At 34.2% G+C, this 72089-nt stretch overlaps 1 protein-coding gene and 2 long non-coding RNA genes across 3 annotated transcripts; 1 reads left to right on the forward strand and 2 right to left on the reverse strand.

The window, feature by feature from the left end:
* Nucleotides 1-925: 925 nt before the first annotated feature.
* On the reverse strand, nucleotides 926-14886 carry LOC146734601 (uncharacterized). The gene is made up of 20 exons (XM_085507552.1): nucleotides 14797-14886; nucleotides 13382-13403; nucleotides 13144-13260; nucleotides 11955-12053; nucleotides 10289-10372; nucleotides 9819-9935; nucleotides 9108-9296; nucleotides 8872-9024; nucleotides 8222-8356; nucleotides 7930-8028; nucleotides 7180-7263; nucleotides 6397-6516; nucleotides 5626-5748; nucleotides 5137-5268; nucleotides 4520-4728; nucleotides 3888-4021; nucleotides 3490-3744; nucleotides 3219-3405; nucleotides 1903-2000; nucleotides 926-1116 (listed from the first exon to the last, which is right to left on the reverse strand). Exons 1-20 carry the CDS (start codon nucleotides 14884-14886, stop codon nucleotides 1101-1103), a joined length of 2463 nt encoding a protein of 820 aa, XP_085363678.1. The 3' UTR covers nucleotides 926-1100.
* A 1154-nt stretch (nucleotides 14887-16040) lies between these two features.
* On the forward strand, nucleotides 16041-16918 carry LOC146734602 (uncharacterized). Its single transcript, XR_014931543.1, has 2 exons — nucleotides 16041-16248; nucleotides 16745-16918. It is a non-coding gene; the product is annotated as an uncharacterized LOC146734602 (long non-coding RNA).
* A 2030-nt stretch (nucleotides 16919-18948) lies between these two features.
* On the reverse strand, nucleotides 18949-19452 carry LOC146734603 (uncharacterized). The gene is made up of 2 exons (XR_014931544.1): nucleotides 19371-19452; nucleotides 18949-19212 (listed from the first exon to the last, which is right to left on the reverse strand). It is a non-coding gene; the product is annotated as an uncharacterized LOC146734603 (long non-coding RNA).
* Nucleotides 19453-72089: the final 52637 nt, after the last annotated feature.

A 72089-nucleotide genomic window follows, 5' to 3' on the forward strand; every position in this document is an offset into this window, starting at 1 on the left:
TTTCTAACGCAATGGCGAAGAAAAGAAAGAAAGCGTTGACAGACGAGGCAAAGAAAAATCTGCCACTCAGAGTCGCACTCTGACACAGCAATTTTTTTCAAACATCGGCCATTTTGTTTCACCATGAAAACCGTTTTATTAGATGTCTTATGTGAGACACTTGAAGGATTAGCTTGTTTGTAAACTGTCAGCGTGTACAGTGGGACAGTAATGTTTGTCAGATGATTATCCCTCGTTGTTCGTTTGCATAACAATGGAAAACCCGAACGTTCCTGGAGTACGGACTCAAATGCCAGCAGTTTTCTTCATTTTTCACGCTCGAGTTTGAAATTATTCATTATCTGACACTCTTTATGAGTTCTATGATATCAGTGGTTAATATGTTTGGCCATTTGTAGTGTATATTTATAATAATGCAGCAAATCTACAGTGTTTTATTAACCAAAACTGTTTTTCGCGTTTTTCTCGAGTTGAAGTTTTGATCGAGAACGACTCATTGGGACCGCCGCCAAATCAAGTGCGTTCGGACTAGGACATTCAAACTCGCAGTTATCGTTCAAAAGATAATGATGGTGCGAAATATGTCTGGGTTTTTAAAGAAAATGCTTTGTCACAGAATAATAGTCTGTTAAAGGTGCCAAGTATGAAATAATTTGGGGACAAAAAAACAAACCTGCATAGAAATCGGAATAATAGGTCTTTTGATTATCGGAGACACATTTCAATGGACTTGATTACGGACAATGCATAACTTAAATTTCACCAGGAAATTCCGCAGTGTGCTCTCGCAATCGCGTACTTAGTCATTTTTACAAGGTTCGCCATTTTTGATGTCACGTGATAATTATGTTAACAATGTCTGTCCAGTTTGTGCGAACTTGCACCTCTATACTTAGTCTTTTGATATATATAACCTAAATTACTGTTTTGAACGAGACAACAGACAGAGAATGTTTTATTTAAAAACGTCACAAAACCTTCTCGCTACCTTAATGCTGACCGATTGGTGAATAAATTCATTAAATCTACTAATAGTGACTTATATTAACTATTAGCGATGAAGATATAAGGCCAATTAATCCCCCGGACTGCATATATAATCATTTCAGGTCGCAACTGAAATACAAATGTTCATAAGTTATTTAAATATGTTTGTCAAGCAGACTGATCACATTTCATCAAGACAGAAAGGGTTTCATATAACACCAAGAAGATGTGAAGAAACTCTACGAATTATATATCAACTTGAACATACTCGTTAGATTTGGTTAATAAAATGAAGATACATCATTATGGCAAAGACAAAAAATCGAGAAAAACTTTACTGTACGGAATTAATAAATAGATAAAAGCTGTTCATATCGATAAATGTGATAGACAGTAGATCATATTTTGCTAAACGTTGTCCTAAGTAACTATTCAAAATGGGTAGACATAACAAAGATTGCATAATTTTAAAAAAAAAATACCGGTAGAACATAGCAACGCATGAACACGTGTGGTGTTATCATGGTTGTTATGCGTGTTCATGCGTTTTTTAAATATTCTACTTACATACGTTAAAGCGGGGGAGTCGTCACCTGCGCATGCGTCAGGTGGCCATGGCGTGGCATTGTTTACAAACAAGCGTCTACCCATGAGTCTTTGCGTTTTTAGCATGTGTTGTTATCTTCGCTTGGGACTCAATTCCCGCGCGTGCGCCGGTGGCGACCCTCCCGCCTTAAATCATTTGTGTTCTATGCTATCGATGAAGAATTTTTGTTCGTAACGTCTAGCTATTTTGAATACTTGCTTAGGACAGATTAGATTCACTTTAGATAAGACGAATTATGAGAATGTTATTTATTATTCATGAATAGATTACACCATAGACCCTCTAACAGGGTCTATGATTACACCCACCTTTGCGCCTTACGCAAGGGACCATGGGTAATATAAGTACTTTCTGATGTGTCTTGATCATATAAATCAGTGCTTCTTTTGAACTCGTCCATGCATCCCTGTGTAAAAAAAGATCAGATTTACATCACAGAGATTGTGAGTTAACTCAGAGATGAATCAGACATGATTGATGTTGAGCAATTTGTGGATAATTATCAGTCAATACACCTTTTCTATAAATAGCGTTCTCGAGTGGTGAAGCGCATTAATATTCCACTTTCCCGGAAGTAGCGAAGTTGGGGTGCAGGAATACTCCGCTTTTGTCATGGCGGAAAATACAAACATGTCAGTTTGCTGATAGTTCATAAAAGGTAATTTTATTTTTGTGCCGTCGATTGGTATACCTAGAAGAACAATATCACGCATGCAAGTTTACGTTACACCCACAATTTGTATGCACGCGCAGGCGACACGCCGTATCTTCGACTTCCGGGAGAAGGGTCTATGACGTGGTGGGGTCATTCAAATTGTGGATATCGTTTTTATCTATAGTCGTCCAGCAATGAGCCGAATATTATGTATTTAAACATTTCTACTGTATTCTAGATGGCAAATGACTACACAACCAAACATAGTGGTCGATTTAATTGACATTGCTTTCCCCAATATTACATTTGATGTCCCAGAAGCGGTCTGCCACTAGAGGGCGCGATTTTTGTGATCAAATATGATTAGTAGTTTTGTTGGCGGAATGTTGAAAAAGATTAATCTTGTTTTCTCTCGTCAATGTTATTACAGTAATCTGTCTCTTGTTTGAAAGGAAAGAGATGACATTTTTAGCACCTAATCGGTGGTTGGTGTGCGTAGAATTTGATGAATAAAAATGTAGATATAATTAGCAAAGTTAAATATTATTGTAGTAAATAACACTATTCACACAGGAAACAAATCCTTTCCGACATTTTTTTATTCGATTGACACTGGTCAATGCTTATATACCCGAAAACACGACAATATTACTCTGCATTCGTTATTAAAATTTACAAACAAATTACACATTACGGTAACAAACAAATGGGCGTGAATGGCGACTTGTTTCAAAATTGTCCACACCTACTTGACTCTACTTTTTGTTAGTGAGCCGAAAAAACAAAACAAAATTAGCCCCATTGTATTCCATTAGTTCATTGTACCGTAGCAGTAGTCGGATCAATATAGCTCACAGGGCTCAAACAAGTGAGCATCTCCTATTAGCATCGTATATTTATCAATACGGTGCATTAACACATGCAATACCTTTCCAGGTTTATTATTTGCCCCTTCAAAAAATTAAATACCTGTTGACATCGTGTACCGATCACATCCTTCTTACATATAACCAGCGAACAATGGACGTACAAATCAACGTCCACATCAGGGCCTCTCCCATCGCGATTGATGACATCATATAGATCCAACCCATAGTGCTTTTCAAGGTCGCTGGGAGGCATAATTTCAAATTCTGTCACCGTAGGTTCTAGGCACCTGATAACAAAAAATATTCCCACGCAGTGATGGGTTGTAAAGAACTGAATGACAGATTTGAATGAATACAAAATTTGATCTTACCCGCGAATAATCATGGGATATCTAAGTGCGCCCTCGTCTGACGGATTTTTACTTTCAGTAACAATGCATTGTTCGACGAACATCTCTACACCAGGTCCGTCATAGGTCACGTTCAAACCAATATAAATCAAAACCCCATCACATATTGTTATCGGAAACGCATCAGTGTCGAATGGCGTTGTAAATGTCTCATCTTCGAAAAGTGTAGCTTCGTACCGATAATGTCCCCATCCTTCGAACTCTACAAACACAGTGCTGCATGATACAGATGAATAAATGCACACATTAGCTTGCAGCAGACGAAATATTACAGATACGACCTAAAGGTATCAAGGGGTCAATATTCGTCTCGACTATGTCGCTGTTTTGATATATGTGGTGATAACATGTATACTCACCAAGGGTTGACAATGACGTGTATTGGAGCGACAGTGAACTGTGCGGCAAAGTGGCATATCATTAATATTAACAAGGTGCCACGTTCAGAATAGACGGCGTTTGTATATGTGATGACATCATCCGACAATTCTTCCTGTAAAACAACACGAAATAAAACGACAATAATATTGAAAGAACGAACGAAATCACTATGCTATACGACACGACACGACACGACACGAAAGTAAACGACAATAATATTCAAAGAACGAACGAAACCACTACGTTATATACGACACGACACTACACGACACGAAAGAAAACGACACTGATATTGAAAGAGCGAACGAAACCACTACGCCATATACGACACGACACGAAAGAAAACGACACTGATATTGAAAGAGCGAACGAAACCACTACACTTTAAGACACGACACTTTACGACACTACACGACACTTTACGACACTACACTACACTACACTACACTACACTACACTACACTACACTACACTACACTACACTACACTACACTACACTACACTACACTACACTACACTACACTACACTACACTACACTACACTACACTACACTACACTACACTACACTACACTACACTACACTACACTACACTACAACTGACATCTTACCGTTATCATAGTGCCACATTCATATAAACCAGTGGTGAATGTAAAGTACGTGTTGTTTCCGATTACTTCTAAATAACCAGTACAGTTCTCAATAGTAAGATGGAAGCTACTGGCATTGACGTCATTTTCCAGGTGTAACATTTCGATTAACCAATCAGATTGCAATCTCGCAGTCATCCTATCATCGGTACATTCAATATATTGATTATCTGCAATGTGTGCGAGATATGGAACTTTTTTATATACATCTGCACCAACAGAAATATTGTTTGATAGAATATTTTCCGTTCACTACGAAATCTAACGTTCTGCGAAAAATCGAAAGACAAAGGTCACAGCGTCGCAGTGTCTTCAAACTTCAACATTTGGGCCATTTCTACGATTAATAATGTGCTATAAACTTTTTGATGATGGTCAATTTTGATGGGGGGAAAAGGTGTTTTCTCTTAAAGATCGGCCTTTCGATATTGAGCTATAAGATAAAGAATTTGTTTGCAGCACAGGTTCGGTTCGTGCCTTTAACGCATCACGCAAGATGTCGCGGTGAACGGAAGATCAAGTATTGCATTATGCCCAGCACATAATCTACAAAGTATAACAGAAAAAAATACTATTACCTGTTACTGTCGCGACGGGAAACAGAATTTCATTACAAGTTTGACAACACATGTAATAAAACGGGTGCATTCCACATGTAATACTGTTTAATTCATCAGTTAGGGCAACGCAGTCAGGATGGTCAAAACAACCTATAATAGAAATAGTACATTAAAAATATGCCAGTTTATTTGATTGTATGATTGATGTTCGTGTTTCTGGCAATGTGCCACGGAAACCTTATAGTCAACAGCTAATATTATGCAAAAGCCGTAAATGAGACTCAAACGTAATAAGTATTACTAGTGTGGCAAATGCGATGGTACCTTGCTGTCCTGAAATTCCTACTCAAATCACTGTTACTAGTATTTGACCTCATTTCTCAATTTTGCTGCCTCATTGTGCGAGACAAAACATTCAAACCCACGTGAGGAACTTCTTAACGACCTCGTAGGTAATGGTTTATTAAATAAAATACGTGATTGTATTCGATCAATGAATCAACGTACTTCCCGGTTTGTAATCCCTACAACTTCGGCAGCATTTCCGGTACACCAAGTCTTCATTCATATCACAGTACCCAGCAGAAGCATACCACGTACATAAGACAGCGGGATCAGTGTCAATACAGTCTAAATAAACACGGATACGGCTTAAAATCAGTTAGTAAGTGAGGGAGGAGAGTATATATTCAAATCAAAAAAATGTATTAAAAACTATATTATCTGATATATTTAATTTCAACCCTCGGCATAAGAAGCAATTCTCGGGGCGGACATCCGGGTTTTTTCACCGCCTGGAAACCATCACGGTGAAAACATTGGCCGAAAACTTTCAGAAAACGGTACTTTGGGATGATTATTGAGACTCTCATGAGCAATGTAACAAGATTACCCCTACATGTGCAACATATATGTGCGGCATATATAGCAAAGTTGAGTTTATGCTGTTTTCTCGACTTCAGCTGTTTTCACCGCCTCTTCAACCGGCGTTCCACAGCAGCTCGCGCAGAGTACTGTGGTGTGCGTCCTAGCAACGTAGAACGTTCTGTGAGGTAGCTCCGCCAACGATCGAAGATATGTGTATACAGAATATACAGAATGACACATTTACGTCATTACGTCAAGTTAACTGTCAAGTTACGCCTCTAAATTTTTTACATGCAATAGTTTTAGATAATAAAACTGTAAAGTACACATGAATTTGTTGCATCCTATCTTACCGTAATTGGCTAGATACTACATACAACCAGTCAGTAAATCATATTATTACATTCTTACCCTCAGAACACGTTGGTCCCATCCAGTCGTCGGTACAATGGCATATATAATTACCAAGGCCCGATATTGTGACGCATGTCCCGCCATTTGTACAGGGATTTTCATCACATGGACTAGACCCTATACACAGTGGAAACAATACTCTGTTAGTCTACAAATGAGATTATATCACGGTTACTACGTCGGCAGTATGCTGATTTCCTTTGTTTTTAATGTTTACCGAGACACGCATCCTAACAAAAGAAGTGTGAGAGTTTCTTAACCCTTCTTCTAGTAAACGTATATCTATAAGTATCAGTGACAATAAATACGTTTACACGGCAACGCTGCGATAAAAACTTGTCGACATCATGAAATTCTTTTGTTTTTATGCAGAAAAACTACAGTATTTTTACTAAGTAAAATCATATTTATTAAAGTTATTGTTCATACATGAGTTGTTGAATATACTACATAGTTTGTAATTTCATTCAGCTTCTTTCAGTCACAATTCAAATCAAATAAAAGGAAAAAATATAGAGAATATAGCAAATTATCTTTCTGTAATATTCGTCTATAATCGGTAATTATGAAAATTTATGGTGCATAGAGAATGCATTTCGTTATGAATTATTCTTAATATAAATTTCTTAATTATCTTGTCAAAATCAGTTTTTCAGTGTTTCCCGCAAAAAACGAAGGAATTTCACAATGTCGAAAACGGAAAATCTTTATCGTAGTGTTACGGCCAAGACGATCACGCGTATTGGCCATTTTTACAGATGTACTAGGGCTCATGGTTACCTTTCTCGCATGTATATCCACCATCTTCCTCATGAACACAGTATTCATCGGTTGAACATGGTTTGTCTTCACATGGGTCGTGTTCTAAATACAAGCGGAGAGAAGTATTATCTACTGACACGAAACGACACTACAGTCAATGCGCCCGCAATGCGCCTTCCATGCGTTGTACCCAACGCCCGGGGGGGGGGGGGCAGTAGATACATAGCTAGGTAGGGAGGTGCCCCTGACTGCTAAAAGTGTGACCATTCTTATACCTGGATAGTGGCAAAATCTATACCCATACTTATATCAAAGTACCATTTCTGTCATCACTGTTTATTCCAAATAAAACAGTTACCGTATTTGCTCTATTAGAAGAGCATCTCCAATAGAAGCACATGTAAAATCTCTGTTTAAATGTTGATTGCCTTGTTTAATTTCCGGGTTGATGTATATATGGATCTGAGGCCGGGATCTGAGGTGGAGATATTCGCTCATATACGGACCCATAAGTATATCAAATCGGAAAAATAATACCGATATTTATACCTATCTTGACCAGGAATAAGACCGATACTTATACCTAAAATAAAAAAAGCCCATTTCAGGGGCACGACCCCATTAGGCAAGTTTTATGTATTGTCACCCCCGGGATCCAATGTGTGTAAAATACATTTGGTGTCAATTGCATGCTGAACGACAACAGTACTGCTTTACCACGAATGACAGGGATTTGTATTTAAAAAAAAACATACTGATCTAACTTACCATTGCACGAAGAACAGCAGGTTTGGTTCATAGTTGGAATACTATAACAATATCCCATAGCAGCTTTCTGTGTACAGTCCTTCAATGTGTCCACGCAATCTTGACAATGAAAACACGAATGTCATTGTGTGTTATTTGTCTCTAAAGTTGTTCAATGGCATCGAAGTCTCTCGATATCGCCACGGAAGAATCCGACTGAGGTAAGCATATACTAACGACCTGATGCGACAATTTTGTGATAATTACCGTCATTGACATTGAAACAGATTGAGTGACGTAATAGCATACTTACCACCTGGCGTAATAGTAGTGCACGATTCACAGCATTGGTATTGATACATGTGACTGACAAGTTGATTGGGATTATTACATCCACCATGTACTGCATACAAGCCACACTGTTCCAGGTAATCTTCATCCGTACATACTACACAGAGTATAAACCAATTGTGAGATGCAACAGGATGGTCAAAATATGTGTGCGGACAATCGTGTGTGTGACTATGGGAGCAATTTCCTAACATCTAAAATATTCATAACTAATATTTCGAATAAATAAATAATGTTCAATTATAAGGTTACTCTAGATATAACTCAAAATATGTGCTTCTAGGTAATTTTGTTTTAGCAGCGGCGACGAACAAGTCGTGTGCGGCGCCTTGAATCTTGCGCAATACACGCACATAATTCGCGCCTTGACGCTCCATGGTTACAAGATACGGTTTCCTAATACAAATATACCTCATTTCTGAGAATGCAATATATTTTAAAATAATCTATGGATATCATAAATATGTGCATGTATTTACAGCATGTTGTAATCAGAATTGGATTTAGAAGCTTAAGTGTATAAGTTTTAATATGGTATATTATGTATATCAAGTTCGGATTGGTTACTATGACATCTCTGTAAAGTCGAATACAATTTCGCTCATGACATACCTGCTAATGCGGTTGTGTTCACAGCTTTTTTATAAGGTAAGCAAGACGTACAACAATAATACTCCAAGTCTAACAAGCTGTCGTTCATATTTAACGGCAAAAAACAACTCACTGCGTCTGCTTGTGAGCATTCTGGAATGCGGTCATAACACCCTAAAAATAATTAATACATTACTGAATAAATTATGTGTAAATTTTAATTAATTGTTAACTATTCGTAAATAGAATATTTTTACCCATCGGACTCTTTGTTCTGCAACTATCACAGCATACGTTCAGTAACTGACCACGTGTGTATGGATGTTCACACAGACCAGTATACGAGGCTTCTTGACATTTCATATCCAGATCCCAGTCCAAGCCAAGTATAGTGTTGTGGAATATGGTGGTAACATTAGTCAGGATCAAATCATCGTCTCCACATACTGTCAAATAAGAGTTTATTATATTTTATTACGACATGTAAATTATTGGTCATTCTGGGATATACCATCGTGAGGTACTGAAGTTTTTTTTTCTTAGTTTTTTTTTTTAAACGAAACTCATAAACAACGCTGGAATGCTATGTTCAATAAATTATTAATAACATATCGACTTCATATCTATGAATAAATAATAAAATACAAAAATAAAATAAATTTGTTAAGACATTACAAACTTGAAAGTTTAATTTGGGTGGTCTTCACTGACAAATCGCTTGAAAAATCAAATAAACAATTTACGTCCAGAGTCTACTCCGCGAATAAATTCGCTATCCTTCCCGAAGTTACAATATTTTGAACAACGTGAGGTTCCCTTTAACGAGAAATAGAAATGACAATGAAGTCCGCATACCCGCATACAATCCCTCGTAAAATTCAGCCTGCCATGTGTCTGCCCTCTGTTTTACATTAATTGCTATTTTTAATAATTTAGATATATACTAGATGTGTTGAGTTTATACTTACCCACGTCACACAATATTCCAGTAAAATTTGTAGAACACTGGCACACAAAGTCTGTAATATTAACAGCCACACACGTACCTCCATTAACACACGGCACATTAGCACATGGGTCACCCCCTGTAAAAGAATGATGTCATTATTAGACTACCACGCTCTGCCGCTATACAAACACGCATACAGTCCAGTCTATACCATTACAATCACAATAACAATACAGGTTATATTGACAAGGCCCCCACTTCTTCACCTGCATGAATATCAATGACATTATCTATTGTTTATATAAATCATTATTATAAATCATCTACTCTATGCTACTATTCTTAGTAGAGATTGTAAGCATTTTACCTGTCACTTTCTGTGGTATTTGAGCTACAGTCTCAATGAACTAACATATAATAACACAAACAGACAATGACTGGGTATACCATGTATGACATAGGTAACCAATCTTATGAATATGTACATACCCTGTTCACATCGGTAACTCCCAGGTTTAGTCCTAATACATGCTTCTGTCGATAGGCATGGATTTGGTTGACACGGATCCAATTCTAAATTATGGCAATGGAATTATGCATGAACTTGATTAAAGCGGGAGGGTCATCACCTGAGCACGCGCGGGAGTCCCAAGCGATGATAGCAACACACGCTAAAAACGCAAATGCTCATGGGTAGGCGCTTGTTTGAAAACAATGAAACGCTATGGCTATCTGACGCATGCGCAGGTGACGACTCCCCTACTTTAACAGAGACATCGTGTATAAATAGTAGTTCCCCTACTTCATCACTGTCGATACATTTTGATACCAGCTATAAATAATTCAGTATTGGCGTAACATAAATATGTCCCACACAAGTGAAATTTTTTGTTTGTTTAAATCTAAAACACTCATACGTGTCTATCACTTGTCAATACTATTGGTTCAACAATACTGAGATCAGATGTCACCAACAGCAGAAGCAGAGCAACTCTGCTATACTATACTAGAATAATGCACGTGTACCTTACTAGTAATATTCGTCATTTCTCACAGTTGATGAATCGACCCATGTTTACAAAGTGAGTAAAATGCAAATCAATGAAACGGCAGCAGTAAATGCCACAGCACATGTAATACATTATACAGGTAACAACGTTGTGGTAAAATTTGCTATGTATAACAATTAAATACAAACTATTTGCAACGAAATATCATATAATCATGTTCTTGTTCGTATATAGATTTTACCTTCGGCGACAAAATTAACAGACACGCCATCACAACCCACATATAATTTCTGAAATGAATCAATCACCGAGTACTTGCCTTGAGAGGCGAATATATTGACATTAACGACGTTTACATATGTTTTATTGGACCATATCGATAAACTAATACCGTTACTGTAATATTCGTATTCATGTTCAGGGGCCACGTTACACGATATATAATGCGTCAATTTTTCAATTTACTTCGTGGAAAGTACCAAATGTATTAGTGGATGTATGCCTTCAAATAGTTGGCTTCACAAAAAAGAAGTGATGGAGGAAATATGAAATTACGATGAAAATAAGTACTGTAACACCAAATCTAAATCCATTCAGTAAATATAGCGTAATTATAAACATTGTTATTGCGCATGCTCTGACGCCATGGTTTCGGATATATTGTATTCACATATTTAGTGTAAATCAGTAAGCATATGTTGGAAATGTTTTTATTACTCTGTCATTGCGTAGCTGAATCCCATATACTTATTGCCGCATTGTATAGTAAAAAATTATAGCAAACTATTCAGACTGCTATATAGTAGTGTAAGTTATCACAGCAACCAAATGAACGTATTTTAACCGATTATATAAATGCGTGTATTTCGGTATCCGACATGTCGTAATATGAAAAACAAATATTCATTTTAACTTGTAAACCTTCTACGCAAATGGCCGCCGGAATCTCGTCGAGAGTGAGAGTCACGAGACTTAGGGGACAGTATATGCCGTGACGGGAGAGAATAGAGTCACATTTGAAAGACAACACCGTGAGTATCGTGGCTCGTTCTCAACGAGATGTTAGCAGCCATTAAATTAGCTTGTACCTTTTGAAAACCAAATAGCAGCAATGCATGGTATGAGGTATACATATTACGCTTTACCTTGACAAGAGAGACAGCACGTAATTTGCATATTCGGGTTGCCATAGCATTCTCCTCTCGCTGCCCACATAGAACACTCTTTGAAGACGTCAATACACGCTGCAATATGAACAGAATATTTTATTTGATATCAAGAAGAAACAAATTTGCAAGAATTAGTCAATTTCACGTAGTTAGCGAGACTGGACTTCGTTTTGGATACTCGGCAACATTAATTCAGGACAGGTAAATAATATAATAAAGCAGTACCGAGGCAACAAGTTTGAAGAGAATGTTCAGAGAAAATATATACTCATATTCTAAAATTGCTGACATTTTATAAGATTATTTCATGACTATTTTACTTCGCTAAAATTATTGATTTTTTAGTAAATTAACTTGAGTTTATAATTTGCAAGGTTTGGGTGGTAACAGGGATATTTTGCATTCAGATATCCCCGTGGATTGTAATAATAAATACGATATGGTATTCATTTTCCGCAACGTTCACATATTTACTGGAGCTATATATAAATACTTTGATTGATTGATTAATTTTTTAATTGACTTCGTTCATCATCGCCACGAGAACTATCATTCTCCTGAATAAAATATGTCTTAAAGGATGTTAATCGTTGGCTTGATGGCATTATTGTTGCATATACAAATATTCATGTTTCCGGCTGTCGGGCTTTATTTTAGGATTTTTGTCTGGGTTTTATAAAAAATCATAATAAAAGCACAAATTTTAGAATGAAAAATAAAACGCCCTCCCAAACTCCGCGCGTCGTTTTTAGAAATTAGACTGATCAGTAACGTTTATTTTGGCGTATTTTACGTGTTTTTTGCATAATTATGTGCGGCGGAGGTGATCTCGTACTATCCACATTCACGTACACAGAATGAACGAACACTTCTTCATTGGATGGTCGGAAATATAGCGATCTAGAGGCGAAATGATTATTTTCTTTTCATAGTAATACAATATAATTATATAATTAAATGATACTACATCTGACGTCACTGGCAAGCTTTTAATTTTAAATAGATAGAATATTATACCCCGATATTCCAGAAACACTAAATGCGTGGTATAATCAGGGAGACCCAGTATATCATAATTTTAACATTCGTTTTTTATCAATGAATTCCTGTGAAAACAATATACGGATCATCATACATGAGGCATTTAGTGTCTTGCAGCTCTCACAGCAATATACATGCTTCAGTAGAAATGGAGTAGTAGTCCCATCCACCGCGTCACATACACCGTGCACTGCGTACAGGTTACACATCTCTTTACCGAATGCATCTACACATTCCTCATCTGTAATTGAATATACAATTAGTTAATTATTAGTTAATTATTGCACAACATTAATATGACGAATGTATACGCCTAATTTATTCTGTGTCGAGTGGTGAAAATAATATCCTAGTCTATTTACCATTTTGTCTCTTATGCAAAACCTGTAATTAAAAACATTATAATATTATTCGTTTTGTAATATACTGAACTCACGCGAGAAAGCACGAGACAATGGTTATTGTGTTAGTATTGGTTGAACTGTTTTATAACGATGTACATATCGTGGATACAAGCGGATATAAATATTCAATGAATATTGATTACAATACATCAATATCTGATTATGGATACGTCAAAGTTGGACTATAAACCGAAAACTTAACAAATACAAATAAAAAGTTTACGCTGGCAATTTTAATTACATATTGCAGGTTATTGTAACAGCTTCTGTAGGTATTTTATACGTCCTGTTTTGCCAGCTTATCTATGAAGTGTGTTGTGGTGTGTAACATTCGATTTAATTTATTATTTAAGGTAGCGAGTAGGGAAAACATTTCTAATATTTTTACAATTGAAAGTACTTCAAGATGAGCAACTATAGCTAATTTAAAAAATACGAAGTGTCAATGGTAGCCTAGTGGTTGTCGCATTAGACTTCTGGCCGTTCAAGTTCAAATCCTACCTTAGGTTGAACATCAAAAGGGTCGACCCCTACCCTGGGCGAGTGTGCTACAGACTTAATGGGAAGGCCTATTTCACTGGCCGAGATTCATTCACTAACAAATTGATGCCAGGATAGCGCATTAAAATTTCCATTTGATTGAGAGATGGCCTCGCGACCCTGTCAAGTAGTTCCAAACTTTCGTGGCAAAAATGCACTATGTGTCAGCAACAGTACTTGCAATTTGCACATACAAATAAAGCCAGGAGACAAAAGTGACATTCAATGTCCGGAACTATCGTCTGGCGAAAAAAAACCAAACAATTTAAATAAAAAGTTAATTCAAAAATCTTAGTGTCTTAGATGTGTTTGAAACATTAAATAATGTTAGCCTTTTAAGAGGCTTAGATAAAGAGTATATTTGATCGTTTATTATATTCAATCAGATCCATCTGAACTATATAGCTGTTGAACATTAATGAATTATTACTTGATTTCTATGTTCACATAACAAGTATTTTGTTACTAGAATTAGTGTCATTCTTGTTTAGTAGTTGCTACAGCTTTTATGTGTTTTCTCAACTTTGAGAATGATAAAAACAAATTCCTAACGATTTACACAACAAGGAGCTGTGTAAATGTTTTTGGCAATCGAAAATATAATGTGTTGTCACGAAATAATGGTCGTTAAAAGGTGTAATCAACCAGACTTTAATGCAGTGTTTCCTGGCTAGCTAATATGTTCAAATATGTATCTCTATATCCAGGCTTTCAAACAATATATGGTATGAGAAGATATTGCATGGGATGACAGACAGGTAATTCTTTATCCAAAAATGCCATAATAACACCCTTCCCTGTACCTAAACTTAATTCATTAGAGCAATTATTACCTGGTCTGTGTTCGATAATGTGATGACATCTCCAATGACACAATAGTTGCAAACAATATATAGTAGAGCCAGTAATGATACAACTTCCATTACGTCTTTATATGGGGATCAGTTGACATAAGAACAAAAAGCACAAATCTGAAAAATAAATATGACAAAGTGCGATTTTAATTACGACACGGGTTCCAAGTATAGCTTTTTTCAATCGAGTTTGAAACAAGTTGTACAATTATTATATCCATAATTCTGTGATGAGAGTCTACAATTGATTAACAAGATAAAACACACCTGATTCTCATGGAAACCACCAATATTCTGTTTCTGTTGTGGATAATATTATAGTCCCTATCGCACAGCTGTATACTCACGAACACTGAGGTAAACACCAACAAATTGCGTAGTCAATTAAGGCATGACAATGGAATCTTTATTAACTTCCGTGACCATTACTGGACGTTTTTATGTTCACCATATGTTCCAACTTGGTTTCATTCCGTTATAAGTTGTCACAAACAAAACACTCATACGTTTTTTTACGAGTTCCATACTACCACACGGTGTGCGAATTTTGTGTGAACAATTCAAAAGGACTTTCCATGTGCGCTCTTATTCAAACGGTAGCTATAAATAATATTTTATCAGCACATTGGCTTGTTTTGTAAAGTGAATTAAATATGGGTACAGTTAACTTATTTAATGAGCTCATTTGCATGTTTAATTTATTTTAAAACCGCAACCAAATCTTAAAGTATGTGTTATAGAAACGATCAATAAAGGGTTTTGAGGTCACCGGCTTCTAACATGTCTGAAATCAAAGTCGCATGTATCGCCGGAAACTATTGTTGACCATATGTTTATTTCACTGCGAACTCACCACTGATACTGTTATTTTTACTATCCGATAGAGAAATTGACATATAATCAACGCGGCTTTCCCTTCAAAATCAAAAGTTCCAGGTAGTTCCATGCGTTCCAGTGTTTGCTACAAATGACGACTTTTTCGTCGACTATCGCATGGACATATTGTGATCTGATTGCCGGAAATGGCCCAGCCAGGTTAGAAAGTCGAAATCAAACCCAATCTGATTAAAATCTGATGTAGTGTACGGGCTTTATTTATTTTGGCTATAAACTTATTTTAATTTTATGTTTTATTACTTTTGTTATTAATGCCCTTTTATTTCATTTTATTTTATTTTATTTTATTTTATTTTATTATTTTACTTTGATTTTGATTTTGTGATTTTTTTAATTCCGCCCTACCTACATCTGAGCCGATGCCTATGTAACGAGATTTCAACGAGACCCACTATCGACGATTTTAGTCAACGAATCACAGACCTCCTTTTATAACGCACATGATGACGTCACCGGGCGGAGTCGGGTGGCAAACACTCAAATAAAATGGCGGATTATACCGACGTTAGCGACCGAGAATAACACGGCTTTACGGTAAGTTTATCATTGTCAAATGCAACGAAAGTCATTTTTATGTTAATATTGTGGCTCGAATGGTTCGACTTTAGATCGTTATTTTGCATAGTTATTCTGGGAGTGACGATTTTGTTTCCACCGTTTCGACCGAACACCAGTGTCTTTTTCCAGTCGCCTGCCCTGGAGACGGGTGATGTTTTGTTGAAGATCGGGCCAACATCGTCTACGGTATTGAAGCCGTAGCTGTAAATATTCATCAAATTGTATCAACATTTTGTACATTATACAATAACTCTTTATTAAAGTAATTGAGCTGATTTGGACTGGAATAAAATATTTTTTATTTGGAACACATCGCAATTGATCAGGAAATATTTGTTTGCTCCAATTTTCTGCTTCGATGCCGTGGGCCGGTGACCGTTATACAATTTAAAATCAGTTTGCATTGTTTACTATAGCTGTTTACAGTGTTCTAATCATTACGATTTACTTATTTTTTTTGCTTCCATTCTAGATAATTATGCTCAGTGGTGTAAAATTGAAGCGATGACTGAATGAACGAACCTTGGCTGGCGAAGATGTATCTGGAAGTGTACACATTTGTTGGAACTGAAAAAAATGTTCAATGTAATGACAAAAATTGTAAAATGCTGAGGAATTTCTTTTGCAAATAAAAATATACTAGCAATTTTCTATTAATGGTTTATTCAAGTGGGCAAAATATAATGTACAGAAAGATTGCCCGTAGAGTATCGCTACACTGAAAAGTAAGCAACCGACAGCCTGTATAAAAGGGGGGCTGTAATTGGCTGTTACTTACGCGAGATTTGAACGGGACTTACATAGGCGTCGCATCAGATGTAGGTAGGGCAGAATTAAAAAAAAATCACAAAATCAAAATCAAAGTAAAATAATAAAATGAAAGGGCATTAACAACAAAAGTAATAAAAAATAAAATTAAAATAAGTTTATAGCCAAAATAATTAAAGCCCGTACACTACATCAGATTTTAATCACATTGAATCAAACCATTAATTGGCTACGAGAATGTCAATAGAATGTTCGTTCGTAGAGATTTATAAACTAAGTGATATTCTCGACCTTCTGATGCTCTGTGTATGACTGCGAATCACTGTGGTCGATTTTAGAATAACTGAAGGTTACCTTAGTTTCTATAATACGGAGCATCGCATTTTTGGATTGATGCCAGTTTAAAGCTGCTTATGATGAGGAACGGCTACACCATTCAGTTCCGGAATACTAACTGCCTTACAGCGTCGCGAATTGGTGGCGCTGTATATAGACATGAAATCTTTAGCTCTATATGAATCGCTACTAAGTGGTGAAACGTCAAATTACTTTGTTTTTATGAAGCTTATTATGTACACCTGGGCAAGCCCTGATACTCGAATGACATAGTTTCATACAATATAATATAATAAAGTATATTTTACACGACTTAATTTTCACATCAGGAAAGTGCTATTCTTTTCAAGATTTTCGTTCTGCCAGGTATAGTATTGTTTTGACCCAAATCATACTAACAACAGCCTTGCTAGTTCCAGTACGCCAGTACGTGTACATATCACATTACATAACAAGGTATTTCTCTGCACCTAATTGTGCCCATTTGACATCCGAATAGCCCTTAATTGTCAGAGTATTGACACAAATATTGAATAAATAAAGCCGATTTTCGAATGCCTCTGTAGTGGTTAGTCTATATGTGACTTTAACACAAAACGCACTTTAGTGTTTGAAATTACCAGTGAATAACAGAAACATTACAATTTACCACATTCTAAATAGTTATTTAAAAAAAAAGTACGGCACAGTCGTCAAACGAGCCATGTGTTGGTATCTTCCGAGATAACATTTCGAGTTGAAAACATCGACCAAACAGATCATTGATATCGGGGTGGGATACCAACAGTTGCCAATGGTCTGTATCTCATGGAACAGGCATAATACAAGGGGTATAAAAGCACATCTCCTTCTTTGATCACAACCAAAATGGACAAATAGAAAACTGTGTACACATGTGTTTATACCATAAACTATTTATTCACATATACGCGAACATGTCGATTATGCCTGGTGTAATATATGTCAGTTATTTATGAAGCTTCGACGTGTAATTCTCTTGTATATTATATTATCCCTTTCTCAATAATCACATACTAGTAATAATAATTCTTTGATTAATAATCAAATACGAAAAAACATACGTATTCAATTACGAGGTAATTTGTTAGAAATAAAACACAATAATTTCTGGCACATATAAGTTATTATAGAAACGTAATAGGATATTTATTTGAGCTCAATTACTTGAGAGATGTTTATAAATATATATCGAACGTTTAAATCAAACTGGTGTGAGGTAATTTTTATACAATTTGTAAATTCGCGCTTTCCACAGCACATTATAATATTACATTTTGTAGTTGTCGTAATATATATATAATTCATCAACAGAAATTTAAAAAATATGTCCATGAAAACCTATAAAAAGTATGAATTGATAGCGAGCAATCTCAATAAGTAATCATACTATGTATTTTAATTAAATTATTCAAATATTTTGGTCTATTGAATGCCACATAATCACTTAGGTTCCAAAAACTGGATATCAAGTAGTTGTCAGACCTAAGACATGTACATATCACGTGACATCTGGAGAGCATGACCAACTGCATACATTCACAAAGTGACAAAACAGACAAAATCTTGTTTTATTTCCTTTTGTACTTGGAAGCACTTTGTCTTTATGTTATTGTATGGTCGATAATAGATAATATATAATATATTTGTAAGCATATTCGAGGTGCATTTATGAAAAAAGAGACGCATTTAGACTATTAAATTCTCAGCGGGCTTGGACAAAACTTCATCACGCGTGGAGCTTGGGGAGTCGCGGTCTGGTATTTGGTAGTTTGCCGGTCTTCTAGGAGATTTGTATAAAGCATGTTCAAGTCGATCCTGAAAAAAGAGCAAAAAGCAAAATTACCTGTTATGCAAGCACGCACTGCCAATGTTTCACTATGGTTAAAATATAAAATAAACACAGAAATATCGCTTCCATAACTGATGGCGTAACGCTCTCAATGAATTCATGTTTTTTGTTTCTCGGACATTACCTATTCGGCGGCCATGCACGCTTTATGATACTCGTCTTCTGTTGCAACGTATGGAGTAATAAATTCCGAGGTTTCATTCTCCCGAGCACCAACACCAGGTACGTACCCAGACGTCACATTTGGTTTCTATTATGCAATAAAATAACATTAAAATAAGAATCCATAATGTTGGAAATTTACATGTATCAGACAAAAAACAAACAACAACGACGACGATGATGATAACAAAGAGAAAATGTTGAATCTTTGACAGGTGAAAATGCATATAATTATTGATATAATCATTTTTATTAATACAAATTACATCCAATATATATAATCACATTATTGCGCGTTTTACAGATGCATATGGATAATTTTGATTATGCTTGATTTTTGCAAAGATTGCGTAAACTGAATATTACATTCATACCTGCAGTGATTTTGATGGCATGAACGTGCTTTCATCTTTTGCAGGAATATAATGGGGAAGTGTCTCTGAGTCTGAGTACCTTTGTAGTTGAGTGCGTCCAGCATGTAATGGCTGCTTGTGGCAGAAAGAAAGGATGTTTTTGAGTTCCGAATTGAATACTAAGTTTCAGTAAAATACGAGTGACGGGGAAATGAACGGTTGTATATTATGCAAAAGACTGGTGATCTAAAAAAATCAATCAATCAATCAATCAATCAATCAATCAATCAATCAATCAATCAATCAATCAATCAATCAATCAATCAATCTCTTCAGTAAAATTTAGGGTGTGACATTTAATTAAACTTACACTAATTTTAGATCGAGGTGTGTGACGTAGGTTTCTTTTCAGACGTGACATCTTCTTTTCGTCTTCAGAGTCAGAGCTGTCATCATTGGCGTGCTTATATTGCCTGTCAATCCACTCAAATGTGACATAATTTAGAGGCATACCATGTGGGTACATCGGCGCTACGTGTTTCTGCTTTGACTGTTGTTTGTGTACTCCAATGCAAATCATCACACAAATAATAAAAGCCACAAGGAAGATGCAGCAGGTCAGTCCCATTGTTATTGCTAGTATGAGTATGAATCCGTTATCTAAAATACAATAAACATGTATGTGGTGAATTGGTCGTTTTGTTCTCGATACGAGTATTACGCGCGTTTAGTTTAAAGCGGGAGAATTCGTCAACCACGCATGTGGCAGACGGTCACAGCGTGTCGCTGTTCACAAACACACCTGTAGCCCAGAGCTTTTGCATTTTTAGCGTGCATTGTCATCGTCGCTTGGGACTCATTTCCCGAGCGTGCGCAGGTGACGACCCCCCCGCTTCATTAACTTCGTATCGATCAATAACATAAGTTTGACGTACCCTCCTCTGTACACTCTCTTCCTGGCCTGTTTTCAGTATCGAGTGAGGTGTCCTCAAAACCGGAATTACACGTACAAGTGAAAGCGGCATCATTTTCTGTACACATTGCGTTGAGTGAACAATCATTACTGCTATAACCACCACAGTACGTATCGGTATATGCTATGGACAAAATAAATCCATGAAAACAACAACTGTGCTAAATATATGTTGCGTAAAGTCACTGATTTATAACGTATTTGTTTTTATTACGACATTTGATAAATATAAATTCCACGCACACGTCAATGAAACTTGTTCTGATCAGCGTCATTGCAGAACGCAATGAACATCTGAAAAGTTTTGATTGTTTGAGACGGAAAACGAGTGAGAATATTGCCCATTTAAAAAACCGAAACACGTGCTAAACAAATAAGCAATGAAACTAGAAAAACGATGATTTAGAATATATCATTTATGATGTAGTATATATCGTCTTTAACTGTCAGACAAAATACACTGTGGATACGTTTTATGTTATAAAATACTATTACATACTATAGCATATCACGCTTAATTAAACAAAATGAACACACGTACGGTTAACATCAATGGATTCAGGAATCAATTTCAGATCGCCGACGTAGCCGTCAGATATTTCAGCAGCGTTCATAAGTGTAGTTTTAATATCTGGCGACGAAACCTCAGATACATCATCGAAGTAAACAACTGCATTCACGCCTATACTCTCTCTGTAGAAACTTAAGATTTTTACACCGTAATAATCGGCACCATATATTTCACTTAGTAAAGCATCAACCTGTATGACGTAAGTGTATTATTGTGTTTACATTATATGTTCAGATATTACCAGAATACAAATACAAATTTATTTGACCAACAAATACTGTTCTTTGACTACATGATACCGCATTAATAAAAGAAAGTTGTGTTTATTGGTTATTGGTTATTTAGGGAATAAAAGGCGACTCGCTGTTCATTATCGCGTGATACAGAAAGTGAGAAAGAAGAAATTACACGATGAGCTCAAATTTGCAGAAACCTTGATTATTGTTAAGTGAACAGAGATAATGATACATGTCGACACAAATTACGTAATGTAAAACATATTTATCTGTAATATAAATCAGTTAAATTCATTCACGATAACGGCCTATACATAGGGCAGTCCGTAGAGAAAAACTAACCTGTCTCACGACTAGAATATAAAAACAAATTTAATCATTACATTTTTTTCATTTCTACTGATCATCCATCACCATGACAAAAAAGTTATTTATTTTCAATAATATTAAATTTCGTTGGAGAAAGAACATTTTATGTAATGTACATTGTTCCTTCGTGATCGTAAGGATTGCTTTAATTATTTTAATAGAAGTGTTCACGCTACTACACAAGTACGGGCTCAAATTTAAGCAAATCTCACATGTTTGCACATCGGACAGACCCAACTGCGTTCACGCATGGAAGGGAACTGTTGTTAGCACGGACTGAGGAAAGCCCAAATAATAAGAATATACAAAAATCTTCAATCATTTTAAGTCTGAGAATATGGGAATATATACATGTTAGGTGTATGGTTACAAAATTCAGAAAGTGGGGATTGTAGAATAAGAGGGAGTAGCACAGAGTCTAATCGTCAGTTCATTTATTCTCGAGAACAGTATCTCTTGATGTGCGCATGTTGATTGTTATGTCGGAAATGGCATACCGAAATGAATCGTTATGAATACAATAGTGAATATTACAAACGAACATAGAATACAATGGCGTGTTGGGCGCTTAGCGCACACTTCGTTAGCCGTGCTAAGGCCAGATTTAATCAGTACTTAGCGTTTCTTAGCCCGTGCTAAGCGTTCACGCACGCTTTATTAGCACGGGATAAGGTATTTGACCTCTTAGTCCGTGCTAAGCGTTCACACACGTTTTCTTCGCACGGGATAGGTATTTGACCTCTTAGTCCGTGCTAAGCGTTCACACACGTTTTCAATTGCAACAACAGGTATAAATACGTCTGTCGCTATTTACTTATATAGAAATATAGAAAGTCTTCATGAATAATTAATTGCGTTACGTAATAAATACTGTCGTGATTTAAAACACATGCTATTTATTGACATAGTAATACGATAATGATATAATATGATAATGATATCACGTGATTTTAACATTGATAATAACATACCTCGTCCGTATTTTTCTTAGAAACCTCGGAATATGCATCAGAGGATGGGGCGTCATAGGCATCAATGTACGTTGCAGGTATTCTCATGATTGATACAATAATATAAGTGACTATATGAGTTATAGCCCCTGCCAAATAAACATATTAATAACAACATTACTCTATAAACTATATGGCAGGAACATACTCATCTATTAGGTAATTTTAATGATGTTTAATTTCGAGATACAATATAGATAATATAATAGTTTGGGATCACCAGACTGAAAGATTTTTATTCGCCGATATAAAAAGAATCACGATTAGGAGTTTTTTTTTCTATTTCGCCACCGCTCGGTGCATGTTCAATAATGTAATGCTGGTTCTAGGGTCCATTCCTAATTTACTATAACGCATCTAAGACGCTTTGTTTTGCGTTTGTTTCACATGGACGGGAGTTTTTTTTTAATTATTTTTGTCCTTAATCGGTCTAGTATACTACGAATATAAACATTAAATATGACACAGTTATTTTTTTAATATATAATTTATTCATGTTAAAGGCCCAGGTATACTATAAATACGCTCCTAAACAATAGGGATTATTTCCTTGCTTGTCACGCTGTAGTAAACAGCTCCAGCCAAGCTCCGGTAAAAACACGTTTTCTCGAATTTACAGGTCGATTATGTCGTGCCAAAGTGGATGCATGAGACTATGAATATCACAGCAGTGACTGTGTGTAGTATTTATGACAATAAATAGTGTACGAGCTGAGATTTTGGCGGATAAAAGTCAAAAACACGAACCGGGGAAAAGTAAGCGCTACTAATCTTGAATAAATAACTACTGCCAATCAAAGTCTCAAGACGTTGGACCACTGAAACGGGTTGCATCATAGGCTATGCAAGTAATTAACAACACTCATTAGCATAGCCACACCTCCAATTCACACTTGCCCGGGACAAGTGAATTGGGCCTTTAAGAGCAGGCATCCACTTTGAGTATTATTGCGCAAGCTCGATCTATAATTACCAAATATTATCTTTTATATACTTACTAAATTGTATTGCACTGACATTCCAGAATTCAAAGGCCCAACACTGACGAAACGCTTGCAATACAATTTAATACCTACTTACGTTTGCATTGCATGTCTTTTTCAAAGTAACCTTTTTTGCAGATACATTCATAACCAACTTTTCTATTGAGGCATATTCTATCACCACTGCACGGGGACGGTAGTTGGGCACATTCATCAACATTTGTATTCACGACTAGAACGCAAATATATGGCTCTTGTTACAACTTATACAGCAAAAAAACACACACACATGCACACGCATATATTACTTTGAAGCAGAGTGCGGAACGTGACCCAACTATGACGTACATGTCTCATATACCATTTTGAGCATCGCCACTATAAACCCCCCAGGGTTTCGAAAAACTATTGTAGGAACAAAGTCGGAAAGTTGAATAAAGTTGAATAAATAAATAAATAAATAAATAAATAAATGAATGAATGAATGAATGAATGAATGAATGAATGAATGAATGAATGAATGAATGAATGAATAAATAAATAAATAAATAAATAAATAAATAAATAAATAAATAAATAAATAAATAAATACGCATTGTGTACTTGTGAGTGGCATTGATGTAGCTGTAGAGGTGTCAGCAGCAGATGATAATGATGATGATAATGACGACGACGACGATAATAACGATGATGATGATGATGATGATGATGGGGATGACGACGACGATGACGATGATGATGAGGATGATGAGGATAAGGCCGATATTGATGGCGTTGACAGTGTTGATAATAATGTCGCAGTATGTTGTGTCTGAGTTATAATTGAACCAGTAGCTATGGGTGAAGTTGACTCCAATGTAGTTGTACCTGTAAACGATTTAAAACATTCTTGTGCTTTGATATTGTAGAGCTATTAGAAAAAAACATTTCAATTAATAATATTAAATAATCGACTAATTCAAATCCTCAGGGTCCTATTTTCAGGTAAACGTTGGATCGTTTCAATAATTCAGCTCGATGAACACATATGCAATCTGAAATAATTTAGACCGGGTTGTGCAATCATCGGTGATAATCACCACGGTATATAGAAGACACCTCATATCTATTGAGGTTTTTGTCATTTTATAGTAGCTTTATGAAATAATACGACACGTTTATTTTGGAATATATTATTTTATCACATGCATAACTTGCGTATCACCACGGTGTGAAGTAAGACAGGGTAGATCCAAAACCCATATCACCGCAGTGTTACGTCAAATACTGCCGAACTTCATTGTACATGCTGCCTGAACATTATCAGGAGCTTTTGAGGCTATATACAGTCCGATAACATAGGATTGAGGTAACAATGGCTCATTATACCAAACTCACGTGTGTTTTTTTTAGAATAATTATCAGTCCCTTCAAAATATAGGTTGAAATTTAATAACAATCCAAATTTAAACAAGATCACAAACGAACAAAGCGTTCAAGTGAAATAGAACACCGTGGCGTCAACAAAAAATCCACTGTCAACACACCGCCGTTTTCATTAAGTCGTACTGCGTATATATGCATGTTATGAATATATAAATCCATGAAATGTTCTATTAGGTTGATGAAAACATACGCTCGTTATTACCACCAGAGTAGCAAAAACCCTCGCCTTAGGCTCGGATTGATACAACACTCTGGCGGTAATCACTTGTGTCTGTTGCCGTCAACCTAAGATAAAATATCATGGGATTAATATAATTATACTTATTTATAGATATGAATACCAAAGTTAACTTTAAGGATTATTATATTTATAAACGTGAATCATATGCCTCAATACAAATATCCCGGTTCAGCTTAGCGGTAGCAAACGATAATTCCACTAAATCATTGATAACCCGGGTTCTGCTAAGACCGACCACTCTTTTTTCGGAAAGACTAAACTAGAACAATTCAGTTATATCGATGTATTTTGTTTGTTAGTAGAGTGATACATACACTTGTCATTAGGGTAGATTTCCAATCAAAATTAAAGCTGAAATTGCTCAAATTAAATATTGGTATAGATTAATTACTCTATCAAAATATATCATGCTAAATTGTGCATTTGGGGTATTTCTGAACTCAAACTGGATAACAAATTCACAAAATCATAACACAAATGGCGTTAATCTCAAAAGTAGTGAAAACAAAATTTATTAATTAATGAATACATATATTCATGCAAGGAATGACGTCATAATAGTCCCGGCGAAGAAAACAATTATGAACATATAGATTATTTAAAACAAACACACATTTGAAAAATACTTAAATATGTGATTATAATTTGCGTAAAATGCTATCAAAGTTTCATCAAAGTGATCTCAATAGGTAATTGAATTAGGAAAGAGGAAAATCGCTAAAACAAAGGCTAAATTAAGATTCAAAAAAACACTGAAGATGAGGAGAACTTTATATTTGACTTTTTTTTTCAACGAAGAAAGGGAGTGTCTTTTGAAAAAATATCAAATAAATGATCTTGTAACATAAAATAAGTGCAGAAAAATTGGGAATTGAGTTTATTGATGTAGAATGTTAAAGCAATGTTCAGGATGAAATTAACACTCACCAGTACAATTGTAATCATCTACCAGTAAATAACCATCCATACATTCACAATAGTATGACCCATTTGTATTAATGCAATTATGATCACATTCATGTGTGCCAAGTTGACATTCATCATTATCTATAATAGACAAAGCAATGTTATAAAAATAAAAGCAATGAAATGTTACTTGCAGGGTGCATGATATGCATGCATTATGTTGCTAAGGTGTAGAATGTTAAAGCAATGTTTAGGATGGCATTAAACACTCACCAGTGCAATTGCAATCATCTATCAGTAAATACCCTATCATACATTCACAATAATACGACCCATTTGTATTAATGCAATTATGATCACGTTTATGAGTGCCAAGTTGACATTCATCATTATCTATAATAGACAAAGCAATGTTATGAGATATGAAAGCATTGAAATGTTACTTTCAGAGTGCAAGATATGCATGCATTACATTGCTAAGATGTAGAATGTTAAAGCAATGTTTAGGATGACATTAACACTCACCAGTGCAATTGTAATCATCTACCAGTAAATAACCATCCATACATTCACAATAGTATGACCCATCAGTATTAGTGCAATTATGATCACATTCATGCGTGCCAAGTTGACATTCATCACTATCTATAATGGACAAAGCAATGTTATGAGAAATAAAAGCAATGAAATGTTACTTGCTGAGGGCAGGATATGCATGTATTACGTTGATAGGGTGTAGAATGTTAAAGTAATATTTAGAATGAAATTAACACTCACCAGTGCAATTGTAATCATCTACCAGTAAATAACCATCCACACATTCACAATAATACGACCCATTTGTATTAATGCAATTATGATCACATTCATGTGTGCCAATTTGACATTCATCATTATCTATAGTAGAGAAAGCAATGTTATGAGATATAAAAGCATTGAAATGTTACTTGCAGAGTGCAGGATATGCATGCATTACGTTGCTAAGATGTAGAATGTTAAAGCAATGTTTAGGATGACATTAACACTCACCAGTGCAATTGTAATCATCTACCAGTAAATAACCATCCATACATTCACAATAGTATGACCCATTAGTATTAATGCAATTATGATGACATTCATGTGTGCCAATTAGACATTCATCATTATCTATCGTACAGAAAGCAATGTTATGAGATATAAAAGCATTGAAATGTTACTTGCAGAGGTCAGGATATGCATGTATTACGTTGATAGGGTGTAGAATGTTAATGCAATGTTTAGAATGACATTAACACTCACCAGTGCAATTGTAATCATCTACCAGTAAATAACCATCCATACATTCACAATAATACGACCCATTTGTATTAATGCAATTATGATCACATTCATGTGTGCCAATTTGACATTCATCATTATCTATAGTAGAGAAAGCAATGTTATGAGATATGAAAGCATTGAAATGTTACTTGCAGAGAGAAGGATATGCATGTACTACGTTGATATGGTGTAGAATGTTAAAGCAATGTTTAGGATGACATTAACACTCACCAGTGCAATTGTAATCATCTACCAGTAAATAACCATCCATACATTCACAATAGTATGACCCATTAGTATTAGTGCAATTATGATCACATTCATGCGTGCCAAGTTGACATTCATCAATATCTATAATGGACAAAGCAATGTTATGAGAAATAAAAGCAATGACATGTTACTTGCTGAGGGCAGGATATGCATGTATTACGTTGATAGGGTGTAGAATGTTAAAGCAATGTTTAGAATGACATTAACACTCACCAGTGCAATTGTAACCATCTACCAGTAAATAACCATCCACACATTCACAATAATACGACCCATTTGTATTAATGCAATTATGATCACATTCATGTGTGCCAATTTGACATTCATCATTATCTATAGTAGAGAAAGCAATGTTATGAGATATAAAAGCATTGAAATGTTACTTGCAGAGTGCAGGATATGCATGCATTACGTTGCTAAGATGTAGAATGTTAAAGCAATGTTTAGGATGACATTAACACTCACCAGTGCAATTGTAATCATCTACCAGTAAATAACCATCCATACATTCACAATAGTATGACCCATTAGTATTAGTGCAATTATGATGACATTCATGTGTGCCAATTTGACATTCATCATTATCTATAGTACAGAAAGCAATGTTATGAGATATAAAAGCATTGAAATGTTACTTGCAGAGTGCAGGATATGCATGCATTACGTTGCTAAGTTTTAGAATGTTAAAGCAATGTTTAGGATGAAATTAACACTCACCAGTGCAATTGTAATCATCTACCAGTAAATAACCATCCATACATTCACAATAGTATGACCCATTAGTATTAGTGCAATTATGATGACATTCATGTGTGCCAATTTGACATTCATCATTATCTATAGTACAGAAAGCAATGTTATGAGATATAAAAGCATTGAAATGTTACTTGCAGAGTGCAGGATATGCATGCATTACGTTGCTAAGATGCAGAATATTAAAACAATGTTTAGGATGACATTAACACTCACCAGTGCAATTGTAATCATCTACCAGTAAATAACCATCCATACATTCACAATAGTATGACCCATTAGTATTAGTGCAATTATGATCACATTCATGTGTGCCAAGTTGACATTCATCATTATCTATAGTAGAGAAAGCAATGTTATGAGATATAAAAGCATTGAAATGTTACTTGCAGAGTGCAGGATATGCATGCATTACGTTGCTAAGTTTTAGAATGTTAAAGCAATGTTTAGGATGAAATTAACACTCACCAGTGCAATTGTAATCATCTACCAGTAAATAACCATCCATACATTCACAATAGTATGACCCATTAGTATTAGTGCAATTATGATCACATTCATGTGTGCCAAGTTGACATTCATCAATATCTATAATGGACAAAGCAATGTTATGAGAAATAAAAGCAATGAAATGTTACTTGCTGAGGGCAGGATATGCATGTATTACGTTGATAGGGTGTAGAATGTTAAAGCAATGTTTAGAATGACATTAACACTCACCAGTGCAATTGTAATCATCTACCAGTGAATAACCATCCATACATTCACAATAATATGACCCATTTGTATTAATGCAATTATGATCACATTCATGCCTGCCAAGTTGACATTCATCAATATCTATAATGGACAAAGCAATGTTATGAGATATAAAAGCAATGAAATGTTACTTGCAGAGGTCAGGATATGCATGTATTACGTTGATAGGGTGTAGAATGTTAATGCAATGTTTAGAATGACATTAACACTCACCAGTGCAATTGTAATCGTCTACCAGTAAATAACCATCCATACATTCACAATAATACGACCCATTTGTATTAATGCAATTATGATCACATTCATGTGTGCCAATTTGACATTCATCATTATCTATCGTACAGAAAGGAATGTTATGAGATATAAAAGCATTGAAATGTTACTTGCAGAGTGAAGGATATGCATGTATTACGTTGATAGGGTGTAGAATGTTAATGCAATGTTTAGAATGACATTAACACTCACCAGTGCAATTGTAATCATCTACCAGTAAATAACCATCCATACATTCACAATAGTATGACCCATCAGTATTAGTGCAATTATGATCACATTCATGCGTGCCAAGTTGACATTCATCAATATCTATAATGGACAAAGCAATGTTATGAGAAATAAAAGCAATGACATGTTACTTGCAGAGGGCAGGATATGCATGTATTACGTTGATAGGGTGTAGAATGTTAAAGCAATATTTAGAATGACATTAACACTCACCAGTGCAATTGTAATCATCTACCAGTAAATAACCATCCATACATTCACAATAATACGAACCATTTGTATTAATGCAATTATGATCACATTCATGTGTGCCAAGTTGACATTCATCATTATCTATATTAGACAATGCAATGTTATGAGATATAAAATCAATGAAATGTTACTAGCAGAGGGCAGTATATGCATGTATTACGTTGATAGGGTGTAGAATGTTAATGCAATGTTTAGAATGACATTAACACTCACCAGTGCAATTGTAATCGTCTACCAGTAAATAACCATCCATACATTCACAATAATACGACCCATTTGTATTAATGCAATTATGATCACATTCATGTGTGCCAATTTGACATTCATCATTATCTATCGTACAGAAAGGAATGTTATGAGATATAAAAGCATTGAAATGTTACTTGCAGAGTGAAGGATATGCATGTATTACGTTGATAGGGTGTAGAATGTTAATGCAATGTTTAGAATGACATTAACACTCACCAGTGCAATTGTAATCATCTACCAGTAAATAACCATCCATACATTCACAATAGTATGACCCATCAGTATTAGTGCAATTATGATCACATTCATGCGTGCCAAGTTGACATTCATCAATATCTATAATGGACAAAGCAATGTTATGAGAAATAAAAGCAATGACATGTTACTTGCAGAGGGCAGGATATGCATGTATTACGTTGATAGGGTGTAGAATGTTAAAGCAATATTTAGAATGACATTAACACTCACCAGTGCAATTGTAATCATCTACCAGTAAATAACCATCCATACATTCACAATAGTATGACCCATTAGTATTAGTGCAATTATGATCACATTCATGTGTGCCAATTTGACATTCATCATTATCTATAGTAGAGAAAGCAATGTTATGAGATATAAAAGCATTGAAATGTTACTTGCAGAGTGCAGGATATGCATGCATTACGTTGCTAAGATGTAGAATGTTAAAGCAATGTTTAGGATGACATTAACACTCACCAGTGCAATTGTAATCATCTACCAGTAAATAACCATCCATACATTCACAATAGTATGACCCATTAGTATTAATGCAATTATGATCACATTCATGCGTGCCAAGTTGACATTCATCAATATCTATAATGGACAAAGCAATGTTATGAGATATAAAAGCAATGACATGTTATTTGGTGAGGGCAGGATATGCATGTATTACGTTGATAGGTGTAGAATGTTAAAGCAATGTTTAGAATGACATTAACACTCACCAGTGCAATTGTAATCATCTACCAGTAAATAACCATCCATACATACACAATAGTATGACCCATTAGTATTAGTGCAATTATGATCACATTCATGCGTGCCAAGTTGACATTCATCATTATCTATAGTACAGAAAGCAATGTTATGAGATATAAAAGCATTGAAATGTTACTTGCAGAGGTCAGGATATGCATGTATTACGTTGATAGGGTGTAGAATGTTAATGCAATGTTTAGAATGACATTAACACTCACCAGTGCAATTGTAATCATCTACCAGTAAATAACCATCCATACATTCACAATAGTATGACCCATTAGTATTAGTGCAATTATGATCACATTCATGCGTGCCAAGTTGACATTCATCAATATCTATAATGGACAAAGCAATGTTATGAGAAATAAAAGCAATGACATGTTACTTGCTGAGGACAGGATATGCATGTATTACGTTGATAGGGTGTAGAATGTTAAAGCAATATTTATAAGGACATTAACACTCACCAGTGCAATTGTAATCATCTACCAGTAAATAACCATCCATACATTCACAATAATACGACCCATTTGTATTAATGCAATTATGATCACATTCATGTGTGCCAAGTTGACATTCATCATTATCTATATTAGACAATGCAATGTTATGAGATATAAAATCAATGAAATGTTACTTGCAGAGGGCAGTATATGCATGTATTACGTTGATAATGTGTAGAATGTTAAAGCAATGTTTAGGATGACATTAACACTCACCAGTGCAATTGTAATCATCTACCAGTAAATAACCATCCATACATTCACAATAGTATGACCCATTAGTATTAGTGCAATTATGATCACATTCATGCGTGCCAAGTTGACATTCATCAATATCTATAATGGACAAAGCAATGTTATGATATATGAAAGCATTGAAATGTTACTTGCAGAGTGCAGGATATGCATGCATTACGTTGCTAAGATGCAGAATATTAAAACAATGTTTAGGATGACATTAACACTCACCAGTGCAATTGTAATCATCTACCAGTAAATAACCATCCATACATTCACAATAGTATGACCCATTAGTATTAGTGCAATTATGATCACATTCATGTGTGCCAAGTTGACATTCATCATTATCTATAGTAGAGAAAGCAATGTTATGAGATATAAAAGCATTGAAATGTTACTTGCAGAGTGCATGATATGCATGCATTACGTTGCTAAGATTTAGAATGTTAAAGCAATGTTTAGGATGAAATTAACACTCACCAGTGCAATTGTAATCATCTACCAGTAAATAACCATCCATACATTCACAATAGTATGACCCATTAGTATTAGTGCAATTATGATCACATTCATGTGTGCCAAGTTGACATTCATCAATATCTATAATGGACAAAGCAATGTTATGAGAAATAAAAGCAATGAAATGTTACTTGCTGAGGGCAGGATATGCATGTATTACGTTGATAGGGTGTAGAATGTTAAAGCAATGTTTAGAATGACATTAACACTCACCAGTGCAATTGTAATCATCTACCAGTAAATAACCATCCATACATTCACAATAATACGACCCATTTGTATTAATGCAATTATGATCACATTCATGTGTGCCAATTTGACATTCATCATTATCTATAGAAGAGAAAGCAATGTTATGAGATATGAAAGCATTGAAATGTTACTTGCAGAGTGCAGGATATGCATGCATTACGTTGCTAAGATGTAGAATGTTAAAGCAATGTTTAGGATGACATTAACACTCACCAGTGCAATTGTAATCATCTACCAGTAAATAACCATCAATACATTCACAATAATATGACCCATTTGTATTAATGCAATTATTATCACATTCATGTGTGCCAAGTTGACATTCATCATTATCTATATTAGACAATGCAATGTTATGAGATATAAAATCAATGAAATGTTACTTGCAGAGGGCAGTATATGCATGTATTACGTTGATAATGTGTAGAATGTTAAAGCAATGTTTAGGATGACATTAACACTCACCAGTGCAATTGTAATCATCTACCAGTAAATAACCATCCATACATTCACAATAGTATGACCCATTAGTATTAGTGCAATTATGATCACATTCATGCGTGCCAAGTTGACATTCATCAATATCTATAATGGACAAAGCAATGTTATGAGATATAAAAGCAATGAAATGTTACTTGCTGACGGCAGGATATGCATGTATTACGTTGATAGGGTGTAGAATGTTAAAGCAATGTTTAGAATGACATTAACACTCACCAGTGCAATTGTAATCATCTACCAGTAAATAACCATCCACACAGTCACAATAATACGACCCATTTGTATTAATGCAATTATGATCACATTCATGTGTGCCAAGTTGACATTCATCATTATCTATATTAGACATTGCAATGTTATGAGATATATATAATCAATGAAATGTTACTTGCAGAGTGCAGGATATGCATGTATTACGTTGATATGGTGTAGAATGTTAAAGCAATGTTTAGGATGACATTCACACTCACCAGTGCAATTGTAATCATCTACCAGTAAATAACCATCCATACATTCACAATAGTATGACCCATTAGTATTAATGCAATTATGATCACATTCATGTGTGCCAAGTTGACATTCATCAATATCTATAATGGACAAAGCAATGTTATGAGATATAAAAGCAATGACATGTTACTTGCAGAGGGCAGTATATGCATGTATTACGTTGATAATGTGTAGAATGTTAAAGCAATGTTTAGGATGGCATTAACACTCACCAGTGCAATTGTAATCATCTACCAGTAAATAACCATCCATACATTCACAATAGTATGATCCATTAGTATTAGTGCAATTGTGATCACATTCATGCGTGCCAAGTTGACATTCATCAATATCTATAATGGACAAAACAATGTTATGAGAAATAAAAGCAATGAAATGTTACTTGCTGAGGGCAGGATATGCATGCATTACGTTGATAGGGTGTAGAATGTTAAAGCAATGTTTAGAATGACATTAACACTCACCAGTGCAATTGTAATCATCTACCAGTGAATAACCATCCATACATTCACAATAATACGACCCATTTGTATTAATGCAATTATGATCACATTCATGCGTGCCAAGTTGACATTCATCAATATCTATAATTGACAAAGCAATGTTTTGAGATATAAAAGCAATGAAATGTTACTTGCAGAGGTCAGGATATGCATGTATTACGTTGATAGGTGTAGAATGTTAATGCAATGTTTAGAATGACATTAACACTCACCAGTGCAATTGTAATCATCTACCAGTAAATAACCATCCATACATTCACAATAGTATGACCCATTAGTATTAGTGCAATTATGATCACATTCATGCGTGCCAAGTTGACATTCATCAATATCTATAATGGACAAAGCAATGTTATAAGAAATAAAAGCAATGAAATGTTACTTGCTGAGGGCAGGATATGCATGTATTACGTTGATAGGGTGTAGACTGTTAAAGCAATATTTAGAATGACATTAACACTCACCAGTGCAATTGTGATCATCTACCAGTAAATAACCATCCATACATTCACAATAATACGACCCATTTGTATTAATGCAACTATGATCACATTCATGTGTGCCAAGTTGACATTCATCATTATCTATATTAGACAATGCAATGTTATGAGATATAAAATCAATGAAATGTTACTTGCAGAGGGCAGTATATGCATGTATTACGTTGATAATGTGTAGAATGTTAAAGCAATGTTTAGGATGACATTAACACTCACCAGTGCAATTGTAATCATCTACCAGTAAATAACCATCCACACATTCACAAGAATACGACCCATTTGTATTAATGCAATTATGATCACATTCATGTGTGCCAATTTGACATTCATCATTATCTATAGTAGAGAAAGCAATGTTATGAGATATAAAAGCATTGAAATGTTACTTGCAGAGTGCAGGATATGCATGCATTACGTTGCTAAGATGTAGAATGTTAAAGCAATGTTTAGGATGACATTAACACTCACCAGTGCAATTGTAATCATCTACCAGTAAATAACCATCCATACATTCACAATAGTATGACCCATCAGTATTAGTGCAATTATGATCACATTCATGTGTGCCAAGTTGACATTCATCAATATCTATAATGGACAAAGCAATGTTACGATATATAAAAGCAATGACATGTTATTTGCTGAGGGCAGGATATGCATGTATTACGTTGATAGGGTGTAGAATGTTAAATCAATGTTTAGAATGACATTAACCCTCACCAGTGCAATTGTAATCATCTACCAGTAAATAACCATCCATACATTCACAATAGTATGACCCATTAGTATTAGTGCAATTATGATCACATTCATGCGTGCCAAGTTGACATTCATCAATATCTATAATGGACAAAGCAATGTTATGAGATATAAAAGCAATGACATGTTATTTGCTGAGGGCAGGATATGCATGTATTACGTTGATAGGGTGTAGAATGTTAAAGCAATGTTTAGGATGACATTAACACTCGCCAGTGCAATTGTAATCATCTACCAGTAAATAACCATCCATACATTCACAATAGTATGACCCATTAGTATTAGTGCAATTATGATCACATTCATGTGTGCCAAGTTGACATTCATCAATATCTATAATGGACAAAGCAATGTTATGAGATATAAAAGCAATGAAATGTTACTTGCTGAGGGCAGGATATGCATGTATTACGTTGATAGGGTGTAGAATGTAAAGCAATGTTTGTTTAGAATGACATTAACACTAACCAGTGCAATTGTAATCATCTACCAGTAAATAACCATCCATACATTCACAATAGTATGACCCATTAGTATTAGTGCAATTATGATCACATTCATGCGTGCCAAGTTGACATTCATCAATATCTATAATAGACAAAGCATTGTTATGAGAAATAAAAGCAATGAAATGTTACTTGCTGAGGGCAGGATATGCATGTATTAGGTTGATAGGGTGTAGAATGTTAAAGCAATATTTAGAATGACATTAACACTCACCAGTGCAATTGTAATCATCTACCAGTAAATAACCATCCATACATTCACAATAATACGACCCATTTGTATTAATGCAATTATGATCACATTCATGTGTGCCAAGTTGACATTCATCATTATCTATATTAGACAATGCAATATTATGAGATATAAAATCAATGAAATGTTACTTGCAGAGGGCAGTATATGCATGTATTACGTTGATAATGTGTAGAATGTTAAAGCAATGTTTAGGATGACATTAACACTCACCAGTGCAATTGTAATCATCTACCAGTAAATAACCATCCATACATTCACAATAGTATGACCCATTAGTATTAGTGCAATTATGATCACATTCATGTGTGCCAAGTTGACATTCATCAATATCTATAATGGACAAAGCAATGTTATGAGATATAAAAGCAATGACATGTTATTTGCTGAGGGCAGGATATGCATGTATTACGTTGATAGGGTGTAGAATGTTAAAGCAATGTTTAGAATGACATTAACCCTCACAAGTGCAATTGTAATCATCTACCAGTAAATAACCATCCATACATTCACAATAGTATGACCCATTAGTATTAGTGCAATTATGATCACATTCATGCGTGCCAAGTTGACATTCATCAATATCTATAATGGACAAAGCAATGTTATGAGATATAAAAGCAATGACATGTTATTTGCTGAGGGCAGGATATGCATGTATTACGTTGATAGGGTGTAGAATGTTAAAGCAATGTTTAGGATGACATTAACACTCGCCAGTGCAATTGTAATCATCTACCAGTAAATAACCATCCATACATTCACAATAGTATGACCCATTAGTATTAGTGCAATTATGATCACATTCATGTGTGCCAAGTTGACATTCATCAATATCTATAATGGACAAAGCAATGTTATGAGATATAAAAGCAATGAAATGTTACTTGCTGAGGGCAGGATATGCATGTATTACGTTGATAGGGTGTAGAATGTAAAGCAATGTTTGTTTAGAATGACATTAACACTAACCAGTGCAATTGTAATCATCTACCAGTAAATAACCATCCATACATTCACAATAGTATGACCCATTAGTATTAGTGCAATTATGATCACATTCATGCGTGCCAAGTTGACATTCATCAATATCTATAATAGACAAAGCATTGTTATGAGAAATAAAAGCAATGAAATGTTACTTGCTGAGGGCAGGATATGCATGTATTAGGTTGATAGGGTGTAGAATGTTAAAGCAATATTTAGAATGACATTAACACTCACCAGTGCATTTGTAATCATCTACCAGTAAATAACCATCCATACATTCACAATAATACGACCCATTTGTATTAATGCAATTATGATCACATTCATGTGTGCCAAGTTGACATTCATCATTATCTATATTAGACAATGCAATATTATGAGATATAAAATCAATGAAATGTTACTTGCAGAGGGCAGTATATGCATGTATTACGTTGATAATGTGTAGAATGTTAAAGCAATGTTTAGGATGACATTAACACTCACCAGTGCAATTGTAATCATCTACCAGTAAATAACCATCCATACATTCACAATAATATGACCCATTAGTATTAGTGCAATTATGATCACATTCATGTGTGCCAAGTTGACATTCATCATTATCTATATTAGACAAGGCAATGTTACGAGATATAAAAACAATGAAATGTTACTTGCAGAGGGCAGGATATGCATGTATTACGTTGCTAAGATGTAGAATGTTAAAGCAATGTTTAGGATGACATTAACACTCACCGGTGCAATTGTAATCATCTACCAGGAAATAACCATCCATACATTCACAATAGTATGACCCATTAGTATTAGTGCAATTATGATCACATTCATGTGTGCCAAGTTGACATTCATCATTATCTATATTAGACAATGCAATGTTATGAGATATAAAATCAATGAAATGTTACTTGCAGAGGGCAGTATATGCATGTATTACCTTGATAATGTGTAGATTGTTAAAGCAATGTTTAGGATGGCATTAACACTCACCAGTGCAATTGTAATCATCTACCAGTAAATAACCATCCATACATTCACAATAGTATGACCCATTAGTATTAGTGCAATTATGATCACATTCATGCGTGCCAAGTTGACATTCATCAATATCTATAATAGACAAAGCATTGTAATGAGAAATAAAAGCAATGAAATGTTACTTGCTGAGGGCAGGATATGCATGTATTAGGTTGATAGGGTGTAGAATGTTAAAGCAATATTTAGAATGACATTAACACTCACCAGTGCAATTGTAATCATCTACCAGTAAATAACCATCCATACATTCACAATAATACGACCCATTTGTATTAATGCAATTATGATCACATTCATGTGTGCCAAGTTGACATTCATCATTATCTATATTAGACAATGCAATATTATGAGATATAAAATCAATGAAATGTTACTTGCAGAGGGCAGTATATGCATGTATTACGTTGATAATGTGTAGAATGTTAAAGCAATGTTTAGGATGACATTAACACTCACCAGTGCAATTGTAATCATCTACCAGTAAATAACCATCCATACATTCACAATAGTATGACCCATTAGTATTAGTGCAATTATGATCACATTCATGTGTGCCAAGTTGACATTCATCAATATCTATAATGGACAAAGCAATGTTATGAGATATAAAAGCAATGACATGTTATTTGCTGCGGGCAGGATATGCATGTATTACGTTGATCGGGTGTAGAATGTTAAAGCAATGTTTAGGATGACATTAACACTCACCAGTGCAATTGTAATCATCTACCAGTAAATAACCATCCATACATTCACAATAATATGACCCATTAGTATTAGTGCAATTATGATCACATTCATGTGTGCCAAGTTGACATTCATCATTATCTATATTAGACAAGGCAATGTTACGAGATATAAAAACAATGAAATGTTACTTGCAGAGGGCAGGATATGCATGTATTACGTTGCTAAGATGTAGAATGTTAAAGCAATGTTTAGGATGACATTAACACTCACCGGTGCAATTGTAATCATCTACCAGGAAATAACCATCCATACATTCACAATAGTATGACCCATTAGTATTAGTGCAATTATGATCACATTCATGTGTGCCAAGTTGACATTCATCATTATCTATATTAGACAATGCAATGTTATGAGATATAAAATCAATGAAATGTTACTTGCAGAGGGCAGTATATGCATGTATTACCTTGATAATGTGTAGATTGTTAAAGCAATGTTTAGGATGGCATTAACACTCACCAGTGCAATTGTAATCATCTACCAGTAAATAACCATCCATACATTCACAATAGTATGACCCATTAGTATTAGTGCAATTATGATCACATTCATGCGTGCCAAGTTGACATTCATCAATATCTATAATAGACAAAGCATTGTAATGAGAAATAAAAGCAATGAAATGTTACTTGCTGAGGGCAGGATATGCATGTATTAGGTTGATAGGGTGTAGAATGTTAAAGCAATATTTAGAATGACATTAACACTCACCAGTGCAATTGTAATCATCTACCAGTAAATAACCATCCATACATTCACAATAATACGACCCATTTGTATTAATGCAATTATGATCACATTCATGTGTGCCAAGTTGACATTCATCATTATCTATATTAGACAATGCAATATTATGAGATATAAAATCAATGAAATGTTACTTGCAGAGGGCAGTATATGCATGTATTACGTTGATAATGTGTAGAATGTTAAAGCAATGTTTAGGATGACATTAACACTCACCAGTGCAATTGTAATCATCTACCAGTAAATAACCATCCATACATTCACAATAGTATGACCCATTAGTATTAGTGCAATTATGATCACATTCATGTGTGCCAAGTTGACATTCATCAATATCTATAATGGACAAAGCAATGTTATGAGATATAAAAGCAATGACATGTTATTTGCTGCGGGCAGGATATGCATGTATTACGTTGATCGGGTGTAGAATGTTAAAGCAATGTTTAGGATGACATTAACACTCACCAGTGCAATTGTAATCATCTACCAGTAAATAACCATCCATACATTCACAATAATATGACCCATTAGTATTAGTGCAATTATGATCACATTCATGTGTGCCAAGTTGACATTCATCATTATCTATATTAGACAAGGCAATGTTACGAGATATAAAAACAATGAAATGTTACTTGCAGAGGGCAGGATATGCATGTATTACGTTGCTAAGATGTAGAATGTTAAAGCAATGTTTAGGATGACATTAACACTCACCGGTGCACTTGTAATCATCTACCAGGAAATAACCATCCATACATTCACAATAATACGACCCATTTGTATTAATGCAATTATGATCACATTCATGCGTGCCAAGTTGACATTCATCATTATCTATAGTAGAGAAAACAATGTTATGAGATGTGAAAGCATTGAAATGTTACTTGCAGAGAGCAGTATATGCATGTATTACGTTGATAGGGTGTAGAATGTTAACGCAATATTTAGAATGACATTAACACTCACCAGTGCAATTGTAATCATCTACCAGTAAATAACCATCCATACATTCACAATAATACAACCCATTTGAATTAATGCAATTATGATCACATTCATGTGTGCCAAGTTGACATTCATCATTATCTATATTAGACAATGCAATGTTATGAGATATAAAATCAATGAAATGTTACTTGCAGAGGGCAGTATATGCATGTATTACCTTGATAATGTGTAGATTGTTAAAGCAATGTTTAGGATGGCATTAACACTCACCAGTGCAATTGTAATCATCTACCAGTAAATAACCATCCATACATTCACAATAGTATGACCCATTAGTATTAGTGCAATTATGATCACATTCATGCGTGCCAAGTTGACATTCATCAATATCTATAATCGACAAAGCAATGTTATGAGATATAAAAGCAATGAAATGTTACTTGCTGAGGGCAGGATATGCATGTATTACGTTGATAGGGTGTAGAATGTTAAAGCAATATTTAGAATGACATTAACACTCACCAGTGCAATTGTAATCATCTACCAGTAAATAACCATCCAAACATTCACAATAATACGACCCATTTGTATTAATGCAACTATGATCACATTCATGTGTGCCAAGTTGACATTCATCATTATCTATATTAGACAATGCAATGTTATGAGATATAAAATCAATGAAATGTTACTTGCAGAGGGCAGTATATGCATGCATTACGTTGCTAAGAAGTAGAATGTTAAAGCAATGTTAAGGATGACATTAACACTCACCAGTGCAATTGTAATCATCTACCAGTAAATAACCATTCATACATTCACAATAGTATGACCCATTAGTATTAGTGCAATTATGATCACATTCATGTGTGCCAATTTGACATTCATCATTATCTATAGTAGAGAAAGCAATGTTATGAGATATAAAAGCAATGAAATGTTACTTGCTGAGGGCAGGATATGCATGTATTACGTTGGTAGGGTGTAGAATGTTAAAGCAATGTTTAGAATGACATTAACACTAAGCAGTGCAATTGTAATCATGTACCAGTAAATAACCATCCATACATTCACAATAGTATGACCCATTAGTATTAGTGCAATTATGATCACATTCATGCGTGCCAAGTTGACATTCATCAATATCTATAATGGACAAAGCAATGTTATGAGATATAAAAGCAATGACATGTTATTTGCTGAGGGCAGGATATGCATGTATTACGTTGATAGGGTGTAGAATGTTAAAGCAATGTTTAAAATGACATTAACACTCACCAGTGCAATTGTAATCATCTACCAGTAAATAACCATCCATACATTCACAATAGTATGACCCATTAGAATTAGTGCAATTATGATCACATTCATGTGTGCCAAGTTGACATTCATCAATATCTATAATGGACAAAGCAATGTTATGAGATATAAAAGCAATGACATGTTATTTGCTGAGGGCAGGATATGCATGTATTACGTTGATAGGTGTAGATTGTTAAAGCAATGTTTAAAATGACATTAACACTCACCAGTGCAATTGTAATCATCTACCAGTAAATAACCATCCATACATTCACAATAGTATGACCCATTAGTATTAGTGCAATTATGATCACATTCATGTGTGCCAAGTTGACATTCATCAATATCTATAATGGACAAAGCAATGTTATGAGATATAAAAGCAATGACATGTTATTTGCTGCGGGCAGGATATGCATGTATTACGTTGATCGGGTGTAGAATGTTAAAGCAATGTTTAGGATGACATTAACACTCACCAGTGCAATTGTAATCATCTACCAGTAAATAACCATCCATACATTCACAATAATATGACCCATTAGTATTAGTGCAATTATGATCACATTCATGCATGCCAAGTTGACATTCATCACTATCTATAATGGACAAAGCAATGTTATGAGATATAAAAGCAATGAAATGTTACTTGCTGAGGGCAGGATATGCATGTATTAGGTTGATAGGGTGTAGAATGTTAAAGCAATGTTTAGAATGACATTAACACTCACCAGTGCAATTGTAATCATCTACCAGTGAATAACCATCCATACATTCACAATAATACAACCCATTTGTATTAATGCAATTATGATCACATTCATGTGTGCCAAGTTGACATTCATCATTATCTATATTAGACAATGCAATGTTACGAGATATAAAAACAATGAAATGTTACTTGCAGATGGCAGGATATGCATGTATTACGTTGCTAAGATGTAGAATGTTAAAGCAATGTTTAGGATGACATTAACACTCACCGGTGCAATTGTAATCATCTACCAGGAAATAACCATCCATACATTCACAATAATACGACCCATTTGTATTAATGCAATTATGATCACATTCATGTGTGCCAAGTTGACATTCGTCATTATCTATAATAGACATTGCAATGTTATGAGATATATATAATCAATGAAATGTTACTTGCAGAGGGCAGGATATGCATGTATTACGTTGATATGGTGTAGAATGTTAAAGCAATGTTTAGGATGACATTAACACTCACCAGTGCAATTGTAATCATCTACCAGTAAATAACCATCCATACATTCACAATAGTATGACCCATTAGTATTAGTGCAATTATGATCACATTCATGTGTGCCAAGTTGACATTCATCAATATCTATAATGGACAAAGCAATGTTATGAGATATAAAAGCAATGACATGTTATTTGCTGAGGGCAGGATATGCATGTATTACGTTGATAGGGTGTAGAATGTTAAAGCAATGTTTAGAATGACATTAACACTCACCAGTGCAATTGTAATCATCTACCAGTAAATAACCATCCATACATTCACAATAGTATGACCCATTAGTATTAGTGCAATTATGATCACATTCATGTGTGCCAAGTTGACATTCATCAATATCTATAATGGACAAAGCAATGTTATGAGATATAAAAGCAATGACATGTTATTTGCTGCGGGCAGGATATGCATGTATTACGTTGATCGGGTGTAGAATGTTAAAGCAATGTTTAGGATGACATTAACACTCACCAGTGCAATTGTAATCATCTACCAGTAAATAACCATCCATACATTCACAATAATATGACCCATTAGTATTAGTGCAATTATGATCACATTCATGCATGCCAAGTTGACATTCATCAATATCTATAATGGACAAAGCAATGTTATGAGATATAAAAGCAATGAAATGTTACTTGCTGAGGGCAGGATATGCATGTATTAGGTTGATAGTGTGTAGAATGTTAAAGCAATGTTTAGAATGACATTAACACTCACCAGTGCAATTGTAATCATCTACCAGTAAATAACCATCCATACATTCACAATAGTATGACCCATTAGTATTAGTGCAATTATGATCACATTCATGCGTACCAAGTTGACATTCATCAATATCTATAATGGACAAAGCAATGTTATGAGATATAAAAGCAATGACATGTTATTTGCTGCGGGCAGGATATGCATGTATTACGTTGATCGGGTGTAGAATGTTAAAGCAATGTTTAGGATGACATTAACACTCACCAGTGCAATTGTAATCATCTACCAGTAAATAACCATCCATACATTCACAATAATATGACCCATTAGTATTAGTGCAATTATGATCACATTCATGTGTGCCAAGTTGACATTCATCATTATCTATATTAGACAAGGCAATGTTACGAGATATAAAAACAATGAAATGTTACTTGCAGAGGGCAGGATATGCATGTATTACGTTGCTAAGATGTAGAATGTTAAAGCAATGTTTAGGATGACATTAACACTCACCGGTGCAATTGTAATCATCTACCAGGAAATAACCATCCATACATTCACAATAATACGACCCATTTGTATTAATGCAATTATGATCACATTCATGTGTGCCAAGTTGACATTCATCATTATCTATAATAGACATTGCAATGTTATGAGATATATAAAATCAATGAAATGTTACTTGCAGAGGGCAGGATAAGCATGTATTACGTTGATATGGTGTAGAATGTTAAAGCAATGTTTAGGATGACATTAACACTCACCAGTGCAATTGTAATCATCTACCAGTAAATAACCATCCATACATTCACAATAGTATGACCCATTAGTATTAGTGCAATTATGATCACATTCATGTGTGCCAAGTTGACATTCATCAATATCTATAATGGACAAAGCAATGTTATGAGATATAAAAGCAATGACATGTTATTTGCTGAGGGCAGGATATGCATGTATTACGTTGATAGGGTGTAGAATGTTAAAGCAATGTTTAGAATGACATTAACACTCACCAGTGCAATTGTAATCATCTACCAGTAAATAACCATCCATACATTCACAATAGTATGACCCATTAGTATTAGTGCAATTATGATCACATTCATGTGTGCCAAGTTGACATTCATCAATATCTATAATGGACAAAGCAATGTTACGAGATATAAAAGCAATGACATGTTATTTGCTGCGGGCAGGATATGCATGTATTACGTTGATCGGGTGTAGAATGTTAAAGCAATGTTTAGGATGACATTAACACTCACCAGTGCAATTGTAATCATCTGCAAGTAAATAACCATCCATACATTCACAATAATATGACCCATTAGTATTAGTGCAATTATGATCACATTCATGCATGCCAAGTTGACATTCATCAATATCTATAATGGACAAAGCAATGTTATGAGATATAAAAGCAATGAAATGTTACTTGCTGAGGGCAGGATATGCATGTATTAGGTTGATAGTGTGTAGAATGTTAAAGCAATGTTTAGAATGACATTAACACTCACCAGTGCAATTGTAATCATCTACCAGTAAATAACCATCCATACATTCACAATAGTATGACCCATTAGTATTAGTGCAATTATGATCACATTCATGTGTGCCAAGTTGACATTCATCAATATCTATAATGGACAAAGCAATGTTATGAGATATAAAAGCAATGACATGTTATTTGCTGCGGGCAGGATATGCATGTATTACGTTGATCGGGTGTAGAATGTTAAAGCAATGTTTAGGATGACATTAACACTCACCAGTGCAATTGTAATCATCTACCAGTAAATAACCATCCATACATTCACAATAATATGACCCATTAGTATTAGTGCAATTATGATCACATTCATGTGTGCCAAGTTGACATTCATCATTATCTATATTAGACAAGGCAATGTTACGAGATATAAAAACAATGAAATGTTACTTGCAGAGGGCAGGATATGCATGTATTACGTTGCTATGATGTAGAATGTTAAAGCAATGTTTAGGATGACATTAACACTCACCGGTGCAATTGTAATCATCTACCAGGAAATAACCATCCATACATTCACAATAATACGACCCATTTGTATTAATGCAATTATGATCACATTCATGCGTGCCAAGTTGACATTCATCATTATCTATAGTAGAGAAAGCAATGTTATGAGATATGAAAGCATTGAAATGTTACTTGCAGAGAGCAGGATATGCATGTATTACGTTGATAGGGTGTAGAATGTTAACGCAATATTTAGAATGACATTAACACTCACCAGTGCAATTGTAATCATCTACCAGTAAATAACCATCCATACATTCACAATAATACAACCCATTTGAATTAATGCAATTATGATCACATTCATGTGTGCCAAGTTGACATTCATCATTATCTATATTAGACAATGCAATGTTATGAGATATAAAATCAATGAAATGTTACTTGCAGAGGGCAGTATATGCATGTATTACCTTGATAATGTGTAGATTGTTAAAGCAATGTTTAGGATGGCATTAACACTCACCAGTGCAATTGTAATCATCTACCAGTAAATAACCATCCATACATTCACAATAGTATGACCCATTAGTATTAGTGCAATTATGATCACATTCATGCGTGCCAAGTTGACATTCATCAATATCTATAATCGACAAAGCAATGTTATGAGACATAAAAGCAATGAAATGTTACTTGCTGAGGGCAGGATATGCATGTATTACGTTGATAGGGTGTAGAATGTTAAAGCAATATTTAGAATGACATTAACACTCACCAGTGCAATTGTAATCATCTACCAGTAAATAAAAATCCATACATTCACAATAATACGACCCATTTGTATTAATGCAACTATGATCACATTCATGTGTGCCAAGTTGACATTCATCATTATCTATATTAGACAATGCAATGTTATGAGATATAAAATCAATGAAATGTTACTTGCAGAGGGCAGTATATGCATGCATTACGTTGCTAAGAAGTAGAATGTTAAAGCAATGTTAAGGATGACATTAACACTCACCAGTGCAATTGTAATCATCTACCAGTAAATAACCATTCATACATTCACAATAGTATGACCCATTAGTATTAGTGCAATTATGATCACATTCATGTGTGCCAATTTGACATTCATCATTATCTATAGTAGAGAAAGCAATGTTATGAGATATAAAAACAATGAAATGTTACTTGCTGAGGGCAGGATATGCATGTATTACGTTGATAGGGTGTAGAATGTTAAAGCAATGTTTAGAATGACATTTTCACTAAGCAGTGCAATTGTAATCATCTACCAGTAAATAACCATTCATACATTCACAATAGTATGACCCATTAGTATTAGTGCAATTATGATCACATTCATGCGTGCCAAGTTGACATTCTTCAATATCTATAATGGACAAAGCAATGTTATGAGATATAAAAGCAATGACATGTTATTTGCTGAGGGCAGGATATGCATGTATTACGTTGATAGGGTGTAGAATGTTAAAGCAATGTTTAAAATGACATTAACACTCACCAGTGCAATTGTAATCATCTACCAGTAAATAACCATCCATACATTCACAATAGTATGACCCATTAGTATTAGTGCAATTATGATCACATTCATGTGTGCCAAGTTGACATTCATCAATATCTATAATGGACAAAGCAATGTTATGAGATATAAAAGCAATGACATGTTATTTGCTGAGGGCAGGATATGCATGTATTACGTTGATAGGTGTAGAATGTTAAAGCAATGTTTAAAATGACATTAACACTCACCAGTGCAATTGTAATCATCTACCAGTAAATAACCATCCATACATTCACAATAGTATGACCCATTAGTATTAGTGCAATTATGATCACATTCATGTGTGCCAAGTTGACATTCATCAATATCTATAATGGACAAAGCAATGTTATGAGATATAAAAGCAATGACATGTTATTTGCTGCGGGCAGGATATGCATGTATTACGTTGATCGGGTGTAGAATGTTAAAGCAATGTTTAGAATGACATTAACACTCACCAGTGCAATTGTAATCATCTACCAGTGAATAACCATCCATACATTCACAATAATACAACCCATTTGTATTAATGCAATTATGATCACATTCATGTGTGCCAAGTTGACATTCATCATTATCTATATTAGACAATGCAATGTTACGAGATATAAAAACAATGAAATGTTACTTGCAGAGGGCAGGATATGCATGTATTACGTTGCTAAGATGTAGAATGTTAAAGCAATGTTTAGGATGACATTAACACTCACCGGTGCAATTGTAATCATCTACCAGGAAATAACCATCCATACATTCACAATAATACGACCCATTTGTATTAATGCAATTATGATCACATTCATGTGTGCCAAGTTGACATTCATCATTATCTATAATAGACATTGCAATGTTATGAGATATATATAATCAATGAAATGTTACTTGCAGAGGGCAGGATATGCATGTATTACGTTGATATGGTGTAGAATGTTAAAGCAATGTTTAGGATGACATTAACACTCACCAGTGCAATTGTAATCATCTACCAGTAAATAACCATCCATACATTCACAATAGTATGACCCATTAGTATTAGTGCAATTATGATCACATTCATGCATGCCAAGTTGACATTCATCAATATCTATAATGGACAAAGCAATGTTATGAGATATAAAAGCAATGAAATGTTACTTGCTGAGGGCAGGATATGCATGTATTACGTTGATAGGGTGTAGAATGTTCAAGCAATGTTTGTTTAGAATGACATTAACACTCACCAGTGCAATTGTAATCATCTACCAGTAAATAACCATCCATACATTCACAATAGTATGACCCATTAGTATTAGTGCAATTATGATCACATTCATGTGTGCCAAGTTGACATTCATCAATATCTATAATGGACAAAGCAATGTTATGAGATATAAAAGCAATGACATGTTATTTGCTGAGGGCAGGATATGCATGTATTACGTTGATAGGTGTAGAATGTTAAAGCAATGTTTAAAATGACATTAACACTCACCAGTGCAATTGTAATCATCTACCAGTAAATAACCATCCATACATTCACAATAGTATGACCCATTAGTATTAGTGCAATTATGATCACATTCATGTGTGCCAAGTTGACATTCATCAATATCTATAATGGACAAAGCAATGTTATGAGATATAAAAGCAATGACATGTTATTTGCTGCGGGCAGGATATGCATGTATTACGTTGATCGGGTGTAGAATGTTAAAGCAATGTTTACGATGACATTAACACTCACCAGTGCAATTGTAATCATCTACCAGTAAATAACCATCCATACATTCACAATAATATGACCCATTAGTATTAGTGCAATTATGATCACATTCATGCATGCCAAGTTGACATTCATCAATATCTATAATGGACAAAGCAATGTTATGAGATATAAAAGCAATGAAATGTTACTTGCTGAGGGCAGGATATGCATGTATTAGGTTGATAGGGTGTAGAATGCTAATGCAATGTTTAGAATGACATTAACACTCACCAGTGCAATTGTAATCATCTACCAGTGAATAACCATCCATACATTCACAATAATACAACCCATTTGTATTAATGCAATTATGATCACATTCATGTGTGCCAAGTTGACATTCATCATTATCTATATTAGACAATGCAATGTTACGAGATATAAAAACAATGAAATGTTACTTGCAGAGGGCAGGATATGCATGTATTACGTTGCTAAGATGTAGAATGTTAAAGCAATGTTTAGGATGACATTAACACTCACCGGTGCAATTGTAATCATCTACCAGGAAATAACCATCCATACATTCACAATAATACGACCCATTTGTATTAATGCAATTATGATCACATTCATGTGTGCCAAGTTGACATTCATCAATATCTATAATGGACAAAGCAATGTTATGAGATATAAAAGCAATGACATGTTATTTGCTGAGGGCAGGATATGCATGTATTACGTTGATAGGGTGTAGAATGTTAAAGCAATGTTTAGAATGACATTAACACTCACCAGTGCAATTGTAATCATCTACCAGTAAATAACCATCCATACATTCACAATAGTATGACCCATTAGTATTAGTGCAATTATGATCACATTCATGTGTGCCAAGTTGACATTCATCAATATCTATAATGGACAAAGCAATGTTATGAGATATAAAAGCAATGACATGTTATTTGCTGCGGGCAGGATATGCATGTATTACGTTGATCGGGTGTAGAATGTTAAAGCAATGTTTAGGATGACATTAACACTCACCAGTGCAATTGTAATCATCTACCAGTAAATAACCATCCATACATTCACAATAGTATGACCCATTAGTATTAGTGCAATTATGATCACATTCATGCATGCCAAGTTGACATTCATCAATATCTATAATGGACAAAGCAATGTTATGAGATATAAAAGCAATGAAATGTTACTTGCTGAGGGCAGGATATGCATGTATTACGTTGATAGGGTGTAGAATGTTCAAGCAATGTTTGTTTAGAATGACATTAACACTCACCAGTGCAATTGTAATCATCTACCAGTAAATAACCATCCATACATTCACAATAGTATGACCCATTAGTATTAGTGCAATTATGATCACATTCATGTGTGCCAAGTTGACATTCATCAATATCTATAATGGACAAAGCAATGTTATGAGATATAAAAGCAATGACATGTTATTTGCTGAGGGCAGGATATGCATGTATTACGTTGATAGGGTGTAGAATGTTAAAGCAATGTTTAGAATGACATTAACACTCACCAGTGCAATTGTAATCATCTACCAGTAAATAACCATCCATACATTCACAATAGTATGACCCATTAGTATTAGTGCAATTATGATCACATTCATGTGTGCCAAGTTGACATTCATCAATATCTATAATGGACAAAGCAATGTTATGAGATATAAAAGCAATGACATGTTATTTGCTGCGGGCAGGATATGCATGTATTACGTTGATCGGGTGTAGAATGTTAAAGCAATGTTTAGGATGACATTAACACTCACCAGTGCAATTGTAATCATCTACCAGTAAATAACCATCCATACATTCACAATAATATGACCCATTAGTATTAGTGCAATTATGATCACATTCATGCATGCCAAGTTGACATTCATCAATATCTATAATGGACAAAGCAATGTTATGAGATATAAAAGCAATGAAATGTTACTTGCTGAGGGCAGGATATGCATGTATTAGGTTGATAGGGTGTAGAATGTTAAAGCAATGTTTAGGATGACATTAACACTCACCGGTGCAATTGTAATCATCTACCAGGAAATAACCATCCATACATTCACAATAATACGACCCATTTGTATTAATGCAATTATGATCACATTCATGTGTGCCAAGTTGACATTCATCATTATCTATAATAGACATTGCAATGTTATGAGATATATATAATCAATGAAATGTTACTTGCAGAGGGCAGGATATGCATGTATTACGTTGATATGGTGTAGAATGTTAAAGCAATGTTTAGGATGACATTAACACTCACCAGTGCAATTGTAATCATCTACCAGTAAATAACCATCCATACATTCACAATAGTATGACCCATTAGTATTAGTGCAATTATGATCACATTCATGTGTGCCAAGTTGACATTCATCAATATCTATAATGGACAAAGCAATGTTATGAGATATAAAAGCAATGACATGTTATTTGCTGAGGTCAGGATATGCATGTATTACGTTGATAGGGTGTAGAATGTTAAAGCAATGTTTAGAATGACATTAACACTCACCAGTGCAATTGTAATCATCTACCAGTAAATAACCATCCATACATTCACAATAGTATGACCCATTAGTATTAGTGCAATTATGATCACATTCATGTGTGCCAAGTTGACATTCATCAATATCTATAATGGACAAAGCAATGTTATGAGATATAAAAGCAATGACATGTTATTTGCTGCGGGCAGGATATGCATGTATTACGTTGATCGGGTGTAGAATGTTAAAGCAATGTTTAGGATGACATTAACACTCACCAGTGCAATTGCAATCATCTACCAGTAAATAACCATCCATACATTCACAATAATATGACCCATTAGTATTAGTGCAATTATGATCACATTCATGCATGCCAAGTTGACATTCATCAATATCTATAATGGACAAAGCAATGTTATGAGATATAAAAGCAATGAAATGTTACTTGCTGAGGGCAGGATATGCATGTATTAGGTTGATAGTGTGTAGAATGTTAAAGCAATGTTTAGAATGACATTAACACTCACCAGTGCAATTGTAATCATCTACCAGTGAATAACCATCCATACATTCACAATAATACAACCCATTTGTATTAATGCAATTATGATCACATTCATGTGTGCCAAGTTGACATTCATCATTATCTATATTAGACAATGCAATGTTACGAAATATAAAAACAATGAAATGTTACTTGCAGAGGGCAGGATATGCATGTATTACGTTGCTAAGATGTAGAATGTTAAAGCAATGTTTAGGATGACATTAACACTCACCAGTGCAATTGTAATCATCTACCAGGAAATAACCATCCATACATTCACAATAATACGACCCTTTTGTATTAATGCAATTATGATCACATTCATGTGTGCCAAGTTGACATTCATCATTATCTATATTAGACATTGCAATGTTATGAGATATATATAATCAATGAAATGTTACTTGCAGAGGGTAGGATATGCATGTATTACGTTGATATGGTGTAGAATGTTAAAGCAATGTTTAGGATGACATTAACACTCACCAGTGCAATTGTAATCATCTACCAGTAAATAACCATCCATACATTCACAATAGTATGACCCACTAGTATTAGTGCAATTATGATCACATTCATGTGTGCCAAGTTGACATTCATCAATATCTATAATGGACAAAGCAATTTTATGAGATATAAAAGCAATGAAATGTTACTTGCTGAGGGCAGGATATGCATGTATTAGGTTGATAGGGTGTAGAATGTTAAAGCAATGTTTAGAATGACATTAACACTCACCCGTGCAATTGTAATTATCTACCAGTGAATAACCATCCATACATTCACAATAATACGACCCATTTGTATTAATGCAATTATGATCACATTCATGTGTGCCAAGTTGACATTCATCGTTATCTATATTAGACAATGCAATGTTACGAGATATAAAAACAATGAAATGTTACTTGCAGAGGGCAGGATATGCATGTATTACGTTGCTAAGATGTAGAATGTTAAAGCAATGTTTAGGATGACATTAACACTCACCGGTGCAATTGTAATCATCTACCAGGAAATAACCATCCATACATTCACAATAATACGACCCATTTGTATTAATGCAATTATGATCACATTCATGTGTGCCAAGTTGACATTCATCATTATCTATATTAGACATTGCAATGTTATGAGATATATATAATCAATGAAATGTTACTTGCAGAGGGCAGGATATGCATGTATTACGTTGATAGGGTGTAGAATGTTAAAGCAATGTTTAGAATGACATTAACACTCACCAGTGCAATTGTAATCATCTACCAGTAAATAACCATCCATACATTCACAATAGTATGACCCATTAGTATTAGTGCAATTATGATTACATTCATGCGTGCCAAGTTGACATTCATCAATATCTATAATGGACAAAACAATGTTATGAGAAATAAAAGCAATGAAATGTTACTTGCTGAGGGCAGGATATGCATGCATTACGTTGATAGGGTGTAGAATGTTAAAGCAATGTTTAGAATGACATTAACACTCACCAGTGCAATTGTAATCATCTACCAGTGAATAATCATCCATACATTCACAATAATACGATCCATTAGTATTAATGCAATTATGATCACATTCATGTGTGCCAAGTTGACATTCATCATTATCTATATTAGACAATGCAATGTTACGAGATATAAAATCAATGAAATGTTACTCGCAGAGGGCAGGATATGCATGTATTACGTTGCTAAGATGTAGAATGTTAAAGCAATGTTTAGGATGACATTAACACTCACCGGTGCAATTGTAATCATCTACCAGTAAATAACCATCCATACATTCACAATAATACGACCCATTTGTATTAATGCAATTATGATCACATTCATGTGTGCCAATTTGACATTCATCATTATCTATAGTAGAGAAAGCAATGTTATGAGATATGAAAGCATTGAAATGTTACTTGCAGAGGTCAGGATATGCATGTATTACGTTGATAGGGTGTAGAATGTTAACGCAATATTTAGAATGACATTAACACTCACCAGTGCAATTGTAATCATCTACCAGTAAATACCCATCCATACATTCACAATAATACAACCCATTTGTATTAATGCAATTATGATCACATTCATGTGTGCCAAGTTGACATTCATCAATATCTATAATGGACAAAGCAATGTTATGAGATATAAAAGCAATGAAATGTTACTTGCTGAGGGCAGTATATGCATGTATTACGTTGATAATGTGTAGAATGTTAAAGCAATGTTTGGGATGGCATTAACACTCACCAGTGCAATTGTAATCATCTACCAGTAAATAACCATCCATACATTCACAATAGTATGACCCATTAGTATTAGTGCAATTATGATCACATTCATGCGTGCCAAGTTGACATTCATCAATATCTATAATGGACAAAGCAATGTTATGAGATATAAAAGCAATGAAATGTTACTTGCTGAGGGCAGGATATGCATGTATTACGTTGATAGGGTGTAGAATGTTAAAGCAATGTTTAGAATGACATTAACACTAACCAGTGCAATTGTAATCATCTACCAGTAAATAACCATCCATACATTCACAATAGTATGACCCATTAGTATTAGTGCAATTATGATCACATTCATGCGTGCCAAGTTGACATTCATCAATATCTATAATGGACAAAGCAATGTTATGAGATATAAAAGCAATGACATGTTATTTGCTGAGGGCAGGATATGCATGTATTACGTTGATAGGGTGTAGAATGTTAAAGCAATGTTTAAAATGACATTAACACTCACCAGTGCAATTGTAATCATCTACCAGTAAATAACCATCCATACATTCACAATAGTATGACCCATTTGTATTAATGCAATTATGATCACATTCATGCGTGCCAAGTTGACATTCATCAATATCTATAATGGACAAAGCAATGTTATGAGATATAAAAGCAATGACATGTTATTTGCTGAGGGCAGGATATGCATGTATTACGTTGATAGGGTGTAGAATGTTAAAGCAATGTTTAAAATGACATTAACACTCACCAGTGCAATTGTAATCATCTACCAGTAAATAACCATCCATACATTCACAATAGTATGACCCATTAGTATTAGTGCAATTATGATCACATTCATGTGTGCCAAGTTGACATTCATCAATATCTATAATGGACAAAGCAATGTTATGAGATATAAAAGCAATGACATGTTATTTGCTGAGGGCAGGATATGCGTGTATTACGTTGATAGGGTGTAGAATGTTAAAGCAATGTTTAAAATGACATTAACACTCACCAGTGCAATTGTAATCATCTACCAGTAAATAACCATCCATACATTCACAATAGTATGACCCATTAGTATTAGTGCAATTATGATCACATTCATGTGTGCCAAGTTGACATTCATCAATATCTATAATGGACAAAGCAATGTTATGAGATATAAAAGCAATGACATGTTATTTGCTGAGGGCAGGATATGCATGTATTACGTTGATAGGGTGTAGAACGTTAAAGCAATGTTTAGAATGACATTAACACTCACCAGTGCAATTGTAATCATCTACCAGTAAATAACCATCCATACATTCACAATAGTATGACCCATTAGTATTAGTGCAATTATGATCACATTCATGCGTGCCAAGTTGACATTCATCAATGTCTATAATGGACAAAGCAATGTTATGAGATATAAAAGCAATGAAATGTTACTTGCTGAGGGCAGTATATGCATGTATTACGTTGATAATGTGTAGAATGTTAAAGCAATGTTTAGGATGACATTAACACTCACCAGTGCAATTGTAATCATCTACCAGTAAATAACCATCCATACATTCACAATAGTATGACCCATTAGTATTAGTGCAATTATGATCACATTCATGTGTGCCAAGTTGACATTCATCAATATCTATAATGGACAAAGCAATGTTATGAGATATAAAAGCAATGACATGTTATTTGCTGAGGGCAGGATATGCATGTATTACGTTGATAGGGTGTAGAATGTTAAAGCAATGTTTAGAATGACATTAACACTCACCAGTGCAATTGTAATCATCTACCAGTAAATAACCATCCATACATTCACAATAGTATGACCCATTAGTATTAGTGCAATTATGATCACATTCATGCGTGCCAAGTTGACATTCATCAATGTCTATAATGGACAAAGCAATGTTATGAGATATAAAAGCAATGAAATGTTACTTGCTGAGGGCAGGATATGCATGTATTACGTTGATAGGGTGTAGAATGTTAAAGCAATGTTTAGAATGACATTAACACTAACCAGTGCAATTGTAATCATCTACCAGTAAATAACCATCCATACATTCACAATAGTATGACCCATTAGTATTAGTGCAATTATGATCACATTCATGCGTGCCAAGTTGACATTCATCAATATCTATAATGGACAAAGCAATGTTATGAGATATAAAAGCAATGACATGTTATTTGCTGAGGGCAGGATATGCATGTATTACGTTGATAGGGTGTAGAACGTTAAAGCAATGTTTAGAATGACATTAACACTCACCAGTGCAATTGTAATCATCTACCAGTAAATAACCATCCATACATTCACAATAGTATGACCCATTAGTATTAGTGCAATTATGATCACATTCATGCGTGCCAAGTTGACATTCATCAATGTCTATAATGGACAAAGCAATGTTATGAGATATAAAAGCAATGAAATGTTACTTGCTGAGGGCAGTATATGCATGTATTACGTTGATAATGTGTAGAATGTTAAAGCAATGTTTAGGATGACATTAACACTCACCAGTGCAATTGTAATCATCTACCAGTAAATAACCATCCATACATTCACAATAGTATGACCCATTAGTATTAGTGCAATTATGATCACATTCATGTGTGCCAAGTTGACATTCATCAATATCTATAATGGACAAAGCAATGTTATGAGATATAAAAGCAATGACATGTTATTTGCTGAGGGCAGGATATGCATGTATTACGTTGATAGGGTGTAGAATGTTAAAGCAATGTTTAGAATGACATTAACACTCACCAGTGCAATTGTAATCATCTACCAGTAAATAACCATCCATACATTCACAATAGTATGACCCATTAGTATTAGTGCAATTATGATCACATTCATGCGTGCCAAGTTGACATTCATCAATGTCTATAATGGACAAAGCAATGTTATGAGATATAAAAGCAATGAAATGTTACTTGCTGAGGGCAGGATATGCATGTATTACGTTGATAGGGTGTAGAATGTTAAAGCAATGTTTAGAATGACATTAACACTAACCAGTGCAATTGTAATCATCTACCAGTAAATAACCATCCATACATTCACAATAGTATGACCCATTAGTATTAGTGCAATTATGATCACATTCATGCGTGCCAAGTTGACATTCATCAATATCTATAATGGACAAAGCAATGTTATGAGATATAAAAGCAATGACATGTTATTTGCTGAGGGCAGGATATGCATGTATTACGTTGATAGGGTGTAGAATGTTAAAGCAATGTTTAGAATGACATTAACACTCACCAGTGCAATTGTAATCACCTACCAGTAAATAACCATCCATACATTCACAATAGTATGACCCATTAGTATTAGTGCAATTATGATCACATTCATGCGTGCCAAGTTGACATTCATCAATATCTATAATGGACAAAGCAATGTTATGAGATATAAAAGCAATGAAATGTTACTTGCTGAGGGCAGGATATGCATGTATTACGTTGCTAAGATGCGGAATATTAAAGCAATGTTTAGGATGACATTAACACTCACCAGTGCAATTGTAATCATCTACCAATGAATAACCATCCATACATTCACAATAATACGACCCATTTGTATTAATGCAATTATGATCACATTCATGTATGCCAAGTTGACATTCATCATTATCTATATTAGACAATGCAATGTTACGAGATATAAAATCAATGAAATGTTACTTGCAGAGGGCAGGATATGCATGTATTACGTTGCTAAGATGTAGAATGTTAATAAATGTTTAGGATGACATTAACACTCACCGGTGCAATTGTAATCATTTACCATTAAATAACCATCCATACATTCACAATAATACGACCCATTTGTATTAATGCAATTATGATCACATTCATGTGTGCCAAGTTGACATTCATCATTATCTATATTAGACATTGCAATGTTATGAAATATATATAATCAATGAAATGTTACTTGCAGAGGGCAGGATATGCATGTATTACGTTGCTAGGATGTAGAATGTTAAAGCAATGTTTAGGATGACATTAACACTCACCGGTGCAATTGTAATCATTTACCATTAAATAACAATCCATACATTCACAATAATACGACCCATTTGTATTAATGCAATTATGATCACATTCATGTGTGCCAAGTTGACATTCATCATTATCTATATTAGACATTGCAATGTTATGAAATATATATAATCAATGAAATGTTACTTGCAGAGAGCAGGATATGCATGTATTAGGTTGCTAAGGAGTAGGATGTTGAAGCAATATTTAGGATGACATTAACACTCACCAGTGCAATTGTAATCATCTACCAGTAAATAACCATCCATACATTCACAATAATACGACCCATTTGTATTAATGCAATTATGATCACATTCATGTGTACCAATTTGACATTCATCATTATCTATAGTAGAGAAAGCAATGTTATGAGATATGAAAGCATTGAAATGTTACTTGCAGAGTGCAGGATATGCATGCATTACGTTGCTAAGATGTAGAATGTTAAAGCAATGTTTAGGATGACATTAACACTCACCAGTGCAATTGTAATCATCTACCAGTAAATAACCATCCATACATTCACAATAATATGACCCATTTGTATTAATGCAATTATGATCACATTCATGCGTGCCAAGTTGACATTCATCAATATCTATAATGGACAAAGCAATGTTATGAGATATAAAAGCAATGAAATGTTACTTGCAGAGGTCAGGATATGCATGTATTACGTTGATAGGGTGTGGAATGTTAATGCAATGTTTAGAATGACATTAACACTCACCAGTGCAATTGTAATCATCTACCAGTAAATAACCATTCATACATTCACAATAGTATGACCCATTAGTGTTAGTGCAATTATGATCACATTCATGCGTGCCAAGTTGACATTCATCAATATCTATAATGGACAAAGCAATGTTATGAGAAATAAAAGCAATGAAATGTTACTTGCTGAGGGCAGGATATGCATGTATTACGTTGATAGGGTGTAGAATGTTAAAGCAATATTTAGAATGACATTAACACTCACCAGTGCAATTGTAATCATCTACCAGTAAATAACCATCCATACATTCACAATAATACGACCCATTTGTATTAATGCAATTATGATCACATTCATGTGTGCCAAGTTGACATTCATCATAATCTATATTAGACAATGCAATGTTGTGAGATATAAAATCAATGAAATGTTACTTGCAGAGGGCAGTATATGCATGTATTACGTTGATAATGTGTAGAATGTTAAAGCAATGTTTAGGATGACATTAACACTCACCAGTGCAATTGTAATCATGTACCAGTAAATAACCATCCATACATTCACAATAGTATGACCCATTAGTATTAGTGCAATTATGATCACATTCATGCGTGACAAGTTGACATTCATCAATATCTATAATGGACAAAGCAATGTTATGAGATATAAAAGCAATGAAATGTTACTTGCTGAGGGCAGGATATGCATGTATTACGTTGATAGGGTGTAGAATGTTAAAGCAATGTTTAGAATGACATTAACACTCACCAGTGCAATTGTAATCATCTACCAGTAAATAACCATCCACACATTCACAATAATACGACCCATTTGTATTAATGCAATTATGATCACATTCATGTGTGCCAATTTGACATTCATCATTATCTATAGTAGAGAAAGCAATGTTATGAGATATAAAAGCATTGAAATGTTACTTGCAGAGTGCAGGATATGCATGCATTACGTTTCTAAGATGTAGAATGTTAAAGCAATGTTTAGGATGACATTAACACTCACCAGTGCAATTGTAATCATCTACCAGTAAATAACCATCCATACATTCACAATAGTATGACCCATTAGTATTAGTGCAATTATGATCACATTCATGTGTGCCAAGTTGACATTCATCAATATCTATATTAGACATTGCAATGTTATGAAATATATATAATCAATGAAATGTTACTTGCAGAGAGCAGGATATGCATGTATTAGGTTGCTAAGGAGTAGGATGTTGAAGCAATATTTAGGATGACATTAACACTCACCAGTGCAATTGTAATCATCTACCAGTAAATAACCATCCATACATTCACAATAATACGACCCATTTGTATTAATGCAATTATGATCACATTCATGTGTACCAATTTGACATTCATCATTATCTATAGTAGAGAAAGCAATGTTATGAGATATGAAAGCATTGAAATGTTACTTGCAGAGTGCAGGATATGCATGCATTACGTTGCTAAGATGTAGAATGTTAAAGCAATGTTTAGGATGACATTAACACTCACCAGTGCAATTGTAATCATCTACCAGTAAATAACCATCCATACATTCACAATAATATGACCCATTTGTATTAATGCAATTATGATCACATTCATGCGTGCCAAGTTGACATTCATCAATATCTATAATGGACAAAGCAATGTTATGAGATATAAAAGCAATGAAATGTTACTTGCAGAGGTCAGGATATGCATGTATTACGTTGATAGGGTGTGGAATGTTAATGCAATGTTTAGAATGACATTAACACTCACCAGTGCAATTGTAATCATCTACCAGTAAATAACCATTCATACATTCACAATAGTATGACCCATTAGTGTTAGTGCAATTATGATCACATTCATGCGTGCCAAGTTGACATTCATCAATATCTATAATGGACAAAGCAATGTTATGAGAAATAAAAGCAATGAAATGTTACTTGCTGAGGGCAGGATATGCATGTATTACGTTGATAGGGTGTAGAATGTTAAAGCAATATTTAGAATGACATTAACACTCACCAGTGCAATTGTAATCATCTACCAGTAAATAACCATCCATACATTCACAATAATACGACCCATTTGTATTAATGCAATTATGATCACATTCATGTGTGCCAAGTTGACATTCATCATAATCTATATTAGACAATGCAATGTTGTGAGATATAAAATCAATGAAATGTTACTTGCAGAGGGCAGTATATGCATGTATTACGTTGATAATGTGTAGAATGTTAAAGCAATGTTTAGGATGACATTAACACTCACCAGTGCAATTGTAATCATGTACCAGTAAATAACCATCCATACATTCACAATAGTATGACCCATTAGTATTAGTGCAATTATGATCACATTCATGCGTGACAAGTTGACATTCATCAATATCTATAATGGACAAAGCAATGTTATGAGATATAAAAGCAATGAAATGTTACTTGCTGAGGGCAGGATATGCATGTATTACGTTGATAGGGTGTAGAATGTTAAAGCAATGTTTAGAATGACATTAACACTCACCAGTGCAATTGTAATCATCTACCAGTAAATAACCATCCACACATTCACAATAATACGACCCATTTGTATTAATGCAATTATGATCACATTCATGTGTGCCAATTTGACATTCATCATTATCTATAGTAGAGAAAGCAATGTTATGAGATATAAAAGCATTGAAATGTTACTTGCAGAGTGCAGGATATGCATGCATTACGTTTCTAAGATGTAGAATGTTAAAGCAATGTTTAGGATGACATTAACACTCACCAGTGCAATTGTAATCATCTACCAGTAAATAACCATCCATACATTCACAATAGTATGACCCATTAGTATTAGTGCAATTATGATCACATTCATGTGTGCCAAGTTGACATTCATCAATATCTATAATGTACATAGCAATGTTATGAGATATAAAGGCAATGACATGTTATTTGCTGAGGGCAGGATATGCATGTATTACGTTGATAGGGTGTAGAATGTTAAAGCAATGTTTAGAATGACATTAACACTCACCAGTGCAATTGTAATCATCTACCAGTAAATAACCATCCATACATTCACAATAGTATGACCCATTAGTATTAATGCAATTATGATCACATTCATGTGTGCCAAGTTGACATTCATCAATATCTATAATGTACAAAGCAATGTTATGAGATATAAAAGCAATGACATGTTATTTGCTGAGGGCAGGATATGCATGTATTACGTTGATAGGGTGTAGAATGTTAAAGCAATGTTTAGAATGACATTAACACTCACCAGTGCAATTGTAATCATCTACCAGTAAATAACCATCCATACATTCACAATAATATGACCCATTAGTATTAGTGCAATTATGATCACATTCATGCGTGCCAAGTTGACATTCATCAATATCTATAATGGACAAAGCAATGTTATGAGATATAAAAGCAATGACATGTTATTTGCTGAGGGCAGGATATGCATGTATTACGTTGATAGGGTGTAGAATGTTAAAGCAATGTTTGTTTAGAATGACATTAACACTAACCAGTGCAATTGTAATCATCTACCTGTAAATAACCATCCATACATTCACAATAGTATGACCCATTAGTATTAGTGCAATTATGATCACATTCATGCGTGCCAAGTTGACATTCATCAATATCTATAATGGACAAAGCAATGTTATGAGAAATAAAAGCAATGAAATGTTACTTGCTGAGGGCAGGATATGCATGTATTAGGTTGATAGGGTGTAGAATGTTAAAGCAATGTTTAGAATGACATTAACTCTCACCAGTGCAATTGTAATCATCTACCAGTGAATAACCATCCATACATTCACAATAATACAACCCATTTGTATTAATGCAATTATGATCACATTCATGTGTGCCAAGTTGACATTCATCATTATCTGTATTAGACAATGCAATGTTACGAGATATAAATTCAATGAAATGTTACTTGCAGAGGGCAGGATATGCATGTATTACGTTGCTAAGATGTAGAATGTTAAAGCAATGTTTAGGATGACATTAACATTCACCAGTGCAATTGTAATCATCTACCAGTAAATAACCATCCATACATTCACAATAATACGACCCATTTGTATTAATGCAATTATGATCACATTCATGTGTGCCAAGTTGACATTCATCATTATCTATATTAGACATTGCAATGTTATGAGATATATATAATCAATGAAATGTTACTTGCAGAGGGCAGGATATGCATGTATTAGGTTGATATGGTGTAGAATGTTAAAGCAATGTTTAGGATGACATTAACACTCACCAGTGCAATTGTAATCATCTACCAGTAAATAACCATCCATACATTTACAATAATACGACCCATTTGTATTAATGCAATTATGATCACATTCATGTGTGCCAATTTGACATTCATCATTATCAATAGTAGAGAAAGCAATGTTATGAGATATGAAAGCATTGAAATGTTACTTGCAGAGAGAAGGATATGCATGTATTACGTTGATATGGTGTAGAATGTTAAAGCAATGTTTAGGATGACATTAACACTCACCAGTGCAATTATAATCATCTACCAGTAAATAACCATCCATACATTTACAATAATACGACCCATTTGTATTAATGCAATTATGATCACATTCATGCGTGCCAAGTTTGCATTCATCAATATCTATTATAGACAATGAATAGTAAAGAGATATAATAGCAATTAAATGTAACTTGCAAAGGGCAGGATATGCATGTATTACGTTGATAGGGTGTAGAATGTTAAAGCAATGTTTAGGATGACATTAACACTCACCAGTGCAATTGTAATCATCTACCAGTAAATAACCATCCATACATTCACAATAATACGACCCATTAGTATTAATGCAATGATGATCACATTCATGTGTGCCAATTTGACATTCATCATTATCTATAGTAGAGAAAGCAATGTTATGAGATATGAAAGCATTAAAATGTTACTTGCAGAGTACAGGATATGCATGCATTACGTTGCTAAGATGTAGAATGTTAAAGCAATGTTTAGGATGACATAAACACTCACCAGTGCAATTGTAATCATCTACCAGTAAATAACCATCCATACATTCACAATAATACGACCCATTTGTATTAATGCAATTATGATCACATTCATGCGTGCCAAGTTGACATTCATCAATATCTATAATGTACAAAGCAATTTTATGAGATATAAAAGCAATGAAATGTTACATGCTGAGGGCAGGATATACATGTATTAGGTTGATAGGGTGTAGAATGATAATGCAATGTTTAGAATGACATTAACACTCACCAGTGCAATTGTAATCATCTACCAGTAAATAACCATCCATACATTCACAATAGTATGACCCATTAGTATTAGTGCAATTATGATCACATTCATGCGTGCCAAGTTGACATTCATCAATATCTATAATGGACAAAGCAATGTTATGAGAAATAAAAGCAATGAAATGTTACTTGCTGAGGGCAGGATATGCATGTATTACGTTGATAGGGTGTAGAATGTTAACGCAATATTTAGAATGACATTAACACTCACCAGTGCAATTGTAATCATCTACCAGTAAAAAACCATCCATACATTCACAATAATACAACCCATTTGTATTAATGCAATTATGATCACATTCATGTGTGCCAAGTTGACATTCATCATTATCTATATAAGACAATGCAATGTTATGAGATATAAAATCAATGAAATGTTACTTGCAGAGGGCAGTATATGCATGTATTACCTTGATAATGTGTAGAATGTTAAAGCAATATTTAGAATGACATTAACACTCACCAGTGCAATTGTAATCATCTACCAGTAAATAACCATCCATACATTCACAATAGTATGACCCATTAGTATTAGTGCAATTATGATCACATTCATGCGTACCAAGTTGACATTCATCAATATCTATAATGGACAAAGCAATGTTATGAGATATAAAAGCAATGAAATGTTACTTGCTGAGGGCAGGATATGCATGTATTACGTTGATAGGGTGTAGAATGTTAAAGCAATGTTTAGAATGATATTAACACTCTCCAGTGCAATTGTAATCATCTACCAGTAAATAACCATCCACACATTCACAATAATACGACCCATTTGTATTAATGCAATTATGATCACATTCATGCGTGCCAAGTTGACATTCATCAATATCTATAATGGACAAAGCAATTTTATGAGATATAAAAGCAATGAAATGTTACATGCTGAGGGCAGGATATGCATGTATTAGGTTGATAGGGTGTAGAATGATAATGCAATGTTTAGAATGACATTAACACTCACCAGTGCAATTGTAATCATCTACCAGTAAATAACCATCCATACATTCACAATAGTATGACCCATTAGTATTAGTGCAATTATGATCACATTCATGCGTGCCAAGTTGACATTCATCAATATCTATAATGGAAAAAGCAATGTTATGAGAAATAAAAGCAATGAAATGTTACTTGCTGAGGGCAGGATATGCATGTATTACGTTGATAGGGTGTAGAATGTTAACGCAATATTTAGAATGACATTAACACTCACCAGTGCAATTGTAATCATCTACCAGTAAATAACCATCCATACATTCACAATAATACAACCCATTTGTATTAATGCAATTATGATCACATTCATGTGTGCCAAGTTGACATTCATCATTATCTATATAAGACAATGCAATGTTATGAGATATAAAATCAATGAAATGTTACTTGCAGAGGGCAGTATATGCATGTATTACCTTGATAATGTGTAGAATGTTAAAGCAATATTTAGAATGACATTAACACTCACCAGTGCAATTGTAATCATCTACCAGTAAATAACCATCCATACATTCACAATAGTATGACCCATTAGTATTAGTGCAATTATGATCACATTCATGCGTACCAAGTTGACATTCATCAATATCTATAATGGACAAAGCAATGTTATGAGATATAAAAGCAATGAAATGTTACTTGCTGAGGGCAGGATATGCATGTATTACGTTGATAGGGTGTAGAATGTTAAAGCAATGTTTAGAATGACATTAACACTCACCAGTGCAATTGTAATCATCTACCAGTAAATAACCATCCACACATTCACAATAATACGACCCATTTGTATTAATGCAATTATGATCACATTCATGCGTGCCAAGTTGACATTCATCAATATCTATAATGGACAAAGCAATTTTATGAGATATAAAAGCAATGAAATGTTACATGCTGAGGGCAGGGTATGCATGTATTAGGTTGATAGGGTGTAGAATGATAATACAATGTTTAGAATGACTTTAACACTCACCAGTGCAATTGTAATCATCTACCAGTAAATAACCATCCATACATTCACAATAGCATGACCCATTAGTATTAGTGCAATTATGATCACATTCATGCGTGCCAAGTTGACATTCATCAATATCTATAATGGACAAAGCAATGTTATGAGAAATAAAAGCAATGAAATGTTACTTGCTGAGGGCAGGATATGCATGTATTACGTTGATAGGGTGTAGAATGTTAACGCAACATTTAGAATGACATTAACACTCACCAGTGCAATTGTAATCATCTACCAGTAAATAACCATCCATACATTCACAATAATACAACCCATTTGTATTAATGCAATTATGATCACATTCATGTGTGCCAAGTTGACATTCATCATTATCTATATAAGACAATGCAATGTTATGAGATATAAAATCAATGAAATGTTACTTGCAGAGGGCAGTATATGCATGTATTACCTTGATAATGTGTAGAATGTTAAAGCAATATTTAGAATGACATTAACACTCACCAGTGCAATTGTAATCATCTACCAGTAAATAACCATCCATACATTCACAATAGTATGACCCATTAGTATTAGTGCAATTATGATCACATTCATGCGTACCAAGTTGACATTCATCAATATCTATAATGGACAAAGCAATGTTATGAGATATAAAAGCAATGAAATGTTACTTGCTGAGGGCAGGATATGCATGTATTACGTTGATAGGGTGTAGAATGTTAAAGCAATGTTTAGAATGACATTAACACTCACCAGTGCAATTGTAATCATCTACCAGTAAATAACCATCCACACATTCACAATAATACGACCCATTTGTATTAATGCAATTATGATCACATTCATGTGTGCCAATTTGACATTCATCATTATCTATAGTAGAGAAAGCAATGTTATGAGATATAAAAGCATTGAAATGTTACTTGCAGAGTGCAGGATATGCATGCATTACGTTGCTAAGATGTAGAATGTTAAAGCAATGTTTAGGATGACATTAACACTCACCAGTGCAATTGTAATCATCTACCAGTAAATAACCATCCATACATTCACAATAGTATGACCCATTAGTATTAGTGCAATTATGATCACATTCATGTGTGCCAAGTTGACATTCATCAATATCTATAATGGACAAAGCAATGTTATGAGATATAAAAGTAATGACATGTTATTTGCTGAGGGCAGGATATGCATGTATTACGTTGATAGGGTGTAGAATGTTAAAGCAGTGTTTAGAATGACATTAACACTCACCAGTGCAATTGTAATCATCTACCAGTAAATAACCATCCATACATTCACAATAGTATGACCCATTAGTATTAGTGCAATTATGATCACATTCATGCGTGCCAAGTTGACATTCATCAATATCTATAATGGACAAAGCAATGTTATGAGATATAAAAGCAATGAAATGTTACTTGCTGAGGGCAGGATATGCATGTATTACGTTGATAGGATGTAGAATGTTAAAGCAATGTTTAGAATGACATTAACACTAAGCAGTGCAATTGTAATCATCTACCAGTAAATAACCATCCATACATTCACAATAGTATGACCCATTAGTATTAGTGCAATTATGATCACATTCATGCGTGCCAAGTTGACATTCATCAATATCTATAATGGACAAAGCAATGTTATGAGATATAAAAGCAATGAAATGTTACTTGCTGAGGGCAGGATATGCATGTATTACGTTGATAGGGTGTAGAATGTTAAAGCAATGTTTAGAATGACATTAACACTCACCAGTGCAATTGTAATCATCTACCAGTAAATAACCATCCATACATTCACAATAGTATGACCCATTAGTATTAGTGCAATTATGATCACATTCATGCGTGCCAAGTTGACATTCATCAATATCTATAATGGACAAAGCAATGTTATGAGATATAAAAGCAATGAAATGTTACTTGCTGAGGGCATGATATGCATGTATTACGTTGATAGGGTGTAGAATGTTAAAGCAATGTTTAGAATGACATTAACACTCACCAGTGCAATTGTAATCATCTACCAGTAAATAACCATCCACACATTCACAATAATACAACCCATTAGTATTAGTGCAATTATGATCACATTCATGTGTGCCAATTTGACATTCATCATTATCTATATAAGACAATGCAATGTTATGAGATATAAAATCAATGAAATGTTACTTGCAGAGGGCAGTATATGCATGTATTACCTTGATAATGTGTAGAATGTTAAAGCAATATTTAGAATGACATTAACACTCACCAGTGCAATTGTAATCATCTACCAGTAAATAACCATCCATACATTCACAATAGTATGACCCATTAGTATTAGTGCAATTATGATCACATTCATGCGTACCAAGTTGACATTCATCAATATCTATAATGGACAAAGCAATGTTATGAGATATAAAAGCAATGAAATGTTACTTGCTGAGGGCAGGATATGCATGTATAACGTTGATAGGGTGTAGAATGTTAAAGCAATGTTTAGAATGACATTAACACTCACCAGTGCAATTGTAATCATCTACCAGTAAATAACCATCCACACATTCACAATAATACGACCCATTTGTATTAATGCAATTATGATCACATTCATGTGTGCCAATTTGACATTCATCATTATCTATAGTAGAGAAAGCAATGTTATGAGATATAAAAGCATTGAAATGTTACTTGCAGAGTGCAGGATATGCATGCATTACGTTGCTAAGATGTAGAATGTTAAAGCAATGTTTAGGATGACATTAACACTCACCAGTGCAATTGTAATCATCTACCAGTAAATAACCATCCATACATTCACAATAGTATGACCCATTAGTATTAGTGCAATTATGATCACATTCATGTGTGCCAAGTTGACATTCATCAATATCTATAATGGACAAAGCAATGTTATGAGATATAAAAGCAATGACATGTTATTTGCTGAGGGCAGGATATGCATGTATTACGTTGATAGGGTGTAGAATGTTAAAGCAGTGTTTAGAATGACATTAACACTCACCAGTGCAATTGTAATCATCTACCAGTAAATAACCATCCATACATTCACAATAGTATGACCCATTAGTATTAGTGCAATTATGATCACATTCATGCGTGCCAAGTTGACATTCATCAATATCTATAATGGACAAAGCAATGTTATGAGATATAAAAGCAATGAAATGTTACTTGCTGAGGGCAGGATATGCATGTATTACGTTGATAGGGTGTAGAATGTTAAAGCAATGTTTAAAATGACATTAACACTAAGCAGTGCAATTGTAATCATCTACCAGTAAATAACCATCCATACATTCACAATAGTATGACCCATTAGTATTAGTGCAATTATGATCACATTCATGCGTGCCAAGTTGACATTCATCAATATCTATAATGGACAAAGCAATGTTATGAGATATAAAAGCAATGAAATGTTACTTGATGAGGGCAGGATATGCATGTATTACGTTGATAGGGTGTAGAATGTTAAAGCAATGTTTAGAATGACATTAACACTCACCAGTGCAATTGTAATCATCTACCAGTAAATAACCATCCACACATTCACAATAATACAACCCATTAGTATTAGTGCAATTATGATCACATTCATGTGTGCCAATTTGACATTCATCATTATCTATAGTAGAGAAAGCAATGTTATGATATATAAAAGCATTGAAATGTTACTTGCAGAGTGCAGGATATGCATGCATTACGTTGCTAAGATGTAGAATGTTAAAGCAATTTTTGGGAAGACGTTAACACTCACCAGTGCAATTGTAATCATCTACCAGTAAATAACCATCCATACATTCACAATAGTATGACCCATTAGTATTAGTGCAATTATGATCACATTCATGTGTGCCAAGTTGACATTCATCAATATCTACAATGGACAAAGCAATGTTATGAGATATAAAAGCAATGAAATGTTACTTGCTGAAGGCAGGATATGCATGTATTACGTTGATAGGGTGTAGAATGTTAAAGCAATGTTTAGAATGACATTAACACTCACCAGTGCAATTGTAATCATCTACCAGTAAATAACCATCCACACATTCACAATAATACGACCCATTTGTATTAATGCAATTATGATCACATTCATGTGTGCCAATTTGACATTCATCATTATCTATAGTAGAGAAAGCAATGTTATGAGATATAAAAGCATTGAAATGTTACTTGCAGAGTGCAGGATATGCATGCATTACGTTGCTAAGATGTAGAATGTTAAAGCAATGTTTAGGATGACATTATCACTCACCAGTGCAATTGTAATCATCTACCAGTAAATAACCATTCATACATTCACAATTGTATGACCCATTAGTATTAGTGCAATTATGATCACATTCATGTGTGCCAATTTGACATTCATCATTATCTATAGTAGAGAAAGCAATGTTATGAGATATAAAAGCAATGAAATGTTACTTGCTGAGGGCAAGATATGCATGTATTACGTTGATAGGGTGTAGAATGTTAAAGCAATGTTTAGAATGACATTAACACTCACCAGTGCAATTGTAATCATCTACCAGTGAATAACCATCCATACATTCACAATAATACGACCCATTTGTATTAATGCAATTATGATCACATTCATGTATGCCAAGTTGACATTCATCATTATCTATATTAGGCAATGCAATGTTACGAGATATAAAATCAATGAAATGTTACTTGCAGAGGGCAGGATATGCATGTATTACGTTGCTAAGATGTAGAATGTTAAAGCAATGTTTAGAATGTCATTAACACTCACCAGTGCAATTGTAATCATCTACCAGTAAATAACCATCCATGCATTCACAATAGTATGACCCATTAGTATTAATGCAATTATGATCACATTCATGTGTGCCAATTTGACATTCATCATTATCTATAGTAGAGAAAGCAATGTTATGAGATATAAAAGCATTGAAATGTTACTTGCAGAGTGCAGGGTATGCATGCATTAC

Source organism: Saccoglossus kowalevskii, chromosome 14 (genome assembly GCF_978046115.1).
Source record: "Saccoglossus kowalevskii chromosome 14, keSacKowa6.1, whole genome shotgun sequence".
NCBI classification, from domain to species: domain Eukaryota; kingdom Metazoa; phylum Hemichordata; class Enteropneusta; family Harrimaniidae; genus Saccoglossus; species Saccoglossus kowalevskii.

Coding starts and splice junctions, on each gene's coding strand:
- LOC146734601 (XM_085507552.1), bottom strand. CDS start 14,886: ATGGAAGTTGTATCATTACTGGCTCTACTATATATTGTTTGCAACTAT. Junction 13,404..14,796: donor CATTATCGAACACAGACCAG/GTAATAATTGCT, acceptor TTTTAATTACAG/GTTTTGCATAAGAGACAAAA. Junction 4,022..4,519: donor AATGTGGCACTATGATAACG/GTAAGATGTCAG, acceptor GTTGTTTTACAG/GAAGAATTGTCGGATGATGT.